The sequence below is a fragment of the Nicotiana sylvestris genome, chromosome 3, assembly GCF_000393655.2.
Source record: "Nicotiana sylvestris chromosome 3, ASM39365v2, whole genome shotgun sequence".
NCBI lineage: Eukaryota > Viridiplantae > Streptophyta > Magnoliopsida > Solanales > Solanaceae > Nicotiana > Nicotiana sylvestris.
In genome coordinates this window covers 127,634,294-127,706,382 of record NC_091059.1, presented here as the reverse complement: position 1 = coordinate 127,706,382, position 72,089 = coordinate 127,634,294, and positions in this window count along the sequence as shown.

The window sequence follows — 72,089 nt, the reverse complement described above, 5'->3', positions numbered from 1 at the left end:
GATGCCTTAGTATTCTTTGATCTGCGTTCTACTTATTCATATGTGTCATCCTATTTTGCTTCATATTTGGTTGTGCCTCATGATTCTTTGAGTGCTCTCGTGTATTTGTCCACACTTGTAGGGGTTTCTATTATTGTAGATTGTGTTTATCATTCGTGTGAGGTTATTATTGGGGGTCTTGAGACTCGTGTAGATCTCCTACTTCTTGATATGGCTGATTTTGATGTCATTTTTGGGATGGATTGGTTGTCACCTTATCATGCTATATTGGACTATCACGCCAAGACAGTGACCTTAGCCTTGCCAGGGTTTCCTCGATTAGAGTGGAGAGAGACTCCTGGTCATTCTACCAGCAGGGTTATTTCTTATATGAAGGCTCGGCGTATGGTCGAGAAGGGTTGTCTAGCTTATTTGGCTTATGTCCGTGATTCTAGTGTGGAGGTTCCTTCCATGGATTCTATACCAGTTGTTCGAGAGTTTCCAGAGGTATTTCCAATAGACCTGTCGGGGATGCCACCCGACAGAGATATTGACTTCTATATTAACTTGGTTTCGGGCACTCAACCTATTTTTATTCTGCCATACCGCCTGGCCCCGCCAAAGTTGAAGGAATAGTTGCAAGATTTACTTGATAAGGGCTTTATTAAACCAAGTGTCTCATCTTGGTGTGCACCCGTATTGTTTGTAAAGAAGAAGGATGGGTCGATAAGGATGTGTATAGATTATCGGTAGTTGAACAAAGTCACTATCAAGAACAAATATCCATTGCCGAGGATTGATGACTTATTTGATCATCTTTAGGGTGCCAAGGTGTTTTCAAAGATCGATTTAAGGTCTGGCTACCATCAGTTGAGGATTAACGCATCTGATGTCCCTAAGATAGCTTTTCGACCCGGATATGGGCATTATGAATTCATGGTGATGTCATTTGGCTTGACAAATTCCCCAACAATATTTATGGATTTTATGAACCTGGTGTTCAAGCCTTACCTAGATTCTTTTATGATTGTGTTCATTGATGATATCTTGATCTACTCCCGCGGCCAAGAAGAGCATGGGCAGCATCTTCGGATCATACTTCCGCTGAGAGATAGCTAGTTGTATGCTAACTTCTCAAAATGCGAGTTTTGGTTGGACTCAATCGCTTTCTTGGGGCATGTTGTATCAGCATAGGGTATTCAGGTGGATTCTAAGAAGATTGAGGCCATTTAGAATTGGCCTAGACCTACTTTAGCCATAAAGATTAATAGTTTCTTGGGATTGGCAGGTTATTACCATCGGTTTGTGGAGGGATTTTCATCTATAGCAGCCAAGTTGACCCAGAAGTGTGCCCCGTTCAGATGGTCAGACGAGTGTGAGGCGAACTTTTAGAAGCTCAAGACAACTTTGACTACGACGCGGGTGTTGGTGTTGCCCATAGGTTCAGGGCCTTATACAATATATTGTGACACATCTCGTATTGGACCTGGTGCGGTATTGATGCAGAGTGGCAAGGTTATTACATATGCTTCACGACAGCTAAAGGTTAACGAGAAGAATTATCCATTTCCTGACTTGGATCTGGTATCCATTGTTCACGCGCTGAAGATTTGGAGGCACTATCTATATAGCGTGTCGTGTGAGGTGTTCACGGATCATAAGAGTTTGCAATATTTGTAAACAAAAGGAGCTCAATTTGAGGCAGAGGAGGTGGTTGGAGCTATTGAAGGACTATGATATCACCATTTTGTATCATCCTGGGAAGGCCAATGTGGTGGCCAATGCTTTGAGTAGGAAGTCAGCTAGTATGGGCAGCCTTTGCGTACATTCCAGTCGGTGAGAGACCACTTGCATTAGATGTTCAGCCCTTAGACAATCAGTTTGTGAGGTTGGATGTTTCTGAGCTCGGTCTTGTTTTAGCTTGCATAGTCGCTCAGTCTTCTTTGTTTGAGCGCATCAGAGAGCGACAGTATGATGACCCTTTTTTTCTTGTCCTTAGGGACACGGTGCGGCACAGTGATGTCAAGCAGGTTACGGTTGTAGATGATAGAGTTTTGAGGATGCAGGGTCATGTTTGTGTGCCTAATGTAGATGGGCTTCATGAGTTGATTATAGAGGAGGCCCATAGTTCCCGGTATTTTATTCATCCGGGTGCCGCCAAGATATATCAGGACTTGCAGCAGCATTATTGGTGGAGGAGGATGAAGAAGGATATAAATGCATATGTAGCTCGGTGTCTAAATTGTCAGCAATTAAAGTACGAGCATTAAAGACCTGGTGGTTTGCTTTAGAAGATAGAGATTCCTCAGTAGAAGTGGGAGCGTTATTGTGACACCAAAAACAGTTGGACATTCCTTCATCCAGTTATTTGTAGTGACTCTTAGAAGTTCGTGAATTGTGAAACCAGATTCTAGGTAGTTGTGTATAATTACTTGGGTTATTATAAAATTCTGCACTCTATTAAATCTGCTATGGTTTAATTATTGTTATTTACTTAATTGTTTAAGAGATAGCGTATTAAAGGTTAGGCACCATCATGGTCCCGACGATTGGGAATCTGGGTCATGACAAAATATATGCTTATAGTTTAGAATAATTTTTAATGTTTAAAATATTTTAAGAAATAATAATACAAAAAAATAATCGACCGAAGTCGGTCGGTTAATGGGCAAACACAGTCAACGGTCACTTAAGTGTACCGACCGACTTTAACCACCGACGTCGGTCGGTAACTTTAATTTCAGATCTGAAATACAGGCTTTCCCCCTCATTTCTCTTACTCTCTTCTCAAAATTTTCTAACTCGCCACTCTCTTCTCCCTCACACACATAACACCCTTCCCCCCACTCCTTCTCTATTTTCCTCACACAAATCTCATTCCCCACCCCACATCGCCACTGCCCCCCTCCCCCGACTACCATTGCTACTGCCGCCACTGCCCTTTCCCCTTCAACCTCCTAAAAATTTCTGGTTTCGATCTGAACTTACATAGTTTGTATAATTTTAATATTATGTTATTTAGCTAGGAATTAGTTAATTATTGTTTAAATTGATTGTTTAACTTGGAATTTTATTGAAACCTAGGGTTTAGGTCATGTTAAGATTGAATTGAATTGATTACCTATGGTGTAAATTCAATGTTTAAGTTTGTATTTAATTGAGTAGGTTAGTTAGGAATTGAATGATTAACTTTGAAAAATTGTGTTTTTAGGATTTGTTCTTGTGAATTGAACTTTTAGGGTATAAATTGAATTTTTAGGGGTAAGTGTTGAACTTTTCGGATAGAGGTTATATTTTGTGAGGTTAATTGATTTGTTTAGGGTATTAATTAAATTATTTTGGATATGAGTTGAACTTTTAGGATATGAATTAAACTTTTAGGGATAATGATTGAACTTTTTGGATGTGAATTAAACTTTTAGGGATAAATGTTAAACCTTTTGGGTATGAATTGAACTTATAGTTTATGTTTAAATTGAATGAATCATAATTAATTATATTTACTATAATTTAATTTTGGTGTAATTAGTAAAAATTAATTATCTTAATTAACTAAAAATAATTTAATTAATTTATAATTGTAGAATAAATTAAGTATATCTAATACTTATGGAAATATATTAATTTTTTTATTTGTATAGATGAAACATCGTACTTGGATGTACAATAGGAATTATCCTGATCGGTGGGGTTTGCGGGAGGATTTTGTAGAAGGGGTTGATGACTTTATTAGATATGCAATTTCACTTTTATCATACCAAATTGAAGAAGTAATTAGGTGCCCTTGTATCAAGTGCAATTTTGTGAAGTTGAAAAAATCAGAGGAAGTTAAGCTTCATCTTTATAGGAAGGGGTTTATAGAGAATTACTTTGTGTTGACAAATCATGGTGAGATCGATGGTAGCTGTGGAATATTTCATAACATGGTTGTTGGTGAAAGTAGTAGGTCAGTAGAGAATAGAAATCATGATTCTAGAAGTCAGGATATGGTTGCGGATGCTTTTGGGATGCACTCTGGCGGTGAGCCTAGTAAAAATGTTGAACAAACTCCTAATGATGATGCAAAATGTTTTTATGAACAGTTAGAGGAAGCTAGTCGTCCACTATGTGAAGGAAGTCCGCACTCTGAGTTGTCTACTGCAGTTAGATTACTAAATATCAAATCTGATTGAAATATTACTCAAGCAGCCATGGACTCTTTCATTGACCTTATGAGTGAACTAGTTGACCCAAATATCAACTTACCTGGTGATTTCTATAAGGCAAAGAGATTGGTTTCTAAGTTAGGACTTTCGTCTATGAGAATTGATTGTTGTGAAGATGGTTGCATGTTATATTATAATGATGATGCAAATTTAGAAAGTTTTAAATTTTGCGAAAAGCCTCGTTTCAAGAGTCTTTCCAGTGGGAATATGGTTGTTGTAAAGGTGATGCATTCTTTGCCTCTTATAACTAGGTCAAAGAGGTTATATGCGTCGATGAGTTCTGCTCCTCATATGAGATGACACATTAAAAATAGAAGACCACCTGGTGTTATGTGTCATCCTTCAGATGGAGAAGCTTGAAATCACTTTGATATGACATATCCAGATTATGCTAGTGAACCAAGTAACATTCAGTAAGGTTTATGTGCGGATGACTTTACGGCTTTTTCTATATCTGTAACACCATATTCATGTTGGCCTATTTTTTTTACACCTTATAATCTACCACCTAAGTTGTATATATATATATATTTAATTGTATTATCCCCAGTCCACGTAATTCGAAAAGTTTGATTGATGAGCTAAAACAATTGTGGTATGATGGTGTTGAAACATATGACATATCAACCAAGCAAAATTTCAAATTGCGTGCTAATTTAATGTGGACTATTAACGATTTTCATGCGCATGAAATGTTGTCTGGGTGGATGACTGCTGGGAAGCTAGCTTGTCCTTACTTCATGGAAAATGATAAAGCGTTCACTTTGAAACATGGCCAAAAGCAATAATGGTTTGATTGTCACCGTCAGTTCTTGCCGGATAATCATGAGTTTATAAGGATGAAAAATGCATTCAAAAAGAATAAAGTGGAATATGATTCGCCACCTTCGATTCCCCGGATATGGTGTTACTCATAATTGGACGAAACATAGCATATTTTGGGAGTTGCCTTATTGAAAGGATAATATTCTCCTACGTGACCTTGATGTCATGCATATTGAAAAGAATTATTGTGACAATATGCTCAACAGAGTGACGGATGTTAAAGGTAAGATATTCTATTTTATTTTAATGTTCTTGGCTAACATGACATTATGTAGGACAATTGGCAAATGCAAATAACTTTTTAAGCAGAGGAATAGGATTAAAGGATTTATATGCGAAGCCTATCTTGCAAAGAAACTGTACATTTTTGTTCTTATTATTTTATGAATAATGTGTCATGTTCTAGGAATAGGCCCAATACACTGTCGAATGTTTGAATGATCCATTATATCCACCAATATCCATCTTCAATTAACCAGGCCGATGTTCTAAGGATGATAGAAAGAGAAGTTTGAGTGATATGGAGTACAAGTCAGCTACAATACATGTGTTGCTAAATCGTCCCGAAGTTATACTGTTTCTTAAGTAAGTATTGATTTATTAGTTATAGAAATGTAAAATTTACAGTGATTACATATTGATGCAACTACTAAAAATATTTGATGTGTCAGAGTTACTTCGTGGGTTAGTTTTTCCATGATGTTGTATATACGAGTTTTGATACGTGGTTCAAATAGTCTGTAAGTTTATCCTGATAATGGTCTTCTAAAGTTCCCGCTATATATATTCGGTTATGCTAACTTATGAATTTTTTTAACACTATGTATGTAAATAATCCAAATAATGGTGTAAATCAATTTTTGAAAGATATATATATTGGGGACCTGGGCTTTAGGTCACAACATTGTCTAAGTACGTATTGAATGGTTATAAGTTTCATACAGAGGATTGCGCTAAAAATAAAATAGCAACAACAGCGGGGTGTGGTTCAAGGTGGTGAGGCAGCCAAGTTGGAGATATTGATTATCCTGGTGTGGTCAAAGAAATATTACAACTAGAATACACAAGTTGGCCATATAAGAAATTGCTACTCTTTAGATGCAAGTGGTTTGACCTAAATCCAACAAGAGGTGCAAGAGTATACAACCAATACAACATAATTGAGGTTAATCAAACGAGGGGGTATGGTCGCTATGATCCTTTCATAATTGCACATAATGTTAGGCAAGTGTATTATGCTCCTTATCCATTGCGGCGTTTTAATCAAAACTAAGCCTGTAGGTGGGGTGGAAGTCGAGAATGTGTTAGATGTTACATATCAAAACGATATCTCCAGTGTTCACCAAACAGTGGAAGATCAGTTAGAAAATGATTTGGAACATCCTGAACGCATATTGGAAGAAGTTGATATAAATGAAGTAACAATAATAGAAAAAGAGGACGAAGAATCAACTGATGATATTCAACAAGTGAGGACGAGGAATTCTCGGACGAGGAACAATATGTCGATGAGGATTGAAAAGTTAGTTTTTTAAAGCACTCTCGTGTCATAACAAGTTTCTTATATGTTTCAATCTAAATATGTATTATATTATGCAGATGGTAGGCAAGGGTCAAGGTAACAATGACCCTACGAGTTCTTGGGGTCGAGAAAAGGCTAGGAAGGGAAAGAGGAGGGTAGAATTTGGGGATAATACTACTCCCTGATTTCCACCATCTACAGAGATGCATATGTCTTATCCTCCACCACACGGCTATACTAAGCTGCCACAACATCACGAGGCCTACACCTTCATCTAGACACTTGGTCTTCCATCACAAGGCCATAGGACTAGACGTCCGACATACAGTCTAACTGCCTCACAGCCACGTGGATCGTAGGCATCTACATCATATCCACGTAGATCACATCCCTACATATCACAACCACATGGATCACAACCATCCATATCACAGCCACTCAGGTCACAGCCATCTGTATCATAGCCATATGGATCGCATCCAACTATGTCGCACTCACAGGGATCACAGTCATCTTTATTATCGACTCCATCCATTTCAGAACATCGCCTACGAGACTGTAGCTCTAAACCCCCATTGACACTGTTTACACATGCCTCTGATACACATGCTGAGGATGATGATCCAGAAGTAGTGCATTTTGATCGTTATGCCAGGATCATCATAGTCCTTGTGGGTAACGGGTAAGAGTTATTTGTTATTTTTGTGTTTATTGTTTTATAACGTTTTTATTAATATTTTCATGTGGTCTTATTGTTAAATTGCAGGTTTAGGCCGGGTACACAGACTACGAAGATAATCACCAATGCGATCAAAAAGCTTTATGATGGCCCTTATAAAACTTGAGTGATTTCTCATACTCGCTGAATGAGCAAATTTTCAATTACTTTAAGGTATAAATATTCTTTTAAGTAGTTTATTAATTTTTATTTATGATATTTCCATCTAATATTTAACTTTTGAAATGCAAAAAATGTGTGTTTGAGAAGACCGCTATAGCGAGGAAGTGGCTGCAAATTTTTATCATAAAGCCCGCAAGAGATTGGTGGATCATTTCACAGATGTTAGAAAGAAGAACAAGAGGTCTGACGGGTGTCTGCAGCATTAATGGGATGATTTGTTAAGGCAATGGCAGACCGAGGAGTTCTTAAAGAGGAGCAAATAAGGAAAGAAAGCTTGCTCATCCGAGAAGGGAGGCTCCTTGCACAACGAGATCGGATTTGGATTTTTATGATTTTGTTAGCTCCGTTAGGTGATTTTGGACTTGTCAGCACATTCGGAATGTAATTTGAAGGTCCGTGGTAGAATTAGTCTTGAATTGGTGAAATTGGAAATTTGGCAATTTTCGGTCGGCAGTGGAAATTTTGATATCGGGGTCGGAATGGAATTCCAGAAGTTGGAGTAGGTTTGTAGTGTCATTTGTGACGTGTGTGCAAAATTTAGGTCATTCAGACAAGGTTTGGTAGGTTTCAGCATCGTTTGCGGAAATAGAAAGTTTAGAAGTTCTTAGACTTGAATCCGATGGGTAATTTGGTGTTTTGGTATTGTTTTGAGTGTTACGAAGGTTCGACTAAGTTTAAATGTTGATATTGACTTGTCGATATTTTTGGTTGAGGTCCTGAGGACCTTGGGATGATTTTGGGTGGTTAGCGGAGGATTGGAAACTTGGAAAATGCAGCTGAAGCTGATGTGTTCTGTGATAACCGCACCAGCGGAGTGGGCACCGCAGGTGCGAGGATGCAGGTGCGGTGGGGGAAGACGCATATATGGAAATGGAGGGCCAGGAGAGGAGACGCAGAAGCGGGTGTTTTGACACATCTGCGGGGCGCAAGTGCGATACTTGGGGTGCAGGTGCGGTTTTTGGAAAGTTAAGTGACTTCCGCAGGTGCGTACTTTTAGGCATAGAAGCGGCACCGCAGATGCGCTATTTTGACCGCATGTGCGAAAATTCCTGGGCAGAAGGTATAAATTGAATCCTTCGCGAATTTTTGCCTATTTCCACCATTTTTGAAGAAGTGATTGGAGCTTTTGGAGAGTTTTAAAGAGGGAATCAAGGGGATTTTCATTGAGGTAAATTGTTTGAGCCTAATACTCATGATTATGGTGATTTTCAGTTGTTTAAGCATGTAATTAGTAGAAATTAGGGATGAAAGTAAAGAGATTAGGGCTTGAGAATTGGAGAGTTTGATTTGGGGATTTGAGGGGTCAAATGGAGTCGGATTTTGATAAATCTTATATGTATGGACTCGTGAGTGAAATGGCTTTCTAGTTTTGTGATTTTTGTTGGATTCTAAGATCTGGTCCTGGGGCCGAGTTTGAGAGGATTTCGAGATTTGTGCCTAATTTGATAGTTTTCTTGTGGAATTCATTCCATTATCGTATATTGATGGTATTATTCTGGTTGTGAATACATTTGGAGCGATTAGAGGCTGAGTTGAGGGGCAAGAGCATTGTAGAGTAGGGATTTGACCGTTTTGAGGTAAGTAATGATTGTAAATCTAGTCCTAAGGGTATGAAACCCCAGATTTTGCGTCGTTTTACTATTTTGAGGTGACACACAAGCTAGGTGACGGGCGTGTGGGCGTGTGGGCGTGCATCGTTGGGGATTTTGAATTGGTCCATCCCGTAGCAACTATAAAGTTGCGTATTTTGTTGAAACTATATGATATTTATGTGTTTTAGAAAGAGTTTCTATAAATTGGGATGAATGCCATATTTTGGGCCTCGTGCCAGTGTTGTTTGGACCCTTAGGGGCCTTTTCTTATTATCATCTCGTTGTTTTTGATTGAAGATCTATACTCAGTCACGGTTTTACATGTTTACTGCATAACTCAGTTTTATTACTCTGTTTTGAGGCATATAAATGTTGTTTTGGGTTGAGTTCCCAGTTTTTACTGAAATGTCCGAGTGGCTTGAGAAGTTATGACTGAGTGAGGCCGAGGGCCTGATTTGTCAGATATTTATGGGATCTGGCTAGACGCCACAGTATGTTGTACTGATTCATTATTGTGTGAGGCCGAGGGCCTAATTGATTTACGCCACGAGGTGGCTTGTTATAGCGCTTGGGTTGTAGGAGCCCCTCCGGAGTCTACACGCCTCTAGTAAGCACGGGTACTCTGAGTGAGTGATATGAGATATGCCCGAGGGGCTGTATATGAGTAATGTTTCGCCCTTAGGGGCTGCTTATGAGTGATGCTTTTCCCGAGGGGCAATATATGATTTTGTCACGACCCGGATTTTCCACCGTCGGGATCGTGATGGTGCCTACTCGTGAAATCTAGGCAAGACAACCGACGCGTTCTAACACATTGATTATTAGCCCAAAGATTAATAAATTGCAAATAAATCTAAGCAAGTATAAAATGCGGAAGTTCCATAACAACTACCCAACGATCCGGTGTCACAATGTCACGAATATCTAAAGATTTCTACAAATATTGGTTTAAAAGAAATACAACTATTCTCGAAATGAAAGAGACAGTATATCTAAAACATAAGGAAAGGGCACTCCGGAGTCTACGAACGCCGGCAGATCTACCTCAGGTCTCCTATGGATTGAAGGCAGCAACCCACGATCTACTCACGAGATCCAACACAGAAATCTACACAAAAAGTGCAGATTGCAATATCAGTACAATCGACCCCATGTACTGGTAAGTGTCGAGCCTAACCTCGGTGAAGTAGTGACGAGTCTAGGACACGACAACCATATAAACCTGTGCAGTTAAATCATATACGAACAGAACAATAGTAACAGGAAATAGCAGAAAAAGATGGGAAGGGGAGCATGCTGCGGGGGAATATCATGTTCTAACAGTAACTCAATAGAGAAGCATAATGAACACTATATTTGTATCAACAAGAATAATAAAATAGTAACACATGCATGGCATCACCCTTCGTACTTTTACTCTCGTTCTCACCATAAGAAAACAACAGAAACGACACGGCATCACCCTTCGTGCATTAACTCTCATAATCATGGCACGGCAACACCCTTCGTGCATTAACACTCACAATATCGGTACGGCATCACCCTTCATGCATTAACACTCACTCACAATATCATGCATGGCATCACCCTTCATGCTTTACACTATTCCTCACCCAAACGGTAGAAATAATATATCCCGGCAAGGGAATCAACAAATATAAACAGTAACATCTCGGCAAGGGAATCAGCTATAACCAATCTCGTTTCAACAGTTAATTTACAAGATACATCTCAACTTGACCCAATACTCAATAATGGCCAATTACCAACAAATTTTCATAAGTCTTGTTCAACATTGATTATCATCAATTTAAGCATGGACAGTACATAATGAGTCACAAAAATCATGGTATAAGACTCACGGGCATGATAGACTACAACACTAACACTAACACGTAGCAAATAAGACTACAATACTTATTCCCTCAAGATAAGGTTAGACCAAATACTTACCTCAATTCCACGGACAAAATTAAGCCTCAATTACCGCTTTAGCTCTCGGTTCCACTTCCAATCTGCTTGTATCTAGTCATAATTTTGCTTAATAACATCAATAAATGCTAAATAAACCAATTCTAATGCATGAATATAGATTTCCCAATGTTTTACCCAAAAAGTCAAAAATCGGCCCCGGGACCGCTTGGTCAAAACTCGAAGTTCGAACCAAAACCTGACTACCCATTCACCTACGGACCCAAATATGCAATTGGTTTTGAAATCCGACCTTAATTTGAGATCTAAATCCCCAAAATTTTAAAATCCTAATTTCTACCTAAAAACACCCAATTTCCCATGAAAAACCCTAGATTTTAAAGTGAAATCATTTATAAAGATGAATTAGATTGAAGAAGATGAGTTAGAAATCACTTACCTATGATTTGGAGAAGTTTGGGTCTTTGAAAAATCGCCTAGGGATGTTTAGGGTTTGAGAGAATTGAAAAATGGTGAAAATCCCGTCTGAAATCTCATTTAACAGGCTGCAGTTATCGCAATTGCGAACCCTATAAATTTCTGCTGCCTTCGCATTTGCGATGAAAATGTCGCATTTGCGACATAAGGGCCCTTCACAATTCCAGCCAAAATGTCGCATTTGCGAAGATGGCCTGCCCAGGCCTGGTTTGCATTTGCGATATTATTGTTGCATTTCCCAGGCCTGTTCACTTCGCAATTGCGAAAAGCCTGTGCAAAACACCAGATGCATTAACTGAGTTTTCCTAAGTTCTAATCACTCCGTTACCTATCTAAAACTCACCCGAGCCCTCGGGGATCTAAACCAAACATGCAGGCAAGTCTAAAAATATCATACAGACTTGCTCGTGCGATCAAATCATCAAAATAACATCAACAACTACGAATTTAACCTCAAATTCATGAAATTCATAAGATAGTTCAAAATTTCTATTTCCTCAACCCAGGGACTAATTTATGTCATCAACAACTCCGCTAATTTATGTCACAGATTCAACTTAAATATTATTTTAAACTTGTACCGAGCTCCTGAACCAAAATACGGGCCCGATACCATCAAGTTCACACACCATTTCATTTCCAAAAGTCCTTATATTTTCCATCAAACAATTTTCTTTCAAAAAAAAAAATTTCGGGCTAGGGACCTCGGAATTCAATTCTGGGCATACGCCCAAGTCCCATATTTTACTATTGACCCAACGGGACCGTCAAATCACGGGTCCGGGTCCGTTTACTAAAAATATTGATCGAAGTCAACTTTAATCAATTTTAAAGGCCAAATTCAATGTTTTTCTTAAATTTCACATAAAAGCTTTCCGAAAATGTGCCCGAACTATGCACGCAAATCGAGAAGAAAGGAAATGAGATTTTTGAGGCCTCAGAAATCGGATTCGGATTCTAAAATACAAGATAATCCTTTGGGTCATCACAGATTTTTATTGCTTTTACTCTTTCTTGCATTGAGCCTCTGTTGAAACTGTTGAAAAATATCTTTAAATAATTTTTATTAGAACTGGGTTTAAACGAGATAATTTGATTCAACCTCTGATTTTAAAAGTCTGTTATATTTTACTGAGATTTCATGATATGAACTTTAAATGCTTTATTGCTCATCACTACTACTCAGTCTTTCTTTATTGTTATTACTTACTGAGTTGGCATACTCACATTACTCCCTGCATCTTGTGTGCAGATCCAGTGGTTGCTGGATGTGCTAGCGAGTGTTGATTTTATCTGCCGCGGATCTGTTGGAGTTAGCAAGGTAGCTACATGGTGATTGCAGTGCTGCTCTTCTCCCTCATATCTTCCTATAGATGTTATTAGTTGTTTTCCAGACTGTATTAGTCTTAGTATTATTGGACAGTTCTTAGTAGATGCTCATTGTTTACCATAAAAATGGTAACAACAATTAAATTTGTAAATGGGATTCTAAAAATACGTGATCTATTTTTATGCTAGTTGTTAGAGTAGTTGATGCTGAGAGTATGAAGTTTACTGAAGAAATACAAGCTAAAACGGGACAATAATCAAACTGAAATGCTTGCAGCCCGAGCCTCGGACTGGTCGATGAAGGACCTCGAGGTCGATATCTGGCTCGAGCTATCGGGGGTAGTTGGGGATGAGATAACAGTTGAGATATGATCAAACAAGGCTCATTATGGCCAATACCAAGAAATGAATGGAGAACAAGTATGAAACTAATAACGCTAAGAGTAGCCTAGAGCTAGTAGAAACGAGTAAGTTAGAAAGAAGAGAGAGAGATATTATTGATCTTGTAGAGAAAATAGATGGAGCAACATCAGCCAAGAGATTACAAGGTGATGGGGATCCTCTTTATATAGGAGGAAAATCTGTTATACTACAAAATGCATTAAATGTGAAGGCATGGAGATAGGATAGCTGGACGTGACATCTCGAAATAGGCCCCAGGTAGGTCAGCCTTATCAGATTAAGTCGTGTGCCTTGGGAGATCCCCTCTCACCTGTTGTAGCTATCGGAATGTGATATCCTCCGGTCCAACACCTGATGACCCCCGAGGGTGAGTCTCGACCTTGGCTTCGAGCTTTGAGGGGCATGGCCGCGATACAACCCTATGATAGGGAAATCGGGCCCCTGGATTCGCCGTACACAGATAGTCTCCGCGTTTCTTAGAGTGAAAGTGGCAAGAAATGATAAGAAACGGTCCTAAACTCCTGCTTCCTTCGGTGTTCTTGCAAACAGCTAGGAGATGTCAAGGTGCATCATGTGCGCCGTCCCTGCAGGTTTCAGCATTGACTGCGGCGGTTGGATTCCTTCAATGTATCCTTGGTGCTTTTATAAATACTCACCTCTTTCTTTCTAGACTCCATCTTATGCCAAAAAACACCTAGTGAGGTCTGTTTTTTCCTCGTTCTCACTCTTTTTCATGAACGTAACCCCTTTTTCTTCTTCCCTCAGATTCTTTGAAGGATGGCAAAAATTTCAACTTCTGCTTCCCAGGAGGCTGTGGGCTCATCTTTTTCATTTTTCTCTCAAGGAGAAGTGATCACTTCCCCTCGTGTCAAGGAGTGCGTCCCAGGATCCTTTGTGATGACTTCTGATTTTAGGGTCGAGAGACCTTCCTCGAAGTCAAGGCACCGCGAGCCTGTAACTCGGTATATTAGCTCTATAACAGACATCGAAAGAGTTAGGGCCAACTGTTGTTGGGGGAATACCATGATCGTGGAGATTCCCGCTTGGGAGGAAGACATTACGGCTCATAGAGCCGGCTTTCTGAGTGTGTATACCTACCTATTCACCTTGGGGCCGGTGGGGCCATCCTCACCCCCGATCGACCTTGTGATTCTCGACTTCTACCGGAGTTATCAGGTAACCTTGGGTCAAGTTCATCCTTCATTCTGGCACATGGTTTATATGATCAGGCATTACTCGAGCATGATAGAGGGAATATCCTTCACCCTGAACCATCTGATCCGGATGTACAGTCTCCGTCTTCTTCGTGGGGGCTTAATCAAGCTTCACTGTCGAGCACTGAGATCCCTTTTTGCATATACTGAGGAGTTCGGGGATGAGGGGTGGTTAAGCCGATTTATCCGAGTAAGGACGTATGACCTGATTCTAGTGGAAAAGATGTCGTTTACTGAGAAGTGGAACGCCAAGCATAAGTAAATGTGGTGCTTTTGCTCTTTCTTGGCGATATCTCCACATGCTTCTAACTCTGCTTTTTTTATCTTTTCAGCCGTAGCGATCTACCCTGGCGCGGTGTCGGATCTCCAGCGTTGGGTTGGTCATTTGTACTCAGTTTGCCCGTATATCGAACGAGCATGGCAAGATTTATCCTGAGCTCGGTGGGAAGCCAAAGACCATGGTGAGCCTCGAGCCTTGATGCATCCTTGTATTTTGACGTAGTTTGCTATTAGTAGCTTTCTCCATCCTTTGCATTTAACCTCTGCATCTATATAGGTCTAGGAGAAATCCCACTGATGAGGGAGGCACCGTCCGTTGGAAGGGATGCTCTAGTGCTTGGCAAGGAGAAGAAAAGGCTGGAGAGTCTATCTGTTGGACCACCAGAGCCCAAGAGGGTCAAGGTGGAGAATTCCAAGGTTGATCCATCAATTCCAACCTCCATGGCAACGGGAAATCCCTGTGCTGAAGGTGAGGGAGACAGCAATTTCTCGGTAGCCCCCGAAGAGCGTTTGGATTTGACCGATCCTCGAGCCGTGGGAATGGACGCTTCCGGATAAGATTCTGATGTTCTTGTGGCCCATCTTCATGGCGATGAGGCAATGGATGAGGTATCGAGCACTGCCCCGGAATTGGCAGGTGGCCGGAGTTCTTCTCGAGCTAGGACACCCTTGGTAGGCAGTTCGGAGAATCTATCTATTGGACTACCAGAGCCCATGAGGGTCAAGGTGGAAGAAAAGGCAGGAGAGTCTATCTGTTGGACCACCGGAGCCCAAGAGGGTCAAGGTGGAGAATTCCAAGGTTGATCCAGCAGTTCCAACCACCAAGGCGATGGGAAATCCCCGTGCTGAAGGTGAGGGAGAAAGCGGTTTCTCGGCAGCCCACGAAGAGCGTTTGGATTTGACCGATCCTTGGGCTGTGGGAATAGACGCTTCCGGATAAGAGTCTAATACTGTCGTGGACCATCTTCGTGGCGCTGAGGCAATGGATGGGGTATCAGGCACTGCCCCTGAATTGGTAGGTGGTTGGAGTTCTTCTCGAGCTGGGACGCCCTTGGCAGGCAGTTCGGAGGGGCCTCGATCTGGGACCCAAGGTGAACAAGGGACGGAGATTTTGGTTGACCCTATTAGCCTATTGATTGTTGTAGATTCTCCTCAGGGGGAGATCCTTCCATCTTACAAAGTGTAAGACGCCCCTTGAAAATAGCCTTCTGAGGTAGGGGCATTGATCAAAGGCGGAGATGCACTTGAGAGGCCGGTAACCATTCTTGAAGGTAGTTCCGAGGTCGATGCTTCATCCATTTTTGGCGAGATGGGTAGACTTTGTGAGCGCGTAACTTTTGCTAACCTTGTCCGCCGCTTTGGGTCGCTCCGGCCTTCATTCTCCTAATTTGTCTGTTTACATGGTTTCAGGCCAAAGTGCTTTATAACCAGGCTCTCGCCCAGTATCAGGATGAGGTGATCCATCGCAAACGCGAGAAAGCCTATTTTACCGAGCAGGTTATTCATCCCATGTTTTTACTATCATTTGAGCCCTTGTGAGATTTCATCGCTTTTAACTTCTCGGGCTTTGATTTGTGCAGTTTGAGAAGGAGAACGCCCTGCTGAGAGGGGAGCTTCGTGCCAGAGATACTGAAATCTCTGAGCTTAGTCAGCGAGTGAGATAGGAGGCTTCCAAGAGGGACAACCTTTAGGGGATAGTTACCTTGATCGAGCATCAGCTCCAGGATGCGAAGGAGGATAGTGACAAGTACAAAAGCCTCCTTTCTGAACTGGTGGCTGCATTGGTTTGGATCAAAGATGAGGCTGAGGCGCTTATATCTTTACACGAGAGAGGAGCAGTCATCACAAATTCTTGCGTTGAGAGGACGTTTGAGGGAGCTAGCCTGATTTTACCTCAAGTCGTGTATCGTGCTTGGCTGGATTCCCAAAAGTAGACCATTGGGGGCGCATTGGAAGGAAGCTTGAGCGGTGTTAAAAATGGGGGTGGATCCTTAGAGAGAGAGGACACCGTTGAGAAGGGGCCGCCATAGGACTCGTAATCACCTGGGTGTAACCCTTGGGGAGATTTTGAGGCTTCCGGTTTTGTAGTAGATTAGGATCTTTGCTGTATTTTCCAGTCGATCTCCCTGTTTGTATATAGTAATTTTATTTTGGCATAGGTATAAAGAGAATCCTACGGCTTCATTTCCCTTATCCCCCTTTCTGCTCTGAATTCAGCAAAAATTGGCGAAAGGACTTTAGACCTGAGATACAGCACTATGGCCCATTAAGGCCGGCTCGGGGGTTGTCACGCGGTTGATCGATGCGGTCTTTGGTGTAAACTGTCGAGAGAGCTTCTGCATTTTTGCCCAACTGTTTTATGTTGAGTCTCCGGGTCGAGTTTTGACTCGAGCCTACTCGATCTTCAATCTCATGTGCCTGCGTGGTAGGGTGGTGATGGTTCTTATCCCTTGCCCTTGGGAATTTGTATTTTACCCATTTTTGGGTTCAGTCTCCGAGTCGTGTTGCGACTCGAGCTTCAATTGACCCTTAGGTTTTTTCGTGCCTTCATGGGCGGATGATGATGGCTCTTGCACCTTGGGTCGAAGCCCTTTTGAGTGTATAGCTCGGAGGCTCATTCGGCTGGCGACAATGGCACTTACACTATGCCGTTAGGAATATATAGTTAATTATTTTGGTTCCGGTCTCTGAATCGGGTTACGACTCGAGCTCATTTTAATCCTCAAGCTTTCAATTTTCAAGCTTGCAATAGTGGCTCTTACGTTGTTTTGTCGTTGCGACCTTTTCGTGTGCGGCCCGAAGGCTCGTTTGGCTGGCGACAATGGCTCTTACGATTTTGCCCGTGGTCATTTTGTAGGCTTTGTTTTCCTCTTGTTAAGGTATTTTTGAAATAATTTTGCCTGACCCATCGTCGGTTCGGGAAGAACCTCGATTTGAAGTTGTTAGTGGCGATGTTCGATCACCTCGAAAGGTTTTTTAGCTCGTAGTCTAAGTATCTCGAAGCCTTGTGATTTGGAGCTGACATGGTCCAAGCTCATTTGCCTGTTGAGGGAAGCCTGTTTCAACCGGTTCTTTTCGAAGTATATTCGAAGTAATGGTCTGTGATTTTGCTAACGACAGTCAGGCGTCCCCGAGTCGCGTTAATTTGGCTGGAGTAGCCGTTTTGACTGTAGTCATATGTGTTTGGCCGGAGCCATTTTTGATCCCGAGTGATAGTTTAGGGGTCTACACCGAGGGTATGCCTTTTATGGATTCTTACAAATGTGACGTATAGCCTAAACTTTGGGATTGATTTTTATGTCTGTAGTGAGGTCTTACAAAGTTTTCATGCATGTTGAGGTCTTACAGTTTGTCCTGCCTGTTGAGGTCTTACAGTTTTTGTTGCTATGTAAAATAGATCTGGTTATACCGAGTCTGCCCGCTCGCGGTCTTACGGCCTCGGGTTTTCCAGTGTACAGCGATTGGCGATATTCTCCGAGTCATCGAGTTTGCTTAGGCTCAAAGGCCATTATTTGTGAGCTCGGAGTTACCTTGTTGGGGATTTATGAGCCCGGAGTTCTCACCTTGGGGTCGTGCGGGTGCCAAATTGTTGACACTAAGTCTCTGAGTATTTTGGGACGCATTTTGTGGAGGGATCCCTATCTAGAGTATGCTGAAATTCCTTTTTTTTGAGTATGAGATGTTGAAAGATATTCTTCTATTACTTGGCATAAATACATATCGTTTCATTATTGCGAGCTTGGCCCGAGCGGGCATGGCTCCTTGGACCGTTTGATCCGGTACATGATTCCTTATTGAAACTCGCTTGTCATTCCTCGGAAAATGCGTGGAAGTTTCCTCGTTAAAGACCTTGCTGGTAAAAACCCGTTTCGAGATAAAACAAACTCGGTCGAAGGAAAAGAGTGTGACGTTTTCTCGAGGATATTTGTCGAATTTTGCAATCGGACGCCCTAGCAGTAATACCGCTTAAGCATCGATACATTCCAGTTGCTCAGAAGTTGTTCGCCCTCCATGGTGCCAAGCTTATAGGATCCTTTGCCAACTATCCCAAGGACGCGGTATGGCCCTTCCCAATTCTAGCCCAGCTTCCCTTCATTAGGGTTTCGGGTGTTGAGAGTAACCTTCCTGAGGACCAGGTCCCCGATCCCAAAATATCAGAGATTTGTTCTTCTGTTGTAGTATCTTTCGATTCTCTGCTTCTGGGTAGCCATCCAAACCAGCGAGGCTTCCCGTCTTTCATAGAGCAGCTCGAGGGCCGTTGTCATGGCCTCATTGTTTGAGCCCTCATTAGTGTGCCAGAATTTGGCACTTGGTTCCCCGACTTTTGCTGGTATCAGTGCTTCAGTGCTATATACTAGAGAGAAAGGTGTTTCCTCGGTGCTCGATTTAGAGGTTGTCCGATATGCCTACAGCACCTCGGGCAGTGTTTCTCTCCATTTTCCCTTAGGGCTCTCCAATTTCTTTTTCAAGTTCTGAATGATGGTTTTATTTGTAGATTCGGCCTGGCCGTTTGCACATGGGTGGTATGGCATTGACAGGATTCTCTTGATTTTGTTGTCTTCAAGGAACTGTGTTACCTTGTTCCCGATTAACTGCCTCCCGTTATCACACATTATTTCAGACGGGATCCCGAACCGGCATATGATGTGATCTCATATAAAATTGATGACTTCCTTCTCTCTTATTTTTTTCGAAGGCCTACGCTTCCACCCATTTTGAAAAGTAATCAATCATAAACAGAATGAATCTAGCCTTGCCTGGCACTGTCGGCAAAAGGCCCGCGATGTCCATTCCCCATTTCATGAATGACCATGGTGATAAAATGGAATGTAGTTGCTCACCAGGCTGGTGGATCATGGGATCAAACCTCTGACACTTGTCTCACTTTCGGACAAATTCCTTGGCGTCTTTTTCCATGTTGTCCCAATAGTAGTCCGCTCTAATCACCTTTCGGACTAAAGAATCAACCCCGAAATGATTTCCGCAGGTGCCCTTATGGATCTCTCAGAGAACATAATCTGTGTCGCCCGGTCCCAAGCATACTGCTAGGGGGCTGTCAAAAGTTCTCCTGTACAGAGCCCTATTTTCATCGAGCAAGAACCAGGCTGCTTTGGCTTATAGGGCCCTCGATTCTTTTGGATCTGCGGGTAACTTCTTGTCCTTTAGATAAAGGATATATTTATTTCTCTAATCCCATATCAGGCTGGTGGAGTTAATCTCCGTGTGACCTTCCACGACCACAGATTTGAACAATTGGACGATAGCTCCGGGGAGCAGGTCTTCTTCCTCAGCAGAGGATCCCAGGTTTGCGAGGGCATTGGCCTCGATGTTCTGCTCTCGGGGTACATGGACTAAGGTTCATTCTTGAAGCGACCTAATGTGATTTGGATTTTGTCCAAATACCTCTGCATCCTGTCCTCTCGAACTTCATAGATTCCATTCACTTGGCTTAATACGAAGAGCGAATCGCATTTTGCCTCGACAGTCTTGGCCCCCAAACTTTTGGCCAATTCTAAACCTGCAATCATAGCCTCATACCCGGCTTCATTGTTATTTAGTTTTGCGGTTTCTATAAATTGTCTGATTATGCCGCTGACGGGTGGCTTTAGGACTATACCGAGCCCAGACCCTCTTATGTTTGTGGCCCCATCTGTGAACAGGGTTCATACCCCAGAGGAAATTCCTGATTTCAATAAAAGTTCTTTCTCTACCTCGGGCATGAGGGATGGCGAGAAATTGGCCATGAAGTCCGCCAAGATTTGGGACTTGATGGCCGTCCGAGGTTGATACTCGATATCATACCCTCCGAGTTCAATGGCCCATTTGGCCAATCGACCCGATAACTCAGGTTTATGCAGTATGCTCCGGAGGGGATAAGTTGAAGGAAACCAGATATGGTGGCATTGAAAAGAAGGCTTCAGTTTGCGCAAGGCGCTTATCAGTGCGAGAGCCAATTTTTTCAAATGGGGATACCGGGTTTCGGCATCCCCCAAGGTTCGGCTTACATAATAAACAGGAAATTGTGTACTTGGCTCTTCTTAAACCAGTACGCCGCTTACGGCTATTTCGGACACAACTAGGTATAGGTATAGCGTTTCATCCTCCTTGGGTGTATGCAGCAAAGGCGGGCTAGTCAGGTACCGTTTCAGTTCTTCTAGGGCGTGTTGGCATTCTGGAGTCCATTCGAAGTTGCTCTTTCTTTTGAGTAGGGATAAGAAATGGTGGCTCTTGTCTGATGATCATGATATGAATCTGCCCAGGGCCGCTATCCGCCCTGTCAGTCGTTGGACGGCTTTTACATTGTTCACTACCATGATCTTTTTGATGGCTTTTATTTTGTCGTGGTTGATCTCGATCCCCCTATTTGAAACCATGAAGCCCAGGAATTTTCTTGAACATACTCCGAAGGCACACTTCTTGGGGTTGAGCTTCATGTTGTAGCTTCTGAGGATGTTGAAAGTTTCCTTCAAATGGGTCAAATGGTCCTCTGCGCGCGGGGATTTGACTAGCATATCATCAATATATACTTCCATTGATTTACCTACTTGATGCTTGAACATTTTATTAACTAGGCGCTGGTATGTTGCTCCCACATTTTTTAGCCAGAAGGGCATTACGTTATAGCAATATGTACCATACTTCATGATGACCGAGTCTTTTCCCTGTCCTCGGGGTTCATCTAGATTTGATTATACCCCGAGTAGGTCTAGAAAAGTGACGGTCTCGTGGCCGGCCGTAGCATCGATCAGACGATCGATATTAGGCAATGGGAAGGCATCTTTGGGGCACGCTTTATTCAAATCTTTATAATCTATGCACATTCTTAGCTTGTTCCCCTTTTTAGCACTACTACGTTAGCTAGCCATTCGGGGTACTTTACCTCCCTAATGGATCTGATTTTAAGAAGTTTCGCTACCTCCTCTTTGATGAAGGCATGCTTTACCTCGAACTGCGGTCTTCTCTTTTGCTTTACCGGTTTGAATTTGGGATCAATGCTCAGCCTATGGGAGGTTATTTCCGATAGGATTCCTGTCATATCTAAATGGGACCAGGCGAAACAATCGATATTGTTACCAAGAAATTGAATAAACCATGTCCTGATTTCGGAGGTCAGCCCCATTCCTAGGTATACCTTACGATTCGGGAAGTGCTCGATCAAAACAGTCTGCTCCAGCTCTTCGACTATTGATTTGGTCACATTCAATTCCTTGAGGGAGACGAAGGTTCGGGGGGCGAAGAAGTCTTACTCGTCCAATTTGAGGGTCTGCATGCTTCCCTCATCGTCTGAGACCGGGCATGTGGGGGTGAGCGCCTCATAGTGGACCGCAAACATTTCTTTCTCTACCCGTTGTTCTCCATGTATGGTCGTGATGCCATCCCTCGTGGGAAACCTTATCACTTGGTTCAAGGTTGAGGGCACTGCCTTCATGTTGTGTATCCAAGGCCCGCCGAGTAAGGTGTTGTATCTCTTATCGCTGTCAATGACCTGGAACTCGGTGTTCTAGATTTCACCGTATGTGTTGATCGGGAGGGTGATCTCTCCTTTCGTTACTTCATCGATCATGTTGAAGCCGTGAAGGATTCGAGGGACGGGAATGACTTGATTGAGCAGCCCTAGTTGTTCTACTACTTCTGACCTGATTATGTTGGTCGAGCTGCCTGGATCCACAAGCACGCGCTTTATCCTGGTGTTGTGTAAGAGAAACGAAATCACTAGCGCATCATTGTGCAGTTCCATCATAGCCTCGAGGTCCTCCTTGCTAAATACGAGGGTATCTTCGGGCATGCATTTTTGGGTCGGTCTTTCTTTCGTAGTGGACGTTCTTGTTCGTTTGAACATGGGTCCTTAGGGAATGTTGGTTCCCCCAATAATCATGTGGACGTTGTGTTGGAGAACCTTCCCTTCCATCCGGGCTGAAACCGGTGGTGTACCGGCCTCTAGGATAGTGGTGTCCTTTTCTCTGTTGTTTTCGAGGCTCCGTTTTCCCATTTTACTCACCAAGCCTGGCGCTTTGTCCTGAAATCGAAGATCTTGGGCCAGAAAAAGTGTGAAAGATAACTTGCATTTTTGTAATGAAACCAACAAGAAAATAATCACTATTATTTTTAGCCCCACGATGGGTGCCAAACTGTTTACCGTAAAAATGGTAACAACAATTAAATTTGTAAATGAGATTCTAAGAATACGTGATCTATTTTTATGCTAGTTGTTAGAGCAGTTGATGCTGAGAGTATGAAGTTTAATGAATAAATACAAGCTAAAACGGGGCAGTAATCAAACCGAGATGCTTGCAGCCCAAGCCTCGGACTGGTCGATGAAGGACCTCAAGGTCGATATCTGGCTCGAGCTCGAGCTATCGGGGGTAGTCGAGGATGGGATAACAGTTGAAATATGATCAAACAAGGCTCTTTATGGCCAATACCAAGCAATGAATGAAGAACAAGTATGAAACTAATAACGCTAAGAGAGGCCTCGAGCTAGTAGGAATGAGTAAGTTAGAGAGAAGAGAGAGAGATATATTATTGATCTTGTGGAGAAAATAGATGGAGCAACATCAGCTGAGAGATTACAAAGTGATGGTGATCCCCTTTATATATGAGGGAAATCTGTTATAGTACAAAATGCATTAATTGTGAAGGCATGGAGATAGGATGGTTGGACGTGACATCTCGAAATAGGCCCCGGGTAGGTCAACCTTATCAGATTAAGTTGTGTGCCTTGGGAGCTCCCCTCTCGCCTGCTGCAGCTGTCGGAATGCGATATCCTCCGGCCCGACACTTGACGACCCCCGAGGGTGAGTCTCGACCATGGCTTCGATCTTTGAAGGGTATGACCGCGAGACGACCCTATGACGGGGAAATCGGGACGCCGGATTTGCCGAACACACTCATGACTATTGACACCCCGATGCCAAGCTTTTCTTTCCGCACTTTTATTATTCAGATGTTCTTTATGAAGTTTTATTATTAAATAGCGTGAATTATCTTTAAAAATTAAATATCGCATTGTTTATTTTGTAAAGAGTCGGCTTGCCTAGTTCCACGGTATGCACCATCACGACATAGTAGTTTTGGGTCGTGACAAGTTGGTATCAAATCCTAGGTTACATAGGTCTCACGGGTCATGAACGGGTTTAGTAGAGTCTCACGGATTAGTATGGAGATGTCTGCACTTATCTTCGAGAGGCTGCAGAACCATTAGGAAAACTTCACATTCTTGAATTCTTGTCGTGCAAATCTATTGATTCTGGTAACTAAACTTTTGTTATTCTATTCTATCACAAATGGTGAGGACATGTGCTATCGGTCAAGATGGATGACCACCAGTACCACCAATTGGGACCGCGAGAGGCCGAGGTCGCGGTCGAGGCTGTAGTAGGGGTAGGGTTTTAGCCCGCACAACAGCTAGAGCAGCACCTGCAGATCCACCAGCCACCCCAGTTCATGATTAGGTCCCGGTTGTGGATGCTCCAGCGGGAACAACACAAGCACCGACTATGCCTATTATTATCCCAGGTCTTTAGGAGACCTTAGCTCAGATTTTAATCGTGTGCACCAGTCTTTCTCAGGTGGTCGTTGTTTCTCCTATAGCAGCTACTTCCTAGGCCGGGGGAGGCACTCAAACTCCTGCTGCCCGTACACCCGAGCAGGTTGTTCAAAGACTTCAGACACCAGGGGCACTACCAGCCCATCCGGTTGCACCTGCTCAGGATGATGTGGTTCCAGTCATGCCTGATGACGAGCAGCGTAGATTGGAGAGATTTGGTAGACTTCAGCCTCCGACTTTTAGTAGTGTAGAGGGGGAGGATGCCTAGGGTTTCTTAGATAAGTGTTAGAGGATTCTCTATACAAGGGGTATTTTGGAGACCAGTGGGTCTTGTTCACTACCTTTCAGTTCTCTAGAGATGTTTTTACTTGGTGGGAGGCTTATGAGAGGCGTAGTCCTATTGGTGCAGCTCCCCTTACCTGGTAGCACTTCTCTATTCTCTTTCTTGAGAAGTATGTACCACAGTCCCGCAAAGAGGAGCTTCACAGGTTGTTCGAGAAGTTGCGTCATGATGATATGACTGTGATGTAGTATGAGATAAGGTTCTTTGAGTTAGGCCGTCATGCTATCTGGTTGGTTCCCACAGACAGGGAGAGGATCAAAAGGTTCATTGATGGCCTCTCATATCAACTATGAATCCTTACGACTAGAGATAGGGTGTTTGGTGTTTCTTTTGAGGAGGTTGTTGACATTGCAATAGAGTTGATTCACTGTCAGGAGCGAGTAGAGAGGAAGGCCAAGAGGCCTCATGGATTCAGTAGTTTTGGGGGTGCTCCTCATGTGGTTCAGTACCAGCACGACAGAGTCCATCCATTCTGACATACTTAGTCAGCTCGCCTAGTTCATCGTGGGGCATCATCGGGCCATGGTTCTCACAGTTCTCATTAGGGCCATTCATCACTTAGTGCCCTCCCAGCTCAAAGTTTGTCCCATGCTCCATCAGTTCAAGGCTTTTCCATGCCAGGTTCTTCTACCAGTCATCCCGGTGCTAGGGGTTCCCTTCAGTTCCTGTCACCAGCACTAGGGGGTTGTTACGAGTGTGGGGAGTTGGGGCATATGTGGAGGTAGTGTCCTCACCATCATGGGGGTCCGCCTCAGTAGAGGAGTCAATCATCGACTTCAGCACTAGTTACTTTACCACCAGCTCAGTCAGATAGGGGTGGAGGACAGTCAGCTAGGGGTCGCCCTAGAGGGGGAGGTCGATTAGGTGGTGGCCAGGCTCGTTTTTATGCACTCCCAGCCAAACCAAATACTATTTCTTCAGATGTTGTGGTCACAGGTATTGTCTCAGTTTGCCACAGGGATGACTCTATATTATTTTATCCTTGTTCCACTTTTCCATATGTGTCATCATATTTTATTCATTATCTGGATACGCCCTGTGAGTCTCTTGTTTCATTTGTTTATGTATCTACTCTGGTGGGCGATATTATTGTTGTGGACCGTGTATATCGGTCATGTGTGGTGACTATTGGGGGTTTGGAGACCCGAGTAGACCTTCTGCTGCTTAGTATGGTTGACTTTGAAGTGATATTGGGCATGGATTGGTTGTCTCTCTATCATGCTATTCTGGACTATCACGCTAAGATGGTGACGTTGGCTATGCCTGGTGTGCCACGTATTGAGTGGCGAGGTTCGTCGGATTATGTTCCCAATAGAGTGATTTCATTTTTGAAGGCCCATCGGATGGTTGGGTAGGGTTGCCTTTCTTATTTGGCCTTTATGAGGGATGTCAGTACAGAGACTCCTACTATTGATTCACTTCCGGTGGTGAGGTATTTTCTGGATGTGTTTCCTGCAGACCTGCAGGGCATGCCACCGAATAGGGATATAGACTTTAGTATTTATTTGGTACCGGACACTCAGCCCATTTCTATTCCACCATATCCTATGGCACCAGCGGAGCTAAATGAGTTAAAGGAGCAGCTTTAGGAACTCCTTGTTAAGGGGTTTATTCGGCCTAATGTGTCACCTTGGGGTACTCCTGTTCTATTTGTGAAGAAGAAGGATGGCACTATGATAATGTGCATTGATTACAGGTAGTTGAACAAAGTCACAATCAAGACCAAGTATCCTTTGCCTTGTATTGATGATTTATTTGACCATAGGGAGCGAGAGTGTTCTCCAAGATTTTTCTTAGGTCAGGGTATCACCAATTGAAGATTAGGGACTCGAACATCCTTAAGACAGCTTTCAGGACCTGATATGGTCATTATGAGTTCCATGTGATGTTTTTTAAGTTGACCAATGCCCTAGCAGCGTTCACGCATTTGATGAACAGCGTGTTTCGGCCTTATCTTGACTCGTTTGTTATTGTAATCATTGAAGATATCCTGGTGTACTCGCATAGCCAGGAGGAGCACACTAAGCATTTGAGAGTGGTATTGCAGCGGTTGAGAGAGGAGAAGCTTTATGTAAAATTCTCCAATTGTGAGTTCTGGCTCATTCAGTGGCGTTCTTGGGCCACGTGGTATGCAGTGAGGGTATTCAGGTTTATCCGAATATGATAGAGGCGATCCAGAGTTGTCCCAGACCGTCTAGAGCCACAGAGATTCGTAGCTTCCTTGGGTTAGCGGGTTATTACCGTCGATTCGTTCAAGGATTTTCATCTATTGCATCACCCTTGACCAAATTGACCCAAAAGGGTGCTCTTTTCAGGTGGTCGGATGAGTGTGAGGTGAGCTTTAAGAAGTTCAAGACCGCCTTGACCACAACTCTAGTATTAGTGTTGCCATCAGCTTCAGGTTCTTATGTGGTATATTGTGATGCTTCTTGGATCGACATTGGGTGTGTGTTGATGCAGGAGGGTAAAGTGATTGCTTGTGCTTCTCGTCAGTTGAAGCCCCATGAGAAGAACTACCTTGTTCATGATTTGGAGTTGGCTGCCATTGTTCATATGTTGAAGATTTCGAGGCATTATCTCTATGGTGTGTCTTGTGAGGTTTTTACTGATCAGCATAGCCTCCAGCACTTGTTCAAATAGAAGGATCTCAATTTGAGGCTGCGGAGATGGTTGGAGCTTCTAAAGGACTATGATATTGCTATTTTTTACCATCCGGGAAAGGCCAATGTAGTGGCCGATGCCTTGAGTGGAAGGCGGTGAGTATGTGCAGTCTTGCATTTATTCCTGTTGGAGAGAGACCTCTTGCGGTTGATGTTCAGGCTTTGGCCAATCGGTTTGTGAGGTTGAATATTTTGGAGACTAGTCGGATCCTAGCTTGTGTGACTTCTTGGTCTTCCCTGTTTGATCGTATCAGAGAGCGCCAGTATGATGATCCTTATTTGCTTATCCTCAAGGACAAAGTTCAGCAAGGCAATGCCAGAGATGTGACTATTGGTGATGATGGGGTATTGATGATGCAAGGCTGGATATGTGTGCCCAATGTATATGGGCTTTGGGCATTGATTCTAGAGGAGGCCCATAGCTTGCGATATTGCATGCATCTGGGTGCCGCGAAGATGTATCAGGATTTGAGACAGCACTATTGGTGGAGGAGAATAAAGAAAGATATAGTAGGGTTTGTAGCTTGGTGTCTCAATTGTCATCAGGTCAAATATGAGCATCAGAGACCGGGTGGCTTGCTTCAGCAGATAGAGATTCCAGAGTGGAAGTGGGAGCGGATCACCATGTATTTTGTAGTTGGACTCCCACGGACTTTGCGGAAGTTTGATGCTATTTGGGTGATTGTGGATTGGATGACCAAGTCCACGCACTTCATTTCTATGTGTACTACCTATTCTTCAGAGCGGTTGGTTGAGATTTATATCCGAGAGATTGTTCGCCTGCATGGTGTCCCAGTTTCCATCATTTCAGATCGAGGTACCCAGTTTACATCGCAGTTTTTGGAGGGTCGTGCAGTGAGAGTTGGGTACTCAAGTTGAGTTGAGCACATCTTTTCACCCTCAGACAGACGGACAGTTTGAGCGCGCACTATTCAGATATTGAAGGATATGTTGCGCGATTGTGTCATTGATTTTGGGGGTTTATGGGACCAATTTCTACCACTCGCAGAGTTTTCTTACAACAACAGTTATCAGTCAAGTATTCAGATGGCTCCATATGAGGCTTTATATGGGAGGCGATGTAGATCTATGGTAGGTTGGTTTTAGCCGGGTGAGGATAGGCTTTTGGGTACAGACTTGGTACAGGATGTTTTGGATAAGGTGAAGGTAATTAGGAGCGACTTTGTACCGCGCACTCAAGACAAAAGAGTTATGCTGACAGAAAGGTTCGTAATGGGTCTTACATGGTTGGGAAGAAGGTTCTACTGAAGGTTTCACCCATGAAGGGTGCTATGAGATTTGGGATGAGAGGCAAGTTGAGCCCTCGGTTCATTGGGCCTTTTGAGGTACTTCAGAGGTTTGGGGAGGTGGCTTATGAGTTTGCTTTGCCACCAAGCTTGTCGGGCATGCATTCGGTATTTCATGTTTCTATGCTCGAGAAGTATATCGGTGATCCGTCTCATGTTTTGGATTTCAGCACAGTTCAGTTAGACAGTGATTTGACTTATGATGTGGAGCTAGTGGTTATTTTGGAGCGGCAGGTCCGAAAGTTGAGATCAAAGGATATAGCTTCAGCGAAAGTGCAGTGGAGAGGTCGGCCTGTGGAGGAGGCTACTTGGGAGACCGAGCGAGAGATGCGGAGCAGATATCCACACCTATTTGAGGCTTCAGGTATGTTTCTAGACTCGTTTGAGGATGAACATTTGTTTAACAAGGGGAGGATGTAACGACCTGGTCGGTCGTTTCGTGAATTATAGCCTCGTTTCCCCCATTTCAGATTCCTTATGTGTTTCCCAACTGTATTACATCGTATCGTGTTGGTTGGTTCGGGCCCCGAGTGGTTTCGGTGTGGAATGAAATACTTAGTCTCCTATTTAGAAACTTTAATTAGAAAAGACAACCGGACATTGACTTATGAGTAAACGAGATTGGATTTGTATTTTTATGATTTGGTTAGCTCAGTTAGGTGATTTTGGACTTGGGAGCGTGTCCAGAATGTAATTTGGAAGTCCGTGGTAGAATTAGGCTTGAATTGGCAAAATTGGAAATTTGGCGATTTTCGGTTGGCAGTGAAAATTTTGATATCGGGGTCGGAATAGAATTCTGGAAGTTAGAGTAGGTTCGTAGTGTCATTTGTGATGTGTGTGCAAAATTTCAGGTCATTCGAACAAGGTTTGGTAGGTTTCGGCATCGTTTGCAGAAATGGGAAGTTTAGAAGTTCTTAGGCTTTAATACGAGGGTAATTTGGTGCTTTGGTGTTGTTTAGAGTGTTTCGAAGGTTCGACTAAGTTTGAATGTTGATATGTGACTTGTCGGTATTTTTTGGTTGAGGTCCTGAGGACCTCGGGATGATTTCGGGTGGTTAGCGGGAGATTGAAAACTTGGAAAATGCAGTTGAAGCTGCTGTGTTCTGTGATAACCGCACCTGAGGAGTGGGGACCGCAGGTGCAGTCTGGGAGCCACATATGCGGTAATGGAGGGTCTGTAGAGGAGCCGCAGAAGTGGGTGTTTTGATGTATCTACGGTCCCGCAGGTGTGATACCTGGGGCGCAGGTGCGGTTTTTGGAAAGTTAAGTGACTTCCGCAAGTGCGGACTTTTGTGAGCAGAAGCTACACCACAGGTGCGCTATTTTGACCGCAGGTGCGGAAATGCCTGGGCAGAAGGTATAAATTGAACCCTTCGCGAATTTTTGCCCATTTCCACCATTTTTGAAGACGCGATTGGAGCTTTTGGAGAGTTTTGAAGAAGGAATCAAGGGGATTTTCATTTAGGTAAGTTACTTGAGCTTAATACTCGTGATTATTGTGATTTTCAGTTGTTTAAGCATGTAATTAGTAGAAATTAGGGATGAAACTGAAGAGATTAGGACTTGGGAATTGGAGAGTTTGATTTGGGAATTTGAGGGGTCAAATGGAGTCGTATTTTGATAAATCTTGTATATATGGACTCGTGAGTGAAAGGTCTTTCTAGTTTTTTTATTTTTGTAGGATTCCGTGACGTGGGCCCGAGGGCCGGGTTTGAGAGGATTTCAGGATTTGTGCCTAATTTGATAGTTTTTCTTGTGGAATTCATTCCATTAGCGTATATTGATGGTATTTTTCTGGTTGTAAGTAGATTCGGAGCGATTGGAGGCTGAGTCGAGGGGCAAGAGCATCGCAGAGTAGGGATTTGACCGTTTTGAGGTAAGTAATGATTGTAAAACTAGTCCTAGAAGTATGAAACCCGGATTTTGTGTCATTTTACTATTTTGAGGTGATGAACATGCTAGGTGACGGGCGTATGGGCGTTCACCATTGGGGATTGAGATTTGGTCCATCTCGTAGCAACTGTAAAGTTGCATATTTTGTTGAAACTATATTATATTTATGTAAATTGGGTTGAATTCCATGTTTTGGGCTGAATGCTAGTGCTGTTTGGAGCCTTAGGGGCCTTTTCTTATTATCATCTCGCTGTTTTTGATTGAAAATCTATACTCAGTCACAGTTATACTTATTTACTGCATAACTCAGCTTTATTACTCTGTTTTGAGGCATATAAATGTTGTTTTGGGCTGAGTTCCCTGTTTTTACTGAGATGACCGAGTGGCTTGAGAGGTTATGACTGAGTGAGGCCGAGGGCTTGATTTATGAGATATTTATTGGATTGGGCTACACGCGACAGCATGTTGTACTAATTCATGATTGACTGAAGCCAAGGGCCTGATTGATTTACGTCACGAGGTGGCTTGTTATAGTGCTTGGGCTGTAGGAGCCCATCCGGAGTCTGCACACCCCCAGTGAGTGCGGGTACCCTGAGTGAGTGATATGAGATATGCCCGAGGGGCTGTATATGAGTGATGTTTCACCCGAGGGGCTGCTTATGAGTGATGTTTTACCCGAGGGATTGTTTATTATTTCTATCGCTTTTACTCTCTCATGCATTGAGCCTCTATTGAAACTGTTGAAAAATATCTTTAAATGAGTTTCACTAGAACTGGGTTTAAACGAGATAATTTGATTCAAACCCTGATTTTAAAAACCTATTGTATTTTACTGCGATTTCATGATATGAACTTTAAATGCTTTATTGCTCATCACTACTGCTCAGTCTTTATTTACTGTTATTATTTACTGAGTTGGCGTACTCGCATTACTCTCTGCACCTTGTGTGCAGATCCAGGCGTTGCTGAACGTGCTAGCGAGTGTTGATTTCATCCGTCGTGGATCTATTGGAGTTAGCAAGGTAGCTGCATGGCGATCGCAGCCGTGCTCTTCTCCCTCCTATCTTCCTATAGATGTTATTAGTTGTTTTCTAAACTGTATTAGTCTTAGTATTATCAGACGGTTCTTAGTAGATGATCATGACTAGTGACACCCCGATGCCGGGCTTTTCTTTCCGCACTTTTATTATTCAGATGTTCTTTATGAAGTTTTATTATTAAATAGCATGAATTATCTTTAAAAATGAAATATCGTGTTATTTTTTTTGTAAAGAGTCGACTTGCCTATTTCCACGATAGGCGACATCACGACATAATAGTTTTGGGTCGTGACAATAATAAGAAGAAGAAGAAGAAGAAATTCTTCCATCAAAATATTTCTTCAATGCATTAGAATATAACATGTGATTAATTTGGTGAAAGAGAATACATATTCAAATTGAAATTTCAAAACCCTATCTCTCTTTTTTTCACAAAGGCATGATAGCCATTTTACACGAAAAGTCCATAATACCCACATTGGCTAAAAAGTTTTGGCAAAAAATATTTCTCTTCATGAATTATAAAGCATGCTAAAAGTGCAAGATTCATTAACAATGGTCAATGGCATTAATGTTATTACGTTCGGTGACCTACTGCTTGAATTCAAAATAGTTGATGTAGCCCGAACCTATTATGCGTCTTTTGTTTTTATGATTTGACAAACTTCATGAGAGAACCAGATAAGGAACCTAATACAATTAGTTCCCTTGCGTTCAGAGTAACTAGTCAGATGTCTAGTTCAATTCTCAATGAAATCACATAAAGGAACAGATAGTGATCAGTTCCCCAGGTCATCGTGCAGTCAACTCTATAACTGTAAAAGTTATTGCACTGTACCGTCTGGCAGGTTGCTGGACTGTACCATCTGGTAGCAGCACAGCTATAGCTTGCTAAGGCCAAACTAAAGGACACTTTATTGTGTCATCTTTGATGACCTCACACACACATATTATTAACATGAGGCAAGGGATTTCATCTTCCCTAACACTTGCAAATCCAAAGACAATATTCTCTCAAGTGCTAGCCACCATCTCTCTCAAGAACAAAACTGTTGTAACCTCAAGGACCAGATCCAAAGATTGCAGATATCCTATGTCCTTAAGTTTGTTGAGACTTTATTATTTTGTTCTTCATTTGTAATCCTACACTACTTTCAAGAAATGTCTTCGTAGGACATATTTAAACCACTATTTGGTTTAGTTTCTTGACTAGAGTTGGGGTGAGGTATTAAGAGTTTAATTCCTAGATTGCAATAGGTTGTAATCTAAAGTTTGCCGATTTACTGAGGGAAAGATAGAGAACCTGGTTCTCTATACTATTTGGTTTTACAGTTTGTTGCTTACTGTGGGAAATAATAGAGAACTTGGTTCTCTATACAGTTTAGTGGACTCTTAGTTTCTATAAATTAGTATCAGAGGAGGTTCTTTCTAAAAGGTTAACACCTAGAAAAGATCTTCATCGTGGATGCTCCACCAAACTTCAAGGAAGGACAATAAACCTATAGACCCCCAAGATTCAATGGTCAATACTATGGTTGGTAGAAAACAAGAATGCATGACTTCATTATGGCTGAAGACTCCAAGCTTTGGGACGTGATTTGTGATAGTCCCTTTGTCCCTATAAAGGCTGTTGGAGAAGGAACAAGGATTGTTCTAAAGACAAGAAAAGAATACAATGATGCTGACCGAAACGGATCATGTGTGTAGTATTGCACCAGGCGAGTATAATCGTATCTCGACATGTGAATCTGCCAAGGAAAACTAGGAAGCTCTTCAAACGGATCAAGAGGGAACTATTCAGGTAAAGCAGTCCAAAATAGATATGCTAACAACTGAGTATGAACTCTTTAAAATGAAAGAGGATGAGCGCATTCAAGATATGCATACCCGTTTCACATCCTGGTCCGGAAGATACTCAGTGTTCTACTAGGTTCCTGGGAGAGCAAGGTCAATGTCACGACCCAAACCGATGGGCCGCAATGGGCACCCGATACCTTACCCAACCGAGTACCAACATAACGTATCTTCTTATGTCATACTATCATAGATAACTGAGTCGGAAGGCTACCGTGAGTAACGTAGAATACAACATGTGATACCAATTTATACATAAGACATACGGGCCTATAAGGCCAAAATAACCACTTGTATACTGAACATAGGCCGACAAGGCCATACTAACTTTTATGTACATGACATATGTCTACAAACCTCTAAGAATACATAATTTTCATAAAGGTCGGGACAGAGTCCCGCCATACCAAACAGTACACGTCTAAATCATACTAACCAAAGAAGCAACTCCAAAGCAAATGGGGAGCACTAACATCTTCCGCTGAGCTGATAGCCTGCTTAGAGGGCTCTCGACCTATCTATCATGACCTGCGGGCATGAAACACAGCATCCCCAGGCAAAAGGGACGTCAGTACAAATAATGTACAGAGTATGTAAGGCACATAAATAAGTACATAACAGATATGGAAGAAATATAAAGTAAATAACACAACTTGTAAGTCTGGAAAACTTTGTAAATCATGAAATACTTATAGTGGCATGCATATGCGTATAAATGTTATGTCGTGCATTGGTACATGTTTCATAACATCATCAGCCTCTGAGGGCATCCCATCATATCATCTCGGCCACTGTGGGCAAAATCATCAACGTATACTAGCTGATCAGGTGGTGGTGTGTATATAATATTGTAACCTTTTTCCCTATCCATATACATATAATATACATATATACGTGTATATAACGCCATCCGGTCATGGGTCAATGTACATGAATGCAAAACATGAGAAGTACGTTAATAAAATCTTTCGGAATATCATAAGACCATTATGTTTTTGAGTAATATCATGAAGCAAACTTTTTTAACTTACGTATTTTTCTAAGACCCATAAACAGAGGATAAAATAATAGGACACATGGGAATTCAAGATCATAAGCATTTCTAATACTTCTATGAATAGAGTCATTTGTGAAAGTTGTGCATTTTCTCATTTCGTTCATGTCGTATAGATCATGCCAAAAGAAAGAAGTGATAGCCTTAACATACTTGAGCTGAGTCTCTTGACAATCCCTCTAACACACATGAATTGCGATAGCACGTAACGAAGGATCGAAGTAGGGGAAATCTGTATGATATTCTTGAGAAAGGTTGTACCGTGCTCTCTTTGAATTACAAATTTCGTTGCTATTACGCAGCGTAACTTTGTAAAAAAAAATTTGGCTCAAAATCTGCTACTATGCTAAATCCTAAATCACGTTCCTTTAGAAGTCTTATGCTGAATAAGTAGATTCTTAAAAGAATTGAAATTCTTGAGCTTCACTGTGAGCTTTAAGCAAGTCTCTAAATCAAGATTGTAATTGGTAAAATAGTTCCATTTTAAGATCAAACAAATACTTTAAATTATAATATATCATAAAGATTACTCCTAACACATGAACCAAAGACTTCTCAACTTTTTGCCATATTACCAAATGACATATGAGTCATTTATTAGGGGTGGGTTTGCTGCCACGTTAGGGAAGGGTTGGTCTTATCCAAATTTATCCACTTAATTCCTTTATTAATAGTTAATCTCCCATTAACCAATAATTACCCAATTATTCACATAATTAAGAATTATTTCAACTTACTTAAAATACTACTTACTTTTAACACACCTTATACACCTTACTATCATGGTCATATAGTACCTTGTAGGGCACTAGTCCATAAATATCGGGTATTAATGCTCGGCCCGTATATTATCCCAACTTGCCAAACTTGGACGAAAATTTATTTTCTTTGACTTGCTTCCCCTCTCATTTTTACGAATTTACTCAACACTTGTAAAATAGCATAATCCTTAAAATCTCCGAATAATCTTTTCCTTGGACTGATGTCAATTACCTTACGACAAATTCAACGTACAATACTACAGGGTGCAACATCATCATAATTTAATATTGCGAAGCGTAACATAATCGTAATGTAATACTTCAAGGCGTAACATCATCGTAATATAATAGTGTAATATCATATAATATAATACTGCAAGATGTAATATCAACATAATATTGTGGGGCGTAACATCATTCCCCCCATTGGAACATTTGTCTTCGAATGTTGACTGATGCTCTTATCATTTTTATAACTTATAGCTCTTGTGAGTACCTTAATGCTCTCATTGTCATTTAGGCAATTGTTCTGTGAATAAATCCAAAGGCTAGGGTATTCCCCCCTTTAGGCCTCTTTCTCACGCCACGACTTATGGCCTCAATCCTTCCAATCTCGTAAATGTTGCTACCTTCTTTCATGCAGCCTGTACGACTCTAACCTTGTAAGTACGCCCATGCGATCCTCTCTCCTTTTTCCTCCAGCTTTTAGCCAATCTTTAGGCCTCACTTTGTGAACATATACAGAGCTTGGTGAGACGCCCCTCTGGGCATCTATAAGTATACTGAAGTTCTTTGCTCGATACTTAGTCGAATTTACGAATATTGTTATATCTTATTTCATAGACTCGATTATCCATTCGTATGACTTTACTGCATCTAAGTAGGTTAGTATACCATCTCTCTTACTTCGATTTGTCGTTACTAAGATTTGCAACCAAACTCTAGGTTACTTTCGTTGCTTATCCTATATGCATGAGGATAAGTCCTTTAATGCTTCCTTATTACTGTTCATCTTAAGAATGACGACCTAATCTCAGCTCATACTTTGTGACTTTTGTCCATCCATTATGATTCGCCTCAATATTGATCTATAATATACCATTGACAACTTGAAACTTCTTACGTAATACCTTGCCACTAGGGCTTACGTTGCATCGACAAATATTTGAAGTGATTTCCATAATCGTATTTCATAGCATCCCAGTGTAATTCACCCTACGTGGGTATTTTAATCATGTGAAACTCATGAAATCCCCCTCTTCTTTTTTTTCTTTTTTTCTTTTTTTCTTTTTTTGTTTTTAAATCATTACTCAATCGAAGGCCCAAATGTCATCCTTTACTTATCACAATTACACCCTCATTCCATTAACAGGGCAACATTCCATTTCTTCTAAATGCTATTAGTCTTAGACTCCTTTGAGTTCATTCAGGCTATATTGAACTTTCTATAACTTAGATAAACCATTAGCTTTCTCGTTTTCATGGACATAATCCCGAGGACTTATCCATTCTCGTCACCTTTTCATTTGCCTTTCCTTATCCTTACTTTTGTCTTCTTAAAACTCTTTCACTCTACCATACTTTAGCTTGCGACCTATACATATCCATTTATACTACTCGCAACCTTCCTTCAATATGATTGCACCATAGATTTCCTTATGTTATTCTGGAACGTCAAGCGAGACATCACATCATCTCTAACTCTTCTCTACTCTCTTAATTAGACCTCTCAGTACTTAGAAACCATAGGTTGGGAAGTATTCCACTGATGATGCTACTATCATTCCTGGATACTGAATCCCCGTGCTTCTAGCCTTTTATCCGTAGTATGGACTATTCATGACCTTCTGCATTTGAGTATCCAATATGTTGTTCCCATTTACCTTTCTTACCTTAAAAACTTGCATCGTATCTTCTATCTATTTCATGACCTCCCTTCCACATAGGTATAATTCACGTTCACAAGTTGAAGCTCTATTATAATACTTGCACCTCTAGGCATACATAATTCGGTGGGAGCTTCCTACTGACTTCTTATGAGGCTAGTACTTCTTCTAACTGGCTTTATCGTAGACCTGTTATCTAATATGGTTGTTGTAATATCTCCCATGTACCTTTGATATTAAGAGTAATTCTACAATATTCTCAATCATGATTTCTATAATTTCTGGGTCCAATAACTGAATTCCTGATTTACTTCGTTGATGTAACTCTTTAGTTTCCTCCTTCTTCTGATCGGCCTTTATATCGGCTTAAATTGTCTCCCGCTCTGGGGTTCATGGTATTAGTTATTATGTTTAGACATTATGGGTGTTGAGGAATATGCATAATACAATACTTTAACAATTTAATCCTTCATTTATGACCTGGGCTTAATTCTTTCTTTTAACGTATACCAAAATATTCTACGGCTGTATATGCTGCATGTATAAAACTTCGAACCTTTAAGTGCGTTCATAACGTAACCAACTCTAGATCATTGATCGAATAATTTCTTTCATTCCATCTTTGCTTTCTTTCAAGGTAAGCTATTATTTTCCTGGTCTTTTTGCCCCGGTGTTACGTCCATACTTAGCTTATCTTAGTGCCCACACATGCTAGAGTTTTCATGCAACTCATATGATCTCGAATATTACTTTTAATTTTACTTCCCGTTCATTAGCCAAGGTAGGTGCCACTTTCTTTTGGAGTGCTTCCAATGTTCTTGTGAGACTGTTGTTATACGACCATTTCCTCTTTAGGTTGTTATGCTTTGGTTGAAGCCTTCTTCCTTATTTTCTCAACTAATCTTTCATTGTGGTACTTAAGGGGGGATCCTATGACTCTTGTAAGGCTGCGAGTTTATCACATCGTATGCCTGACAGAATTTTTGATGTTCTTCCTCACATATAATTACCTGTAGTTACTTATCTCTGCGCCCTTGTGCTTGTAGGGTTACTCCTGAACTAATATTTTGACTGTCTTCCTAGTGGCACTTTCTTTTATTTCTGTAACACTCATATGGTACCTTTTTAACTTCCCCAACTCCTGTATGGATATTTTTCAAGGATCATGATGTCATAACTGTGAGGCTGACTTCCCTATATTGGGGTTCCCTATGTTTATCTTGCATGATATGTTGATTTGTCTGTATTTTCTTGTCTATCCATAGCTAGGCTCTTCTTGAATCAACTACTAATTTCTTGTTGGCCCATCCCGTATCCATATCCTGCGTAATCTTTCTTGGGTCATTTCCTTTGTCTTAACTTACCTCTCGCAATGGCTCCTTATTAATCAATAATATCTTGGGCACCCTTACTTCCTTTCCCTGACGTTGTGTTTGCATAATGCTCTGGTATCGTAGCATATTTGTAGGTTTTGAATAAGTGCAATCTTATCCCTTATTTGCTTTATTGCATTTTCCATTACCATTTCATAATTACTAGAACCACTTAATTCTGACGTAATATCACGTCATTCCATATTCCCCCCTTTAGGGAAGTACTAAGAGTTGGAGCTACGACAATCTGCCATAGAAGTTGTTCTACTTTTTCATTTTTGGCGTCCTTTCACATCATCGATGACCCTTACTCTCCTTGCAGTAATCCTTCTGTACTAAAGATAATGAAATTCCTTACTCGCGAGGTGACAATTACTATAACTAGCACATACAGTCTCTTAAGCTTAATATTGCTCACATTGCTTACTTTAGGGAAGCATCTTCCTGAATGACCATTCTCTGAATTTCTTATGAATCTTCTTCTGTTGTCCATTCTATTATCACCAAAACGCGATCTGAAATTCTCATGATGCTGACTATTATCAAATCACCCAGTCCCTAATTCATGTTTAGTTTATCTTGTTCATCAGTCCATATTGATTTCTATTAATTTGGGGTCTAACTTTTACTTCTGTTAATCACGTTAGAGTTGCGAACTTATTTCTCGAAATGAGGATATGACTTTATGGCCTATATTCTTTTATTGTCTCAAGGCCTGTCATCTTTCGTCTTTTCCTTCACTTGACTGTAGACTCTGTAATACTGTCATCATTTTTTTTGACCTACCGTTGTCATCCATGTATCACATCTTACTCATAATGCTTCATTAACTCTCTTCTTATCTCCCGCTAATTATCTATGTCTACTGCTTTACTCTAAAAACTCGAACAAAATATTCTTTTGCTTTTGGCTCCCCTTGCTCCATCCCTTGGCTCTTTGAATTTCCTAACATTCTTATTTTACTGGGGACGGGAGCCACACTAAGATAATATTTATTCCTTCAAGACTTCCAATGCTCATATCTAGCTTTACTATTTTAGGGTGCCCCATCTAGGTGTCTCACTAGGAGATCTATTAGCACATTTGCAATATCATTCGGAAATGTCAACTAAAGCAAATAATCCATTCACTATTTTGGGTCACTCTAACCCCATCCGGATCGTGATATCCCGTCCTCTTCTTAATCTACACCTATTAGCCCCCAATATGGTATAACTGAGATGGGTGTGGCTAATTATACATACCTCTATTACTGTTGAGGGTAACTCACAATGCTTATATTTTTCTATCGGAACTGTAATACTGATAATCTTTATTAACTGGGTGTCTCGTACCCTTCTTCACCTTGCTTTTTTTACTTGTTGAAACTTGTGTTTACCTCCTTATTCCTTTCTACTGTAAGAGTGGATAGGCATTCTTGCCTTAGGGATTCTTATCAAGAAACTTAGACATCTTAGTATACATATTATCTGCTGAATACCTCACATTTACTTATCATAAGTATGATACAAAGTCGAGTTCCTCTAACTCAACTCTTCCATAGCCATATCTTTTACCAACCGTCTTTTGTATGTAGGGGTATCGTCTTATTACGAATAAAATAGAAGTTAGGAATTTGAATTCTTACAACTGAGCTCTACTAAACGATCTAGAGTAAGAAGGAAGAGTGACAGTCCTAAATACCCTGTAGCCTTCTGCTTATAAGTGTGGTGCACGATACACCCATAAACAAGACTCTACTAGACACAACTTGTAGACTCCCTAGGACAGAACTGCTGTGATACCACTTTTGTCGCGATCCAAACTGATGGGCCGCGATGGGCACCCGATACCTTACCCAACCGAGTACCAACATAATGTATCTTCTCATGTTATAGTATCATAGATAACTGAGTCGGAAGGCTGCCGTGAGTTAAGCAGAATACAACATGTGATACCAATTTATACATAAGACATATGGTCCTATAAGGCCAAAAAACCCACTTGTATACTGAACATAGGCCGACAAGGCCATACAATCTTTTACATACATGACATTTGTCTACAAGCCTCTAAGAATACATCATTTTCATAAAGGTTGGGACAGAGTCCCGCCATACCAAAAAGTACATGTCTAAATCATATTAACCAAACAAGCAACTCCAAAGCAAATGGAGCGCACTAACATCTTCCGCTCAGCTGATAGCCTACTTAGAGGGCTCTCAACCTGTCTATCGAGACCTGCGGGCATGAAACGCAGCATCCCCAGGTAAAAGGGACGTCAATACGAATAATGTACAGAGTATGTAAGGCACATAAATAAGTACATAACAGACATGGAAGAAATATAGAGTAAATAACTCAACCTGTAAGTCTGGAAAACTTTGTAAATCATGAAATAATTATAGTTTCAAGCATATGCGTATGAATGTCATGTCGTGCATAGGTACATGTTTCATAACATCATCAGCCTCTAAGGGCATCCCATCATATCATCTCGGCCACTGTGGGCAAAATCATCAACTATACCAACTGATCAGGTGGTGGTGTGTATATAACACCGTAACCTTTTCCCATATCCCATATACATATAATATACATATATACGTGTATATAACACCATCTAGTCATGGGTCAATGTATATGAATGCAATGCATGAGAAGTACGTTAATAAAATCTTTCGGAATGTCATAAGACCATTATGTTTTTGAGTAATATCATGAAGTAAACTTTTTCAACTTACGTATTTTTCTGAGACCCATGAACAGAGGATAAAATAATAGGACACATGGGAATTCAAGAAAACAGACATTTCTAATATTTCTATGAATAGAGTCATTTGTGGAAGTTGTGCATCTTCTCATTTCATTCATGTCATATAGATCATACCAAAAGAAAAAAGGGATAGCCTTAACATACCTGAGCTGATTCTCTTGACAATCTCTCTAACACACATCAATTGCAATAGCATGTAATGGAGGATCGAAGTAAGGGAAAATCTGTATGATATTATTGCGAAAGGTTGTATCGTACTCTCTTAGAATTGCAAATCCCGTTGCTATTACGCAGTGTAACTTTGTTAAAAAAAATTGTTCAAAATCTGCTACTTTGCTAAATCCTAAATCACGTTCCTTTAGAAGTCTTATGGTGAATAAGTAGATTCTTGAGCTTCACCGTGAGCTTTAAGCAAGTCTCTGAATCAAAATTGTAATTGGTAAAAGAGTTCCATTTTAAGATCAAGCAAATCCTTTAAATTATAGTATATCATAAAGATTACTCCTAACACTTGAACCAAGAGCTCTCAACTTTTTGCCACATTAACAAATGACATATGAGTCATTTATTTGGGGTGGGTTTGTTGCCACGTTAGGGAGGGGTTGATCTTATCCAAATTTATCCACTTAATTCCTTAATTAATAGTTAATCTCCCAGTAACCAATATTTATCCAATTATTCACATTATTAGGAATTATCTCAACTTACTTAAAATACTACTTACTTAACACACCTGATACACCTTACTATCATGGTCATGCAGTACCTTGTATGGCATTTGTCCATAAATATCGGGTATTAACGCTCGGCCCGTATATTATCCCAACATGCCAAACTTGGACGAAAATTTATTTTCTTTGACTGACTTCCCCTCTCATCTTTACGAATTTACTCATCACTTGTAAAATAGCATAATCCTTATAATCTCCAAATAATCTTTTCCTTAGACTGATGTTAATTACCTTATGACAAATTCAACGTACAATACTACAGGGGGCAATATTATCGTAATTTAATACTGCAAGGCGTAACATCATCGTAATATAATACTGTGGGATGTAACATTATCATAATATAATACTGCATGATGTAATATCAACATAATATTGCGGGGTGTAACAGTCTATGTTATCACTGAAGCTAAAGACCTGCGAAGCTGACTGTTGACGAGCTTATTGGAAATTTCAAAACATATAAGATGAAGAGAAAGAAGGATCTTGAAAGAAGAGAGCCTAAGGAGGAGGAGAACCTGGTTCTCAAAGCTGCCCACACTGACTTAAGTAGTGATGAATCTGACATGACGTACCTTACTTGTTCAAAAGATGGTTTGTAAAAGTGGTGGGACCTAAAGAAAAGAAGTTTCAGCATGAATTTAAAGAAAATGATTGATGTCATAAGTGTGGAAAGCCTGGACACTTCATTAAATATTGCCTTCTTTATAAGCAGGGTCACTACAAAATCGACACTAATAATGTGGTTAAGAGGAACCAGGTCCCTGACAAAAAGTTTACCACAAGAGATGCTGCTGACAACATGGTGAAGCAAGCCATGGCTATTCTCTAGTGAATATTAAGGTGAAGATGACCAAGGAGATACATCTATGATGGTTGTTGATAATGGATCTTCAGAATAAGCGTCAATATTTGCACTCATGGCTAAATCTGATGATGATGAGGACAAGGAGGAAGATGAGGTAAGTTTTCTTGATGTTCAAAGAAATTTGAAAACTTACCCTAAGAAAAAATTAATGTCCTTAGCAAATATGTTGATTGATGCATATCATAGCCTCTTAAATGAAAAAAATTCTCTAATTGAAGAAATTGGTGATATAAAACAAGAGAGGAATGATATGGTAGTTTCCAATGTAGATTTGAAGAAACAAGTGGAAGAAGTAACTAGAGAAAATACCTTGTTAAAAACCAAATGAAAAAATGTATGGACATCCCTAAAGGAAAAGAAGTGGCTAGTAAGGTTCAACTTGAGAAAGTTAAAAACAAGTCTTGTTGTTGAGCTTGGGAAGAATAGACAACTTCAAGAGGATCTGAAAAGGGTTAAAAATGATCTTGATAAGTCACTAAAATGGATCTAGTCCTCTGATGTAATAACATCTAGGTACCAGAGTAATGGTGGAAACATACAAGGAATCGAGTTCCAACAAGCTAAAACCTCCTATAATTCCCATAGCAAGTATGTAACTGTGACTGATAATTGGTTGTGTACTCACTGTGGTCAAACTGATCATTACAAGGACTCTTGTAAAGCAAAAATTCAGTCTCAATAGAAAAATAAACTTTTTTGTTGAGAAGAAGCATACTGTTGAGGAACCTAGTCCTCTAAAAGGAAAATATGTGTTGCGTGCATAGGCAAAAAGAAGTTTGATCCACCCGTTATATCATTATAAGGGACCCAAGCTGGCTTGGGTTCCTAAGTCTAATCAGTAATTTCATGTGCATGCTTAAATGAGAGGTAGTAGTCAAAAAATAGTATATGGATAGCGATTGCTCTAAGCATATAACTGAAAGAATAGATGATTTCCTCTCACTATAGGCCTTCCAAGGTGGGAGAGTGTCCTTTGGAAATGGCAAGAAAAGTTATATTCTTGGTATTGTGAAAATTGGAGAAACACTCTCTCTTGCAATTGAAAATGTGTACTATTTGAATGGCCTGAAATATAGTTTATTGAGTGTGTCTCAAATCTGTGACAAGGCAAATAAATTGACGTTCTTGTCCAAATCTTGCATTGTCGCCAATCTCAAAACTAGTAAAGTGGTGTTGATAGCTAAAAGGTTCAAGAACATCTACATTGCAGACCTTGACTGTCACGATCCAAATCGATGGGCCGCAATGGGCACCCGGTACCTTACTCAACCGAGTACCAACATAACATATCTTTTCATGTCGTACTATTATAAATAACTGAGTCGGAGAGGCTGCCGTGATATAGGTAGAATATAACAGGTAGTGCCAACTTATACATAAGACATATGGTCCTCTAAGACCAAAATAACCACTTGAACACTGAACATAGGCCGACAAGGCCATATGATCTTTTGCGTACATGACATCTGTCTACAAGTCTCTAAGAATATATAATTTTTATAAAGGTCGGGACAGAATCCCGCCATACCAAACAATACACATCTAACTCATATTAACCAAACAAGCAACTCCGAAGCAAATGGAGTGCACCAACATCTTCCGCTGAGCTGATAGCCTACTTGGAGGGCTCTCGACCTGTCTATCAGGACCTGCAAACATGAAATGCCCCCAGGCAAAAAGCGACGTCAGTACGAATAATGTACTGAGTATGTAAGACACATCAATAAGTACATAACAGACATGGAGGAAATATAGAGTAAATGACTCCACCTGTAAGTTTGGATAACTTTGTAAATCATGAAATAATTATAGTGTCATGCATATACATATGAATGTCATGTCATGCATAGGTACTGTCACACCTCCTTTTTACCACCCGAGGGGTATATAAGGGAGTTTTTTCAATTAAAGTGACATTATTTGAAATGGGGGATTATTTTATTTAATTTTCAGAGTCGCTACTTAGAATAGTTTAGGGTGTCCCAAGTCACTGGTTTATTTTAAATTCCAAATAGAGGAAATTTTTGACTTTATTTAAAAGTCTGCGATCCAGAAATTCTAAGTAAGGAATTTTGTTAACCCGGGAGAAGGTGTTAGGCATTTTCGAATTCCGTGGTTCTAGCACGGTCACTTAAACTATTAATAATTGGCCTATTATCTGATTTACTACATGTTTTAAACCTATTGTGCATTTTTAGCTTTATAACCACTTTTAGTTATTTTATGAAATTATTCTATAACAACTTACGATTGTCGTACACTTGTTTGTTTGATATACATTGCGGATCATGTCACGGGAACCGTACCCACGATCTACAACATGTTTAATTTATTTAAAGTTATTAGAAGTTTTGGTCGGGTCACATAAATGTACCCCCGGATTTGGAAATTAGGTATCACAACTACGTCACAGGAACCGTACCCTAGCCATGATTATTTTATTATAAACGTGCCTAAAGCAAACTACGAATGTTCAAATGTGTTTTTCTATACTAAGTTAATATTAATGCAAGGGCCATAGGTTATGGATTTTGTTTGCGTATGGCACACCTCAAATTATTTTAAAAAGAACAGATTTGTATTTCACTAAGGCAAACTAAAGATGCTCCTACTTAAATCTAATTTGAAATTAGGTATCACAACCACGCCACAGGAACCGTACCCGTAATTGTAATAATTTAATTGCGTTCCTAAAGCAAACTACAGTGTTCATGAATTATTTTCCTAAAGCCAATTTGAGATTGTTGTAGGCCAAGAGCTTATGAATATGAAGTTATTGAAGTAATATTTATAGGATAAGTATGAAACCAAGGGCATCTTATTTTATAGTACTTAATCCAAATCCATGTAACTATTGTGACTTAAAAATCTAAAACCCAAAATATCATTGATTTCCCATTAAGCAACTATCATTTTTCTTCAATGTTTCTTAACAAATCTATTCGCACAAACACGTAGTACTGGCAGCTTGGCCGTTCGAAGACTTGGATGGTCAAGACTTATGTGTTTGTCATAACATTAATAACAAGCACATGATATGAAGCCTTATGCACCCTTGGATGGCCAAGATGCTTAAGCTGACATAATAATTCCCACAATAACATCCATCACATCCCAATAATGTTCTCTGAACCAAACAATGAAATTTCATAGTTGTTCAATCCTATTTAATTGATGAGTTCAACAGTAAAATCATATTAGTTCATAAATTTGTATAACACCAATATCGATCAAAGCAGTAACACATCGCTAAAAATGCACAAAGCAATAAAATTGCAGAAAACCACTAATTCAACATTAATTATATTAAAGCAAGAGATGAACCTCAAACTTTGAATCTGAAATATTTATAGCTCTGCAATCCGAAATTGAACCAGGCCACAGACAAAACAGCTTGACTGAATCTTAAAAACCTCGAACCAAAATCTGCTAACAGACCTCTCGACCCATGACTCAAATGGACAAAATCGGAAGGCAGAAAGTAAAAATGCTTCTCCTCTTTTTTTGTAATTTTTGGATTTTATACCTCCAAAACCTCATGTTTCTCCACTTTCTTTTTCAATTGTTTTTGTAAGCTTCCTACTTAGCAGCTCTGAAGAGCTTGATGAAATTTGGGAAGTTGGGAACAAAAGAGGGAACGAGGGAAATTTGCCGCCTACTATTTATTTTTCAATGTTTTCGGCTGCGAAATTTTTATTGATACATCACCATAAAAGCATATTATCATTGTATAGATTGAAAAGAATGAAGGTTTTGTGTGTGTTGCTTCTTGGAGCAAGAGAAAGATGAGAGTCCCCTTCCATTTCTATGTTCGTATGTGTATATTCTTTAGGTCCTGTGCGGTTGATTCCTCTTTTTGTCTTAGCTAGGTCTTGCTTTTGTTTTTATCAACAATGGCTGAAAAGGAGTTCTTCTCTCTTCCAGAAGAACGACATGGGGGGGGGTCTATTATCAAAACAACGGATTGCTTAAGTCTAAGGTCAAGGGTCTTATTTTATGTTAGAAGTTAAGTCTTATTTTATAGGGGTAGGAATTAGGTTAGGTCAAATAAGGAATGGGTATGGGCTCAATGTTTTGGGCTTGAAGGGATTTGGGTCAGGAATTTAGACTAATTAATTTTGGGGTAGGAAGACTAAATCAAATTCTTTTTTTTCATTTTTCTTTTTCTTTGATTTTGAAAATCTATAAAATCCTAAATTAATCCTAAATCAATGTAATTTATAAAAATTAAAATTGTTTATCTATTAAAACAACTATTTAACTTAAAACTAAATAAAAACACTACTTTCTAAAGACTAAAAGCTGAATATGTAATAATGACCATTTTTTATTTTTCATAATAAAATTAATTTCTTCATGCAAATTGGACCTAAATGACATGAAATTAAAATGTGACTTTTTTATGATTTTTCTATGATTTTAAAATATTAAAAATGCATGAAATGCAACTAAATAAAGAAAAACTTCTAAAATCCCTTAAAAATCATTTTTGGTTTATTTTTAGGAATCATTTTCATGTAGGGCAAAAATTAGATGCTCACAACTGCCCCTCTTTGCTCGAAAACATGAAGAGTTTTCGAACAAATATAAAGTGAGCAATTACGAGCAATTTTTGCCCGTTTGATACTCCATTTGGAAGCATTTTGAAAAAGTTTGACCGAACCTTGCTTTGGAGGTTGCCTACATATCCTTGGCTATAAAGGAATTAGGTCAGTGTAGTTCTAGAAGGATGATGGAGTGATGAGTTTGAGAGTCGAGTGAGGTTCCATCGAGGCTCCAGTTCGCGGTCCTGTTATTACATCAAAATCAAAATGGAAAAGACTAACTAAACCTATCAGCTACGAGTTACAAGATTCCTATCTATAAATCTTCTGAAGCTTGATCTTGAGTCTTGGCTGGTTCTTCCTGCAGACTCCGATCTGAATCTTGATACTCGTTAGCTGCGAACACTAGTTCATTTTTCTTCAGCTCTTCGGATCAAGGCGGGACATACAAAGCTTGTGACTTCCATCATATCTTGGGCAGTCCGCATCTTTTCTCCGCTTCTGCACTTAGAGTTCAACGTCTTTTCTTATTCTTCCTTTCTTTTATTTGGGTTGAGACTTCTTCTTTTGGTCATCTCAAACCTTATGCCTCACGGTAGAAACCTGTTCAAGCACCAAAGCAAACAAACAAACAAAATTTTCTTCCTAAGTTTTTACTAGGAAAATTTCATGAGTTATTTGTAACAAAAATCTAAACTATTTCTTTATTGAAAGCAATAAAATCAGGATTGTGTATCCTTGGGAAAAAGAGATTAGGGAGTGGAGCCCTATATTTATAATGAAATCAACTAGGGAGTGGAGACCCTATGTTGGAAAAGAGACTAGGGAGTGGAGACCCTATATCTAAACTAAAGTCAACTAGGGAGTGGAGACCCTATATTGGAAAAGTGACTAGGGAGTGGAAACCTTATGTTTAAAATAACTTCAACTAGGGAGTGAAGACCCTATGTAGGAAAAAATAACTTCAACTAGGGAGTGGAGACCTTATGTTAGAAAAGTAACTAGGTAGTGGAGACCCTATGTCTAAAATAAAATCAATTAGGGAGTGGAGACCTTATGTTGGAAAAGCAGACTAGGGAGTAGAGACCTTATGCCTAAAATAAAATCAACTAGGGAGTGGAGACCCTATGTTTTAAAAGCGACTAGGGAATGGAGACCCTATGTCTAAAATAAAATCAACTAGGGAGTGGAGACCCTATATTGGAAAAGCAGACTATGGAGTGGAGATCTAAAATAAAATCAACTAGGGAGTGGAGACCCTATGTTGGAAAAGCGACTAGGAAGTCGAGACCCTATGTCTAAAATAACTTCAACTAGGGAGTGGAGACCCTATGTTGGAAAAGCAAACTAGGGAGTGGAGACCCTATGCCTAAAATAACTTCAACTAGGGAGTGGAGACCCTATGTCTAAAATAAATTCAACTAGGGAGTGGAGACCCTATGTTGAAAAAGCAGACTAGGGAGTGGAGACCCTATGTCTAAAGTAAATTCAACTAGGGAGTGGAGACCCTATGTTGGAAAAGTGACTAGGGAGTGGAGACCCTATGTCTAAAATAAATTCAACTAGGGAGTGGAGACCCTATGTTGGAAAAGCAGACTAGGGAGTGGAGACCCAATGCCTAAAATAACTTCAACTAGGGAGTGGAGACCCTATGTTGGAAAAACAGACTAGGGAGTGGAGACCCTATGTGTAAAGTAAATTCAACTAGGGAGTGGAGACCCTATGTTGGTAAAGCAGACTACGGAGTGGAGGCCCTATGTCTAAAATAACTTCAACTAGGGAGTAGAGACCCTATGTTGGAAAAGCGGACTAGGGAGTGGAGACCCTATGTTAGAAAAGTGACTAGGGAGTGGAGACCCTATGTTGGAAAAGTGACTAGGGAATGGAAACTCTATGTCTAAAATAAATTCAACTAGAGAATGGAGACCCTATGTCTAAAATAAATTCAACTAGAGAATGGAGACCCTATGTTGGAAAAGAAGACTAAGGAGTGGAGACCCTATGTCTAAAATAAATTCAACTAGGGAGTGGAGACCCTATGTTGGAAAAGCAGACTAGGGAATGGAGACCCTATGTCTAAAGTAAATTCAACTACGGAGTGGAGACCTTATGTTGGAAAAGTGACTATGGAGTGAAGACCCTATGTCTAAAGTAAATTCAACTAGGGAGTGGAGACCCTATGTTGAAAATGCTGACTAGGGAGTGGAGACCCTATGTTGGAAAAAATGTAACTAGAGATAGGGGACCCTAGGCTACCATGTTTTTTTTTTATTTTCTTGTCTTCTTTTTTTTATTTAAGAAAAAATGAGTAAGAATGCAGGAAAGAATTTGGAAGAGACTTCCTTTTGGATTGATTATTGCTGCAAAACTGTTTCTAGCCCTTGCGCAGTTTCTTTTGGTTGCACCTACTTCTTGCAAGGTTGCTTTGGATTGCACCTATTTCATGTTTTCAAACAAAGAAAAATTGCTAGTTTGAAACGGTGGTTGGTTTTGTGATCTTGATTGTTTCAACCACTTGATCTCGGCCCGGCTTCTTTGATGAAGATCTTAACTACAACTGTTTGTTTTCTGAGGACCAATTTCATTTCTGATCTTGGAGAACCTCTAGCTTTTTCAGACTTTGCCATGATTATTGGTCACGTGGAACTCAACTTTTACGACTTTATTTTGCCTTTGTAGGCCTTTCACTTCTGACTCTCTCTTTTTTTCAATTTTTTAACTTTGGAGCATTGGGAAACTTGTCGCAACGGCTAGTCGCGTGAGACTTAACCTTTTTCAACTTTATTTCTCCTTCGTAGGCCTTTCATTTTTGGCTTCTTTCTTCCAACTTCAATTTTAGAGCATTTGAGGCACTTTCACTTTTCAAACCTTTGCCAAGACAGTTAGCCACATGGGACTCAACCTTTTTAACTTCATTTTGCGTTTGTGGGCATTTGACTTTGATTTTCTTTCTTTTCAGGAATTTTTCAATTTCAAAACATCAGCCGCCATGGCCGGTCGAGGTTGACTTGATGCCCCGACGAGGATGGGTGCCCTTTTACATATTAGCTTGTATCAAATGAGAACCTTGTAAATTAGTCTTACCATACTTTCTTTGTCTTGGTTTCAGAATAGAGTTAGACCGAAAGGGATTCAAAGAAAACAAACAATAGAATGGAGAATGAGTTTAAAACAAGAAGTGTCCCTTTTGGGGAAAGGAAATAAGGACTTATCTAGAGTACATGCGGACTTCAATGAGCATGACATGCCTTTTGGACTGGATGCCTGATCTGCGCAAACCGTCCGACTCTCAGAAATTTATCACAACTTTTGCCTCAAAATCGAGAAACCTTGCCAGGACCCTGTCGATGGTGATGGCTGGGGCGCCCTTTGCGGGTTTTCACGAGCTGACCTCTCTCATTTCTCTTCTCACCATCGCCTTACAGTGCTCTTTGCGAGTTTTCACTAACAAGACTCTCTCATTTTCCATTTCTCTACTTACTGTCGCCTTATGGTGCCCGTGTAGATTTTCACCAATAAAACTCTCTCATTTTATTTCTCTCATTTTGATTGTATCGGATCCAAGTAGCTGTATTCTCTGATCCTTAAACATTCTCACCGATTGATTGGAAAGACTTGAAAGGATTTGCGTAAAAGATGATTTGGACCGAATTACAACTTTGGAACCATTCAGGCGGGATCATCACTGAACCATTATAACATCTGTCCCAGTTTCACTTTTGGGGGAATTTGGAGTTTTGTTTTGGTGTGACTGAACCTCAGAGAGAGGTTGCATACGTATCCTTTCGGAATCAAGTCAAACGTAGTTTAGGGAACTTTGTTTTTTGATTTTCTTTTGTTTTTCTATTTTGTTTTATTTTCTCTTTCTTTTTCCTTTCCTTTTCCTCTTTTTTTTCATTATATTTTTTTTCTTTTCCTTCTCTTTTCTTTTTTTATTCATCATTTTTTTAATAATAATTTCCAGCTTCCAAAGAGGGTAATCAAAGAAGAGTAACCGGCTCAAAGGATTTGCAAAGGGTGGATAGTGTTTGGGTAGCGAGAATGAAAGCCTTCTTCATCCCAATTGGACAATATTAATGCTATATAGAGGATCCAATCTGGTACCTTTTGACTGCATTTGCATTGACAGTTGTTTCAGAGACATTCCCTTCTATGTGTCCCAAGTACAATGCACTCTTTTGGCAGTACTCTTGTTGAAATGTATGGACCTTTCAAATCTGGAACCAATTTTTCTTCAACTGTTCCAACTCTTTATTTTATTTCCTTAAACCTATTTTCATTGCAATCTAACTCTTGACTCATTATTTCGAAGTCTGACAGCATTTTCGGATCTAGGCATGAAGTTCGCAAGCATGTCACGTTATTGAAATCTTCATTTAATAGAACTAAAAAGAGAATAAGAAAAGTGACAAGATCAAGAAAAGAGATACCCCTGGATGAAATATTAATTTCATTTGATTTTTTGATTTTTGATTCTAAGGTCCACCGGTCATAGACGGATCCAACCCCTATGTTGAGTCCCCAAAATCAGATGCACGTAATGCAAACAAATGTTGCTACTAGGGATCCGGCATGAGGCTGAGTTATTCTAGGTTTAAAACCTGGGTATATTGTTCTAGACTCGGTGTACCAGAGCGGATAACTCGAACCAAGGGGGCTACATACCGGGAACCAAAAGGCCATCCGGCTGTGTAAATTGTCTGATCCTCTTTTTACTTTAAGGTATGACACTAATAGAAGAGGAGTCACGCCAGCATGCACATCCCCGAAGACGAGAAGAGAAGGGTTCCGTAACAGTTTATATACAGTTCAAATAATATCAAAGCGGTAAAAAGTGACATTTAGCACATTAGGCCCAAACACGTAAAAATTAGATAATAAATAAAGCCAACTATAACAGTTATTCTAAGCTCGAATTCTGAACTTTGAACCAAAAATTCTGGGTTCTTATCGACAGCAGAGTCGCCAGAGCTGTCACACCTCCTTTTTACCACCCGAGGGGTATATAAGGGAGTTTTTCCAATTAAAATGACATTATTCAAAATGGGGGATTATTTTATTTAATTTTCAGAGTCGCCACTTGGAATAGTTTAGGGTGTCCCAAGTCACCGGTTTATTTTAAATCCTAAATCGAGGAAATTTTTGACTTTATTTAAAAATCTGCGAACCAGAAATTCTAAGTAAGGAATTCTGTTAATCCGAGAGAAGGTGTTAGGAATTCTCGGATTCCGTGGTTCTAGCGCGGTCGCTTAAACTATTAATAATTGGCCTATTATCTTATTTATTACATGTTTTAAACCTATTGTGCATTTTTAGCTTTATAACCACTTTTAATTATTTTATGGAATTATTCTGGAACAAGTTACGATTATCATACACTTGTTTGTTTGATACACATTGCGGATCATGTCACGGGAACCATAACCACTATCTACAACATGTTTAATTTATTTAAAGTTATTAGAAGTTTTGGCCGGGTCACATAAATGTACCGCCGGATTTGGATATTAGGTATCACAGCTACGTCATGGGAACCATACCCGTAGCCATGACGATTTTATTATAAACGTGCCTAATGCAAACAACGAATGTTCAAATGTGTTTTTCTATACTAAGTTAATGTTAATGCGAGGGCCATAGGTTATGGATTTTGTTTGCGTATGGCACACCTCAAATTATTTTAAAAGAACAGAGTTTTATTTCACTAAGGCAAACTAAAGATGCTCCTACTTAAATCTAATTTGAAATTAGGTATCACAACCACGTCACGGGAACCGTACCCATAGTTGTAATAATTTAATTATGTGCCTAAAGCAAACTACGGTGTTCATGAATTATTTTCCTAAAGCTAATTTGAGATTGTTGTTGGCCAAGAGCTTATAAATATGAAGTTATTGAAGTAATTTTTATAGAAAAAGTATGAAACCAAGGCCAACTTATTTTATAGTACTTAAGTCCAAATCCATGTAACTATTGTGACTTAAAAATCTAAAACCCAAAATATCATCAATTTCCCATTAAGCAACTACCATTTTTCTTCAATGTTTCTTAACAAATCTATTTGCACAAATACATAGTACTGGCAGCTTGGCCATTCGAAGACTTGGATGGTGAAGACTTATGTGTTTGTCATAACATTAATAACAAGCACATAATATGAAGCCTTATGCACCCTTGGATGGCCAAGATGCTTAAGTTAACATAATAATTCCCACAGTAACACCCATCACTTCCCAATAATGTTCACTAAACCAAACAACGAAATTCCATAGTTGTTCAATCCTATTTAATTGATGATTTCAACAGTAAAATCATATTAATTCATAAATTTGTACAATACCAATATCGATAAAATCAGTAAAACATCGCTAAAAATGCACAAAGCAACAAAATTGCATAAAAACACTAATTCAACATTAATTATATTAAAGCAAGAGATGAACCTCAAACTTTGAATCTGAAATATTTACAGCTCCGCAATTCGAAATTAAACCAGGCCACAGACGAAACAGCTTGACTGAATCTTAACAACCTCGAACCAAAATCTACTAACGGACCTCTCGACCCACGACTCAAATGGACAAAATCGGAAGGTAGAAAGAAAAAATGCTCCTCTTTTTTGTAATTTTTGGATTTTATGCCTCCAAAACCTTCTGTTTCTCCACTTTCTTTTCCAATTTTTTTGTACGATTCCTACTTAGCAGCTCTGAAGAGCTTGATGAAATTTGGGAAGTTGGGAACAAAAGAGGGAACGAGGGAAATTTGTCGCCTACTATTTCTTCTTCAATGTTTCCGGCTGCAAAATTTTTATCGATACATACCACAAAAGCATATTATCATTGTAGAAATTGAAAAGAATGAAGGTTTTGTGTGTGCTGCTTCTTGGAGCAAGAGAAAGATGAGAGTCCCCTTCCCTTTCTATGTTCGTATGTGTATATCCTTTAGGTCCTGTGCGGCTGATTTCTCTTTTTGTCTTAGCTAGGTCTTGCTTTTTGTTTTCATCAACAATGGCTGAAGAGGAGTTCTTCTCTCTTCAAGAAGAACGACGTGGGGGGTTCTATTATCAAAACGGGGATTGCTTAAGTGCCACGGCCCTAAACCCGGACCTGGTCGTAATGGAGCCTCTCATAAAGACAAGGCTAGCCGACACTTCCCATTTCGGTATTTAACAGTTAAACAATAAGAAACAATCTAAGCATGATACAATAGTCCAAAGTTTAAGCAGATAACAGCATAATTTGCGGAATACAACCCAATACAGCCCGATACCGGGGTGTCACTAGTCATGAGCATCTAAACAATCCGGAATACTCAAAGAAATCTACAGAGTTTAATACAATAACTAAGAACATGGAGAAAAGATAGGGAAGAAGCTCCGGGCTACGAACGCCGACAGCTACCTAGAGACTCCTCGGATCTGCTTGAGCTGGAACGATTTGCACTCGGGAGCGGGACCAGATGCACCTAAATCTACACACGGGATGAAAGTGTAAAGTGAGTACTCCAACTCAGTGAGTAATAATCATAAATAAGGACTGAAAGCAGGAAATCACGTAAAGCACACTTGTAGACTATAATGAAGTAGTAAAACTAGTGAAAGATATGTGAAAGTCATTTAACTCGAATTAAACTTCACGAAAACCTTTTTCAACAATTTAAGCAGGTAAATGACAGGCAATTAAGGAAAATAAACACATAAAGGTTCGCCCCTCGGGCACAGTATCAACAAATCCACCCCTTGGGCAATATCTCATAACAATACCAGATCCTCGGGCTATATCTCACATCACAATGGGTACTCGCGCTCACTGGGGGTGTGCAGACTCCTGGAGGGGCCCCTTACGGCCCAAGCGCAATATCAAGTCATCTCGTGGAATCATCATTAGGCCCTCGTCCTCATATCAACAAGCCACCTCGTGGTGTACATATCTCAGGCCCTCGACCTCATAATCAATATCAAATGTTTCCTCACAACATAGGCCCTCGGCCTTACTCAGTCAAAATCCTCACAAGCCACTCGGGCAATAGTAAAACATGATTCTCAGCCCAAAGTATCATTTAAAAGATCATTTAAGTGTTAAAACAAAGTAAACATGGCTGAGTATGAAAACAGTGAAATATAACATGACTGAGTTCAAGTATAAAGTCAAAACAGTGAGGAAATATCAATAAAAGTCCCCTAAGGGTTCAAATAGTTGGCACGAAGCCCAAATATGGCATTCAGCCCAAATAATGATGATAGCAAACAGATTTCAATCAATACGCTATAAAATAGTCATTCGGGACGGACTAAGTCACAATCCCCAATAGTGCACGACCCCACGCTCGTCATCTAGCGTGTGAATCACATCAATATAGCACAACGATGTGCAATCCGGGGTTTCATACACTCGCAACATCATTTACAATCATTACTCACCTCAATTCGGTCAAATCTCTAGCTTGCAATGCCTTTTCCCCTCGAATCGGCCTCCACTCGCGTCGAATCTATCCAAAATCGGAATCACAACATAAAATATGCTAAGGGAACGAAGCCCAAATGAAGATAATCAATTTACAACACAAATCCCGAAATTACCAAAACCCGACCCCTGGGCCCACGTCTCGGAATTCGATAATTTTCACATCAATGGGTTCCTCATCTCCCCACAAGTTCATACATACCAAAAGCATCAAAATCCATCCACAAATGACCCCTCAAATCCCAATTTCTAGGTCTCCAATTTCAAACCCTAATTCTTCAATTTTAGGCTTAGATTCCATGATTTATTAGGTAGATTTCACACTAGAATCGAGTTTTAAGTCCAAGAATCTTACCTCCAATTGATTCCCCTTGAATCCCTCTTCAATCCTCTTCAAAAAGCTCCAAAAAAGACCAATAATGGAAGAAATAAACCTTAAAATCGCGGACAAGATGACTATTTAAACCTTCTGCCCAGGCCTGAAATCCTTCATCGCGATCGTGGGACACCCTTCGCGATCGCGAAGCACAAATTCTCAGAACCCAAAATTAACCCTATGCGAACGCGTAAAGTCCCATGCGAACACGATGATCAGGCATCCTACTCTACGCGATCGCGGACAGGGGACCGCGTTCGCAAAGAACAAACTCTAAGTCAAAACCCCTGGTCCACTTAACTCTACGCGTATGTGACGTTATCCACGCGTTCGAGATCAACAAACTCGCCACCTTATGCGATCGCAACTCTACCATCATGAACGCATAGAACAAACTGGGTTGCCCCCCCCCCCAAAAGCTCTACGCGATCACGAGACCCCCGACGCGATCGCGAAGAGGAACACTCTGCAACAGCTGAAGCTCCAAAATCTGCAACTCACCAAAGCATGAAATGGTCCGATTGATCAAACAAAACTCACACGAGGCCCCCAGAACCTCAACCAACATACCAACATATCCCATAACCTTATTCAAACTTGTACCAATCTTCAAAACACCTCAAACAACACCGAATCAACCAAAACACATCGAATTCAAGCCTAAGTTTCCAAAATCTTCCGAATTTCGCTTTTGATCAAAAACCCAACCAAAACACATCCGAATGACCAAAATTTTGCACACACATCCCAAATGACACAATGGAACTACTGAAACTCTCGGAATTCCATTTCAACCCCTATATCAAAATCTCACCTACCAACCAGAAATCGCCAAAATCTCAACTTCACCAATTCAAGCCTAAATCTACTCCGAACCTCCAAAACTCATTCCAATCATGATCCTAAGTCCCAAATCACCTCCCGAAGCTAACTGAATCAACGGAACTCACATCCGAGCCCTCTAACACATAAGTCAACATCCAGTTGACTTTTCCAACTTAAGCTTCTTCAAAAGAGACTAAGTGTCTCAAACCTTACCAAATCCTTTCCGAACTTGAGCCAACCAACCCGATCACACATAGAACTGATAGGCAAAGTAATAAAAAACAGAAATAGGGAAAAATGGAGCGGCAACTCATGAGGCGAATGGCCGGATCATCACATCCTCCCCAACTTAAACAAACGTTCATCCTCGAACGAGTCAAGAACATACCTAAAGTCTCAAACAGGTGAGGGTATCTCTTCTGCATCCGCTCAGTCTACCAAGTAGCCTCCTCCACGAGCCGACCTCTCTACTGCACTTTCACTGAAGCTATATCCTTTGACCTCAACTTTCGAACCTGACGACCCAAAATAGCTACTGGCTCCACATCATAAGTCAAATCATCATCCAACTGAACCGTGTTAAAATCCAAAACTTGAGAAGGATCCCCAATATACTTCTGGAGCATAGAAACATGAAATACCGGATGCACACTCGACAAGTTGGGTGGCAAAGCAAGCTCATAAGCCATCTCCCCAATCCTCCGAAGCACCTCAAAAGGCCCAATGAACTGAGGACTCAATTTACCTTTCTTCCCAAATCTCATAACACCCTTCATGGGCGAAACCTTCAACAGAAACTTCTTGCCAACCATGTAGGACACATCTCGAGCCTTCTTGTCAGCATAACTCTTTTGCCTCGACTGCGCTGTACGAAGCCTCTCCTGAATTACCGTCACCTTTTCTAAAGCATCCTGCACCAAGTCTGTCCCCAATAGCCTAGCCTCACCCGGCTCGAACTAACCAAATGGAGATCTACACCGCCTCCCGTACAAAGTCTCGTATGGAGCCATCTAAATACTCGACTGGTAGCTGTTGTTATAAGCAAACTCTGCAAGCAGTAGAAACGGATCCCATGACCCTCCGAAATCAATGACACAAGCACGAAACATGTCCTCCAATATTTGAATAGTGCGCTCATCTGAGGGTGAAAAGCTGTGCTAAACTCAACCTGAGAACCCAACTCTCGCTGTACAAACCTCCAAAATTGCGAAGTAAATTGAGTGCCCCTATCTGAAATGATGGAAACTGGGACACCATGCAAACGAACAATCTCCCGAATATAGATCTCTGCCAACCGCTCTGAAGAATAGGTAGTACACATAGGAATGAAGTGTGCAGACTTGGTCAGCCAATTCACAATCACCTAAATAGCATCGAACTTCTTCAAAGTTCGTGCAAGTCCAACTACAAAGTCCATAGTGATCCTCTCCCACTTCCACTCTAAGATATCCATCCGCCGAAGCAAGTCACCCGGTCTCTGATGCTTATATTTCAGTTGCTGACAATTGAGACATCGAGCTACAAATCCCACAATGTCTTTATTCATTCTCCTCCACCAATAGTGCTGCCTCAAATCCTAATACATCTTCGCGGCACCCGGATGAATGGAATACCGCGAGCTATGGGCCTCCTCCAGAATCATTTCCCGAAGCCCATCCACATTGGGCACACAAATCCGGCCATGCATCCTCAACACCCCATCATCACCAATGGTCACATCTCTGGCATCATCATGCTGAACTCTGTCCTTAAGGACAAGTAAATGCAGATCATCGTACTGGCGCTCTCTGATGTGATCATATAAGGAAAACCAAGAAACCACACAAGCCAATACCCGGTTGAGCTCCGAAATATCTAACCTCAAGAACCGATTGGCCAAGGCCTGAATATCAACTGCAAGAGGTCTCTCCCCAACTGGAATATATGCCAAACTCCCCATACTCACTATCTTTCGGCTCAAGGCATTGGCCACCACATTGGCCTTTCCCGGATGGTACAATATAGTGATATCATAATCCTTAAGCAACTCCAACCACCTCCGCTGCCTCAAATTGAGATCCTTCTATTTGAACAAGTGCTGGAAGCTACTTGATCAGTAAACACCTCACAAGACACACCATACAAGTAATGCCTCCAAATCTTCAACGCGTGAACTATGGCAACCAACTCTAAATCATGAATGGGGTAGCTCTTCTCATGGGGATTCAACTGATGGGAAGCATAAGCAATAACTCTACCCTCCTACATCAAAACACAACCAATACCAACTCTCGAAGAATCACAATACACGGTATATGAACCTGAAGCTGATGGCAGAACCAACACTGAAGCTGTGGTCAAGGCTGTCTTGAGCTTCTGAAAGCTCTCCTCATACTCGTCTAAAAATACAAATGAAGTACCCTTCTGAGTCAACTTGGTTAAGGGAGATGCGATAGATGAGAATCCCTGAACAAACCATCAAATAATAGCCTACCAAACCAAGAAAGCTGCGAATCCCTGTGGCTGAGGACGGTCTGGACCAACTCTGAACCGCCTCTATCTTCATCGAATCAACCTGAATACCCTTGTTGGACACCACGTGCCCCAAGAAAGCCACTGAACTGAGCCAAAACTCACACTTGGAGAATTTTGCATAAAGTTTCTCCTCCCTCAATCTCTGCAACACAACTCTCAAATGCTTTATGTGCTCCTCCTACCTACGCGAGTACACCAGAATATCATCAATAAAAACTATGAGAAATGAGTCAAGATAAGGCCGGAATACACTATTCATCATATGCATGAACGTTGCTGGGGCATTGGTCAGCCCAAAAGACATCACCAAGAACTCATAATGACCATATCGGGTCCTGAAAGCTGTTTTAAGAATATCCGAGTCCTTGATCTTCAACAGGTGATAACGCGAGGCAAAGGATACTTGTTCTTAATTGTTACCTTGTTCAATTGGTTATAATCAATACACATCCTCATAGTGCTATCATTCTTCTTCACAAATAGAACCGGCGCACCCCAAGATGACACACTAGGCCGAATGAACCCCTTATCAAGGAGTTCCTGAAGTTGTTCCTTTAACTCCTTCAACTCCGCTAGTGCCATATGATATGGCGGAATAGAAATGGGCTGAGTGCCCGGCACTAGGTCAATACCAAAATCAATATCCCTGTCCGGTGGCATGCCTGGCAGGTCTGCAGGAAACACATATGCTGGGCTTTCAAGAATGAGATCACTCTACTAGGAACATAATCAGTCAAACCTCGCCACTCAATCTATGGCACACCCGGTATAGCCCATGTCACTGTCTTAGCATGACAGTCCAGAATAGCACGACACGGAGATAACCAATCCATGCCTAAAATGACATTGAAATCCACCATACACAATAATAAAAGATCCACTCGGGTCTCCAAACCCCTAATAGTCACCACACATGACCAGTACACACGGTCTATAATAACAATATTGCCCACCGGGATAGATACATGAACAGGTGAAACAATAAACTCATGAGGCATACCCAAATAACGAGCAAAGTATGATGACACATAAGAAAAGGTGGAATCGGGATCAAATAATATAGAGGCATCTCTGTGGTAGACTGAAACAATACCTGTAATGATAGCATCTGAAGCAATAGCATCGGGTCTGCCTAGAAGTGCATAGAAACGGGCATGACCACCACCTGATCGACCTCCCCCTCTGGGGAGACCCCTAGCTGACTGACCTCCACCCCTAGCTGGCTGGGCGGGTGGTGGTGAAGTAACTGGCGCTAAAGTCGATGACTGACCCCTCTGCTGAGATGAACTCGCAAGACGACGAGGGAACTGCCTCCACATATGACCCATCTCACCACACTCATAACAATTCCTAGGTACTGGAGAAGGGGACTGAAGGGAACCCCTCGCACCGGAGTGACTAGCAGATGTAACTAGTATAGAAGAGCCCTGAACTGATGGAGCATGGGACAAACTCTGAGTTGGAAGGGCACTAAGTGATGACTGGCCCTGATAAGAACTGTGAGAACCATGACCCAATAACGCCCTACGATAACCTAGGCGAGCTGGCTAAGCATGCTTGAATGGATGGCCTCTGCCATGCTGAAACTGACCTCTTGAAGGGGTACCACTATAACTACCAGATCCTCGAGGCCTCTTGGACTCCCTCTCCTCGCGCTCCTGGCGACGAACAGACTCAATCTCTCGAGTAATGTCTACAACCTCCTCAAAGGTAGCACCAATCACCCTCTCTTTGGTCATGAGAATACGAAGCTGATAAGTGAGGCCATCAACAAACCTCATAATCCTCTCTCTATCTGTCGGAACCAACCAAATAGCATGACGAGCTAACTCGGAGAACCTCATCTCATACTGCGTCACAGTTATCTCTCCCTGACGCAACCACTCAAACTCCCTACGCAGCTCCTCTCTGTGGGACTGCGTCACATACTTCTCCAGAAAGAGAATGGAGAACTGCTGCCTGGTAAGGGGTGCTGCACCAACAGGCCTACGGCTCTCAAGAGCCTCCCACCAAGTGAAGGAAGCTCCAGAAAACTGATAAGTAGTGAAAGCAACCCCGCTGGTCCCAGAATATCCGTTGTACGAAGCATCCTCTGACACTTATCCAAGAAGCCCTGGGCATCCTCACACTCTGAACCACTAAAGGTCGGAGGCTGAAGTCTACCAAACCTCTCCAACCTACGTTACTCGTCCTCTAGCATGGCATGAACTACATTGTCCTGAGCAGCGGCAACCGGCTAGACTAGATGTGTCCCCGGCGTCTGAAGTCCCTGCAAGACCTGCTCAGGTGTGCGAGCGGCAGGAGTCTGATTACCTCCCCTAGCCTGAGAAGTAGAAACAGTTGTAGAGTCTGAAACCGCCTGAGCTAGGCCAGTGCAAACTGATAGAATCTGAGCCAAGGCCTTCTGAAGACCCAGAATCACAAAGGGCACAGCTGGTGCCTGAGTTGGTGCTGTTGGAGCGTCCACAGCTAGGACCTGATCCTGAACTAGGTCGGCTGGTGGATCTACAGGTGTTGCCCTAGCTGCTGTGCGGGCCATACCTCTTCCCCTACCGTGACCAAGACCGTGTCCTCAACCTCTAGTGGCCACAGTTGGTGGTACTAGTGGTCATCCATCCTGATTAGTAGTGTGTGTCCTCACTATCTGTGAGAGAATAGAACAACAGAAGTTTAGTACTCGGATCAACAAAGTCGCACGATAAGAATTTCAAGAATATGAAGTTTTTTCTAAAGGTTCTGCAGCCTCTCGAGGTTTAATATAGACGTCTCCGTACTGATCCGTGAGACTCTACTAAAGCTGCTCATGACTCATGAAACCTATGTAACCTAGGCTCTAATACCAATTTGTCATGGCCCTAAACTCGGACCCGGTTGTGATGGCGCCTCTCATGAAGACAAGGCCAGCCGACACTTCCCATTTCGGTATTTAATAGTTAAACAGTAAGAAACAATCTAAGCATGATACAATAATCCAAAGTTTAAGTAGATAACAGCATAATTTGCATAATACAACCCAACACAGCCCGATACCGGGGTGTCACTAGTCATGAGCATCTAAACAATCCGGAATACTCAGAGAAATCTATAGAGTTTAATACAGTAACTAAGAACATGGAGAATAAGATAAGGAAGAAGCTCCGGGCTGTGAACGCAGACAGCTACCTAGAGACTCCTCGGATCCGCCTGAGCTGGAAAGATCAACACTCGGGAGCGGGACCAGATGTGCCTGAATCTGCACACGGGGTGCAAGGAGTAAAGTGAGTACTCCAACTCAGTGAGTAATAATCATTAATAAGGACTGAAAGCAGGAAATCACGTAAAACACATTTGCAGACTATAATGAAGTAGTAAAACTAGTGAAAGATATGTGAAAGTCATTTAACTCGAATTAAACTTCACAAAAACCTTTTTCAACAATTTAAGGAGGTAAATGACAGGCAATTAAGGAAAATAAACACATAAAGGTTTGCCCCTCGGGCACAGTATCAACAAGTCCACCCCTCGGGCTATATCTCACATCACAATGGGTACCCACGCTCACTAGGGGTATGCAGACTCCTGAAGGGGTCCCTTACGGCCCAACCGCAATATCAAGCCATCTCGTAGCATCATCACTAGGCCCTCGGCCTCATATCAACAAGTCACCTCGTGGTGTACATATCTCAGGCCATCGGCCTCAAAATCAGTATCAAATATTTCCTCACAACATAGGCCCTCGGCCTTACTTAGTCAAAATCCTTACAAGCCACTCGGGCAATAGTACAACATGATTCTCAACCCAAAATATCATTTAAAAGATCATTTAAGTGTTAAAATAGAGTAAACATGGCTGAGTACGAAAACAGTGAAATATAACATGACTGAGTTCAAGTATAAAGTCAAAACAGTGAGGAAATATCAATAAAAGTCCCCTAAGGGTTCAAATAGTTGGCACGAAGCCCAAATATGGCATTCAGCCCAAATAATGATGATATCAAACAGATTTCAGCCAAATACGCGGCAAAATATTCATTCGGGATAGACTAAGTGATAATCCCCAATAGTGCACGACCCCACGCTCGTCATCTAGCATGTGCGTCACATCAATATAGCACAACGATGTGCAATCCGGGGTTTCATACCCTCAGAACATCATTTACAATCATTACTCACCTCAATCCGGTCAAATCTCTAGCCCGCGATGCCTTTGCCCCTCGAATCAACCTCCACTCGCATCGAATCTATCCAAAATCAGAATCACAGCATCAAAATATGCTAAGGGAACGAAGCCCAAACGAAAATAATCAATTTACAACACAAATCCTGAAATTACCAAAACTCGACCCCCGGGCTCACATCTCAAAATTTGATAATTTTCACATTAATGGGTTCGTCATCTCCCCACGAGTTCATACATCCCAAAAGCATCAAAATCCATCCACAAATGACCCCTCAAATCCCAATTTCTAGGTCTCCAATTTCAAGCCCTAGTTCTTCAATTTTAGTCTTAGATTCCATGATTTCTTAGGTAGATTTCACACTAGAATCGAGTTTTAAGTCCAAGAATCTTACCTCCAAGTTATTCCCCTTGAATCCCTCTTCAATCCTCTTGAAAAAGCTCAAAAAACGACCAACAATGGAAGAAATAAACCTCAAAATTGCGGACAATACGACTATTTAAACCTTCTGCCCAGGCCTGAAATCCTGCATCGCGATCGTGAAGCACAAATTCTTAGAACCCAAAATTAATCCTATTAGAACGCATAAATTCCACAAGAACGCGATGCTCAGGTATCCTACTCTATGCGATCGCGGATAGGGGACCGCGTTCGCAAAGAACAAACTCCGTGTCAAAACCCCTGGTCCATTTAACTCTACGCAAACGCGACCTTATCCACGCGTTCGCAATCAACAAACTCGCACCTTATGCAATCGCAACTCTACCTTCATGAACGCATAGAACAAAGTGGGTTGCCCCCTCAAAAGCTCTACGCGATCGCAAGACCCCTTACGCGATCGCGAAGAGGAAAACTCTGCAATAACTAAAGCTCCAAAATCTGCAACTCTCCAAAGCATGAAATGGTTCGATTGACCACCCGAAACTCACCCGAGGCCCCCGGGACTTCAACCAAACATACCAATGTATCTCATAACCTTATTCAAACTTGTACCAATCTTCAAAACACCTCAAACAACACTGAATCAACCAAAACACATCGGATTGAAGCCTAAATTTTCAAAATCTTCCGAATTCTACTTTTGATCAAAAACCTAACCAAAACACGTCCGAATGGCTTGAAATTTGGCACACACATCCCAAATGACACAACGGAACTACTGCAACTTCGGAATTCCATTCCGACCCCTATATCAGAATCTCAACTTCGCCAATTCAAGCCTAAATCTACTTCGAACCTCCAAAACTCATTCCGATCACGCTTCTAAGTCCCAAATCACCTCCCGAAGCTAACCGAACCATCAGAACTCACATCCGAGCCCTCTAACACATAAGTCAATATCCGATTGACTTTTCCAACTTAAGTTTCTTCAAAAGAGACTAAGTATCTCAAACCTTACCAAATTCTTTCCGAAGCCGTGCCAACCAACCCGATCACACATAGAACCGATAGGAAAAGCAATAAGAAGCAAAAATGGGAAAAATGGAGCAGCAACTCATGAGTTGACTGGTCGGGTCATCACATTAAGTCTAAGGTCTAGGGTCTTTTTTTGATTTTAGAAGCTAAGTCTTATTTTATAGGGTAGGAATTAGGTTAGGTCAAATGGGAAAAAGGTATGGGCTCAATGTTTTGGGCTTGAAGGTATTTGGGTCATGAATTTGGGCTAATTAACTTTGGGGTACGAAGACTAAATCAAAATCTTTTTTTTTTTATTTTTCTTTTTCTTTGATTTTAAAAACCTAATAAAATCCTAAATTAATCCTTAATCAATCTAATTTGTAAAAATTAAAATTGTTTATCTATTAAAACAACTAATCAACTTAAAACTAAATAAAAATACTTCTTTCTAAAGACTAAAAGCTAAATATGTAATAATGACCATTTTGTGATTTTTCATAATAAAATTAATTCCTTCATGCAAATTGGACCTAGGATGACATGAAATTAACACATGACATTTTTATGATTTTTATATGATTTTAAAATATTAAAAATGCATGAAATGCAACTAAATAAAGAAAAACTTCTAAAATCCCTTAAAAATTATTTTTGGTTTATTTTTAGGAGTCATTTTCATGTAGGGCAAAAATTAGGTGCTCACAGGTACATGTTTCATAACATCATCAGCCTCTGAGGGCGTCCCATTATATCATCTCGGCCACTGTGGGCAAAATTATCAATGTATACCAGCTGATCAGGTAGTGGTGCGTATATAATGCCATAACATTTCTCATATATATATATATATATAACGTCATCCGGTCATGGGTCAATGTATATGAATGAAATGCATGAAAAGTACGTTAATAAAATCTTTCGGAATATCATAAGACCATTTTGCCTTTGAGTAATATCATAAAGTAAACTCTTTTCAGCTTTCGTATTATTTTTTTTCTGAGACCCATGAACAGATGATAGAATATTATGACACATGGAAATTCAAGAACATAGATATCCCTAATACTTTTATGAATAGAGTCATTTATGAAATTTGTGCATTCGCTCGTTTCGTTTATATCGTATTGATCATGCCAAAAGAAAGAAGGGATAGCCTTAACATACCTTAATTTAATACGAAGTAATATCCAACTTGCTCTAATACGGAGAAAAATCGACGTTATAGTCGTGAAATTGTCAAAGATACAATCACGATTGATTGTTGCGTCAACCTCACCTTGAATATGCTTGTAGAAATTGTTCTCAATTGAGAAGTGAGAAGCTACAGATTGTACTCCAACTTGTAGAAATTCTTGTAGTACTTTTCTAAGGAATTTTGTTGCTAAGGTAAAGCAAGAAGCTTACATTTGAAAGAAGCTCACATCTGCAAATGCAAGGCTAACATTTTTGGATCCTTTTTGTGTAGGAAAATGATTAGAAATGAAGTGTCTTGGTACTACACATTATATTTGACACCTAAGCTTATGTGAATACTTAGTCATATGTTTGGTTAGCTTATTTTCTACCATATTTTGTTAGTGGGGTGTGTGTGTGTTGGTCTTATCTTATATTTTAATAATTAACTAGGTAATGTCCCGTTACCCGGTAATTAATCAATTACCCGCATAATTAAATATTATCTCAACTTACTTAAAATTCTACTCTCTTTTAACATACCTTGTACACCTTATGGTCATATAGTACCTTTCATGGCACTAGTCCATAAATACCGGGTATTTAGCTCGGGCCGTATTTTACCCCAAAATACCAAACTTTGACGAAAGTTCATTTTCTTTGACTTGCTTCCCCTTTCACCTTCATGAATTTACTCATCACTTATGAAATAGCATAACCCTTATAATCTCCAAATAATCTTTTACTTGGACTTATGTTAATTACTTTACGACAAATTCAACGTACAATACTACAGGGTGCAACATCGTCATAACTTAATAATGTGAAGCGTAACATCACCGTAATGTAATACTGCAGGGTGCAACATTATCGTAAATTAATACTGCAAAGCGTAACATCATCGTAATGTAATACTGCAAGATGTAACATCATTGTAATATAATACTGCAGGATATAACATCATCGTAATATTGCGGGGTGTAACATTGACTCACTGGATGGTGGTGATCTAATATTCCTAAGTGCCATTGATGATGATGTTGAGTTATGGCACAGACGATTGGGGCATGTGAGTCTTTCTTTGCTGAACAAGTTGGTCATGGAGGACCTGGTTCGTTGGTTGAAGCAGTCAAAACTGCTTGTTACTTGATTAACAGGTGCACTACCAGGTCCCTTCTCAGGAAGACTCTTTATGAACTGCTCAACGGAAGAAAACCCAAGCTGACTTACTTGAGATCCTTTGGATGGAAATGTCTTGCTCCCAATAATGGTGGCAAAGGTTCACATAACACAGAAGATGAAGATGGATATTTCTCAAAGGTTCTTGGAGAAGCCACAGTATTGCAATGGAAAGATTGATTGAATGAGTCAAGTCAAGCGGAACAATGAAGAAGATGCAACAAAATCTCCAAAAGGCACAGAGGAACCCGATCCCTCTATCACCTCGACTGAAGCTAAACATAGGGTTGCTGATGTTGCATTAGGTACTCCTGATATAGAACAAAGGAGTGAAAGTCATAATTCTATTAATTTCAATTATGCTTCAAATATGGAGGAACCTGGTCCTTCAAATTCTAAAGTTCAAGTATCCAACTGGAAGCAAAAGAGTTCGCATCCCCTTCAAAATGTAAGTACACCCTTAGACATTGGTATTCAACCTAGATCTAAGTCAAGGAACATGTTTGCCCTCTCAGCCTACTTGTCTCAAATCGAGCTAAGAACATCAAAGAAGCATTGAAAATGCTAACTGGATAGCTTCTATGCAGAAGAACTCCATCAATTTGAGAGGAACAAAGTGTGGCACCTTGTCCCTAGGACTTCTGACAGAATAGTGATTGGAAACTGGCCCAAAAGAATCTCACTTGAAGGTTGCCAAAGGAATTTTGAGGTATCCTAAGGGAACGTAGGACCTGGTTCTCGTTTATATTTTAGGAGATAATTTTTACTTGGTTGGACACGCTGATGCTGATTATGTTGGATATCTTGTGGATAGAAAGAGCACATCTGGAAAGGCACATTTTCTGGGGTCATGATTGATCTCATGGGCTTGAACCCGATACAACATAAGAGGACAAAACATATTGATGTGCTACATCACTTTTTGAGGGATAATATTGAAAAGGGTATGATTTGTATGTAGTTATGGAAGATGGGGAATCAGGTAGCAGACATCTTTACCAAGGCGCTGAGCAGGGAACATTTTGAAAGAAATCGTCTGGAGTTGGGATTGATCAAGCTCAATTAAGAACCTAGTCCCTTGATGATTGGCTATGTTAAGAATAAAAAGTGCAATGCTAAAATGTATTTTTCGGCGACATCTAACTCAAATCCATATTGTTACAGGTATACACACATGCCAGTTTCAGGATACAACAAGTAAGAGTGATGTTGCACTTCTAGAAGTTTTTGCTTAGATTTTCAAAAACAATCATGGAACCTGGTTCCTGTGACTCAGGTTAGTAGTTTCTTCAATACTTATATGCCTTTTTAAACTGTTGAAGTGTCATGTCATTAATTTATTTCCGCCTCTCTCCTAATTTTTGAAGTCCGAAATATTAAACCTTTTCTGAACTGACTTGTTGGCCCTAAAAACTATTTTCTTTCCTCACACCCAGCCAAAATCGATTGTTTTCTTCAAAACCAAACTCAACCTTGTATTAAAAAGAATCATTCTCTCCAAATATGCCAAAAGTGAACCCAACTCTGTCATCTTCCAAAAGTCTAACTCCGTCTGAATCAAAACCCCAAGAAGTCTTTGGTAGATTTTGATAGGACTTTAACTGAAAAGGAACGAGGTAGATCTAATATTCTAGAGAGTGAGACTGAAATTGTCGTTGGGTTTGTAGAAGCCTTGAAGAAAGGATGAATTGGTAAATGTGCTGGAAAAAAAATGGAACTGAATGAGGGAACTGATCCTCTAGTCCATATCAAAATATTAATTCTGATGATGACATCTTTTTGTGCTTTATGTTTAAATGAACTTCCAATCTAGTAAAAATGATTGATGAAAAGTAGGGTGATTGATGATGAAGTGGTGTGACCTGCTGATATGGTGAATGTAGAAGAGAGAATGAAGCCGAAAAATCTTCACGTGTGAGAAAGAATTGAAAAAAAGATCAAAATGGAAAAAAGAAAGTCTGCTAAGAAAGATACATTAGATGATAAGGGTAAATAGATTAAGAAGAGAGAGATATGGTCACCCAGGAAAAAGAAAGGGTAGTGTGAGTGAGGAACATGGTTCCTTATAGAAGCAAAAGGTTGAGGTATCGAGTTTGGAGAGGTAGAAGACTTTGAAGTCTCAAAAAGTATTGTTAGGCAGAGTGTTGACTCTGATATTACTGAAAAATGGAGGAACTTCTTGACATTGTTGAGTTCCAAAAATAGAATCACCTTTTTGTTCCTCCAAGTCTCAACGTTTATAAAGAAGAAGTAAAAATTAGGACTGAGTTTGTTCTTGATAAGGAGAAGCTTGGGGAGATTCTTGGTGATCTGATTGATGGTTCAGCCATCTTAGATAGGTAGAGAACCAGGTCCCCATGGACCCTTGGCAGAGTAGAATGCTCAATTGAAGAGTGAGAATGAAAGATTGAGTAAACGGGTGGAGGACCTAAGAGAGCAGATAATCATTGATCAAAGGATTGTGAATGAATGAATGGATAGGCTCATCAAGGCCTTAGCCCCTTACTTTTCTTCCTGCCAAGTGATTCATGTCTTTCACTCCTTCCAAATTTCCTCAAATTCATATCCTCTTTTGATCCCTATGTTTGATGACATTAGTACTTTAGTTGTTTAAATTGTCATATTAGGTATTGTTGAAACTGCTGTGCTTTTGTTATAATTACTCTACTATGGGGCAATCACTCTATTTTGTGCAATGACATTCATTAATTGTTCTTTTTATTATTTATGTTGTGTTAATTTTGGGTTTTATCATCATCAAAAATGGGAAACCAATTGTGATTAGTTGCTTTGGTCTAGTTCTCAGGGGGAATATGGCTGATTCATAAGGGGAAAATGTGGAGATCTGGTTCTCACGGGGGAATATCAATTCTAAGTTTGTCATCATCAAAACGGGAGAAATTGAAAAGTTATGCGTCTTTTGTTTTGATGATTTAAAAACGTTCATGAGAGAACCAGATAATGAATCTAATACAATTAGCTCCCTTGCATTCAAAGCAACTAGTCAGATGTCTGGTTCAATTCTCAATAAAATCAGATAAGGGAACATCAGAGGGAACAGATAAGGATCAGTTTCCCTAGTTGTCGTGCAGCCAACTCTACTGTTGTAAAAGCTATTGCATTGTATCATTTGGCAGGCTGCTACACTGTACCGTCTAGTAGCAGTACAGCAGCACAGTTGTAGCTTGCTAAGGCCAAACTAAAGGACACTTTATTGAATCATCTTTGATGACCTCACACACACATATTATTAACATGAAGCAAGGGATTTCATCTTCCCTAACACTTGCAAATCCAAAGACAATATTCTGTCAAGTGCTAGCCATCACCTCTCTTAAGAACAAAGTTGTTGCAACCTCAAGAACCATAACCAAAGATTGAAGATATTTTAAGTCCTTAGGTTTGTTGAATCTTTGTTATTTGTTCTTTATTTGTAATCCTACACTACTTTCAAGAAGTGTCTTTGTAGGACAGATTTAAACCACTGTTTGGTTTAGCTTCTTGACTAGAGTTAGTCAAAGTTTGTTTCTTTATAATAGAGTTATTGCAAAAGGATTACAATAGAGTTATTGTAAGGGGTGAGGGATTAAGAGTTTAATTCCTAGATTGCAATAGGTTGTAATATGAAGTTTGCTCGGTTTAGTGGAGTTGAAATCCTACTAGGGTAGGTTGTAGTTTTTAATCCTTGAGCAAGGAGTTTTCCACGTAAATATCGCATGTTCTTTACCTATTGATGATTTACTATGGGAATAGATAGAGAACCTAGTTCCCTATACTGTTTGGTTTTACAGTCTGTTGTTTACTGTGGGAACTGATAGAGAACCTGGTTCTCTATACAGTTTGGTGGACTCTTAGTTTCTATCAAAGACCATCAATTAGATTAAGTTATTTTGATACTATTGATAATTATACTATTTTTCTTATATGACCTATGAACATGTTATCTAGTCATAATTCGTCAAACACTCCTTAAAATGATATTCTTGATGTATGTTTCCTACATCGTTTCCACTATTCTATCAGGATCAAAACATATAGTTAAGTTGATAGCTTGTTTCATTTTCATTTTCTATTTAAGCGACATACTGCATAATATATAAAATATAATAGCGTAATAAGCTATGCAATACTCGCATATTTAGTAGAGAAGAGTTTTGCTCGAGAGACTTGCTGGTGGAAGAAACTGAGATGATCAATAATTATTTAATTTTTCATGACATGAAAGTCTAATCAATTTGTCTGCATGTTGTCTTATGATACTCACTTGGTTATGATCGCACATACCTGATAGGCTGATACTTCTTAAATAGAACTTCTTGGTTTATATTCCCATAAGCTATTGAGATTAGCTTGGAACAGAGAAAATCAAGCTCATGTAGGACTTCCAATGGAGGTTTTAGAGACTTCTGAGAGAGAGAGAGAGAGAGAGTAAAGACAGAAGATGGAAAATGAAATATTTGTTTTCTTATTATCACTTTAAAAGAAATGTGTATGTATATATGTACATGTGCATACACGTGTGACAGCTAAATACTCCAACTCAGCTAACTACTCCAATTGTGTAATTAACTACTATGCTAACTATCAACTCTACCTACCCTGTATACAATACAAGTGTATGAAACATTTTAAATTTAGTGCCTATTCTCAATACCCCTCCCCCTCCCCTCTCAAGTTGGATGGGAGGATCTCACATCCAACTTGCCAAGTACAACAACATGTTTAACACCTG